The following is a 72089-nucleotide window of genomic DNA, read 5'->3' on the forward strand; positions in this document are numbered from 1 at the left end:
CTCTTTCTTTCCTAAAGGGCACTGTTGTGGCTACTATAGCCCCTCACAAGTGTTATCAACCATACGCTGGAAAGAGATGCCTGCCATCTGCCAATGACTCTAGTCCCCTCCTTAAGAGAGTGGCTAAGAGGAGACTCATCACAGCCTTGCTCATTTTCTGTTTTATAAAATAAAACCGCCTCCCATTTCTTGTTGACTTTTCACATTCTACCTTCTTTCATTTTTCTAAAGGGAGCATGAGACATGATAAGAAAAGGTCATTTACTTTAGTAAACAGGATTCAGCTTGCCTCCTACACAACCTGTCGCCAATTCTCCCACAACCCCACCTCCTTCCTCTTCAGCCAATGCCGGTCAGGCTTCTAGAACAGCTCTGCCAGAATCTGTTTGGTTGTGTGTTTGTGTGTGTGTGTGCCTGGGTTTGGAGGCACAAGGCTGAAACTATAGCCTTTCTGGTTTTGTACAAGGTGATGCTTTCATTAATCACTTGTCTGTTCCCTAGTCCCCAGAGAGAGCCCCTCAAAAATTCCTATTCTATACCTTCTCTCTGTTCGTCAGATCCTCAGTCCCATCTCTGCTCCCCTCATGTTTAATTAAATGCCCTTTCTCCCACTTCTATTGAGAATATGGCAGTTCTAAGACACAGACTATCCTTATCCTTCCTACCCAAATATTCTATACTCTACCTTCCTTTGTCCCCTTCTCCTCCTTCCTTCTTTCTTCTCCAATACACCATCCCTACAATATACCTAATGCTTTTCCTTCTTTCCACATCTACCTCTGTATATCTTCACTCCTCTCTGCCTCTCCAAATGTTATTGAAACATAAAGATTCATCTCAAATCCCACCTCACATATAAAATCTTCCCTCACCTTCCCTGACATCACCCCCTTCTAGATTCCAATGAAAAATATTTTTTATAACAGTGATCTGGCAATTAATTTAACTGCCTTGTGACAACTGCACTATTATCTTGGATTGCTGTTTTATTTTCATATTTTGTTATTTTATTTTCATATTTTGTTATTTTATTTCTGCCATATCTCTCCATATGCTGCAAAAAGAAATACAAACCAAATTCTTAAAAAGTAATTATTTGTGTAAAACTCTTGAAGAAATGTCAAAGGTAGGAACTTACTGTACAAGGAGTCAGTGCCTCAAATATCCTCTTCATCCATCTACAACCCTTGTGAGTGGGACTGGAGATCAGGTGTTATTTTCAGATTTAGGATCAGGGGCCACAGCCAGGACCACTGTTCTCCATCCACCTTCTCTCCCTCCTCACCCACAAAATCTCAGTCAAGACCAAACTGATGATCTATGACCCAGTGCCTAAGGCTGTATGCAGGTTTGTGCCTCTTTAGCCCTGAGAAGATGCACTCCTTACACACACACACACACACACACACACACACACACTCCACGTTGGGCCAATCCATCAGACAAGGCTTTTGTCCAGACACTTTCTCCTTTGATCTGATCATTGACACACTCAGGCTGCAGTGTCCACATTCAATTTGGTTGATGACCAGCCTGGCTCTTGCCAAGTCTCTCTTCCCAGGGAGGATATCCTCCCCCATTATCCACTGCATGCAGATAGGAATCTAAGTACAGACAGATTCCCCCAGAACAATTTATTCAAAGATTCTTTCAGCAACCCTCTATTAAGCATCTGCTCTGTCCTGGACCTCAAACCTTGATGCCTGGGCCATCTTGCTTCCCTACGACCATGGCAGCCTCTCTCCTAAGCCCAGTTTTCCCCAATCCCTGTGCTGCCTTGGTTCATGAGTTTCTGCCTGACCCTGCTTCCTGTCCTTCACCAACTCCATAGATTGAGACCACCACACACATCACAGACCAGTTTACTTGCCACCATTTTTTCCATCTTGCAAATTTCAGCACCCTTAAGAATTTTAAAGCCGTAAAATCTTGAGAGCAGTTTGAAGACTATACACTGTGCTCCAAACAGTGACCTCAAATTGAAGAAAGAATACATAAATGGTTCAAAAAAATGTATATTTGGTATTTGTTTTGTTTTCTGTAATATACATTATCGAAAGTAGAACTTGACAGAATTTTCTCGGCTGTCAAGGTCTCTTGGGTTCCTGGACCCACTTTCCACATGGGGGTGTGGGAGGGGTTCCCACACAATGCCAGGCAGTTTTGGACACCAGCAGGGTATCCCACAATTCAGCTCAATTCTGACACTATCTATCCGGAGATAGCATCAGATTCCACAGGTTAAGACCAGTCCTACAAGACTGCCCCCCACCTTCAGATGCCACTCACAAATCTCTGCTTCTGACAGACCAGCTACAGAATGGAGGTTCCAATGACCCCCTCCTTGGCAACTCAATACAGACTCCAGTTGCAGACTCAGGTGGTTACCTGTACTTCTGACTGACTGGCTATAAATCAGAGGTTCCCAAGACCCCCTCTGTGGGTTCATCAGAGAAACATTTTACCTACTAGATCACTAGTTTATTGGCAAAGGATATAACTCAGGAACAGCCAGATGGAAGAGACACATAGGGCAAGGTATGGGGAAAGGGTGTGGAGCTTCCATACCCTCTCCAGGCTTGCCACTCTCCCCAGTCTCCATGTGTTCACCAATCCAGAATTTCTCCAAAACCCGTTCTTTTGGGGTTTTATGGAGGCTTCATTACATAGGCATGATTGATTAAATCACTGGCCATTGGCAACTGATCCAACCTCTAATCCCCTCTCTTCTCCCTGGAGGTCAGGGGGGTAGGACTGAAATTTCCAACCCTCTAATCACAGAGTTGGCAACCAGTCCCTATCCTTAGGTGCTTTCCAAAAGTCATCTCGTTAACATAATGAGAAAACATAACATAACCCTCAGGAAATTCCAAGGGTTTTAGGAGCTCTGTGCCAGAACATGAGGGAGATCAAATATGTGCTTTATGTTATAAATCACAATATCACACAAGACTAGTCAGAAACAGAATGAAAAGCACTGCAGGAGGAATGGATTTTAAAAGGGCAAGAAGCATTGCTCTCAGGATACCTGCTTTGCCATTTTACTTCTCTGAAGGAGCTCTGCCTTTACTAAGGAGAAGCAATGAGCATGTACTTCTCAGGCAGCAGTTCTGCGTTTTCTCCTCACTTATCCAACTGACCTGTGTCTTAATTTCCCTCACATAAACAAGGAGAATAATAAAAGAGCCCCATCTGTAGCTCACAGAGCAAATAAAAAACTAAGCCAGACTCATCAATTCAGTGTTTCTAATTTTCACAAATTTATTTTCGCACGAGTGAAGCCTGAAAGGGAAGGACGCCCAATGATGTACTAACATTGAACAGTAAAGTGACAGCAACATCCAAAATTTCCCAGACGGACTCGCTAATGTTCAAAGTAAAACAAACCCAACAACACCACCGATCCCTCCCCTTAGGAAGAAACCGTTATATTTACACGATCTGTGAACATTAAACAGACCCGCAGAATAATGCTGAAAGGTAGCATGCTGCTTGCAGTGCAAAGACTCCTTCGGTTTTCCAAATGGGCCTTCCTTAATTGACCTTATCAATTTAGCTTTTCACCCCTGGCATGTATGGTCTCTAATTTACCTTGAATTTATTGGAACCATTTGATTTTTTGACCATTATTTTCCCATTACAGAATGTATCATGTAAATGTATTTTCAGGTTCACTAAGAGTAGAGAAGGCTTGCACTGCTTAATGAAAGTACATTTTACCATGTCCTGCATTTATCCCTGAATGCCCATTTCTTATATCAGTTCATGGAGAAATGGAGAAGACCAGGGCCTCCCTGCTGGGGTGGGATAGAAACAGGGTCTGACCCAGCTGAAGACCCTGAAAGATGGTGCAGTTTATGCAAGGCATGAGATCCAGTATGTAGTGAAAATAATAACTATGGAGAGAGGCAACAAATACAACCAGTGGGATATCCCAAAATGTGAATAGAGCATGAGAATTACAAATCCATGGTTCGCAATGATACCTAGAAGTCCAGGCAGGAAGGCAGGAAGTACAGAAGCATTTGATTTGGTAAAAATGTTGTTTCTCCCCAAATTAATCCAAAAATTCAAAGAAATTCCTATCAAAATCCTAAGATTTTTTTTTAATCCTAAGATTCTTAAAACATAAATTTGGCAAGCTGTTTCTAAAGTTTATCTGGAAAAATAAATACTAAAGAATAGCCAAGAAATTTTTGGTGGGAAAAAAATTGATGTACTAGTTCTTACACATATTAAACTATACTGTAAAGCTAATTATCAAAACTTTATTGATGCCAGAATAAGAAAATTATATAAATGGACCAGACTACAATTCAGAAGCAGATCCATGTATTATATAAAATTTAGTCTCTGATCAATTAGCATTTAACAGAAAAACATCTGTCTGTAACTCAGTCGGTAGGTTATACAATTTATTGTCCAAATCAGGACAGTTTGAGAGTGAAAGGAAGTACCAGTGAGATGCTGGGATGACCACCAAAAATTGGACTGCCCTATGCAAATCCAGACACATGGTTGTGGAGTTAAAGACAGGGTTATCCCTGCATAATTATTAATAGCTCCCTATTCATTCTCAAAAGTGTTCCAATTTGGACAGTCAGTAATAAAAAAAATTTTTTTTAATAAATAATAAATTTTAAAAATCCCATGGCTGCTCTAGTTCTAGGGTCCTGGTCACCAGGCAGGTATTCAAGAACCAAGCTCCAGGTTCTGAGAGAAGCTGTGACAAGAAGAAGGCAGATCCCCAATTCTCATACAGGAACAAAAGGTAATATTTAGATTACATCTATAAGAATTGGGGGATAGCAATCAAGGCAGAATTCTAGTTTTGATGACTCAGAAATACAGGAGACAGAGCACCAAGGATACTTGACATTGAATGTCAAAGTTCTGATCAGGAGAGGATGCCTCACGTCAGGAGAGGCCGGAAGGTAAAGACCAAGGTTGGCGTTGTGCAGGGCCTAGCACAGTTTTTACTTAATTACTTTCATTTACTTTATAAATATCACACATTTTTAGTGAAATTTTTGAGACAGATTGGTCATTATTTTTATCAATTTAAAAAAAAAAAATCTCCATAAAATGGTTCTCAGTTAAAAGCTACAGAGGTTAAAATAAGATAAAATATGTGAAGGGGTTGCAGAGGGCTGACAAGCCTTCCAAGAGTGGCCATACATGTGCTATTATCACTGAAATTTAAAGGCAACATTTATTGCTAGACACTTTACATACATTATGTTATTTAGCCATAACCAGCACTCCAAGTTGATTTTGTTAGCTTCATCTAACAGAGTATGCTAAGGCTTCCCGAAAAGATACCCACCATTGCTAAGTGGCAGAGTCAGAACCCAGTCTGTTTGGTGTTTATTGGTACCAAGGTTACTCTTTGGGTAGATAAACAGAGATGCCTAAAAACACAGGGTAAGTTCAACTGACACTTACTCTTGGAAAAAACAATTACACAAAATCTAGTCAGAGATTTTAAGAGCATAGATAGTCATTAAATTACAATTATCTGTTTGCTTGATAATTTATGTGTTTACCTGTAAGAGCAAAATTGCATATGAATCTTAGAATCATCCTTGCCTCCTCTAGTTTTACACATTCTACAATCCACTCTCAGCAAATTCTGTCAGCTCTACCTTCAAAACATTTACAGCCCCTCCACTGCTACCGTACTGGTCCACGAGTCTATCCTCTCTTGTCTCAACTGTTTCTACAACCTCAAAACAGGACTCCCTGCTTCAGTCCTTGCCCTCTGCAGTCTGTTCTCAACACAGCAGGCAGAGTGGTTCCAGTAAAGTCTACGTTAATCATGTCTCACCAGTGCTCGAAGTCCTGTAATGACTCCCCATTTCACTCGGAGCAAAACCCAAGTTCTGACCACTGCCTACGAGGCCCGTTGTGATCTGCTGCCTCCTAACTTTCTAACTTGCCTCCAACCATATCCCCCTAACTCGCTTTGTCTCCTCTCTGTTCCTCAAAAACAATCGTACACGATCACCTCAGCCTGTTTACACTTGCCATTCTCCTGCCTTGGATGTGAAATCTCTTACCTCTCACCACTGGCTAAATCCTTTACCACCTCAAGTTTTCACCAACATGTCAGTTTATCAGTGAGGTTTCCCTGGCTGCTGTAAATAAGTTATCAACCTCCTCATCCCACAGCATCACCCGCCTTACCCTGCAGAACATTCTCCCAGGCTCTTATCACTGACATTATATAGTTATAGTCTTATTTATCTTACCTCTTTATCCCCACTTGAATGTATTAGGTTGAGTAATATGAAATTACCATTTGCATAGGTCAAAAATGATCAACTATCTACAATTTCATCTGGTTTAATTTAGTATCTTTATGAGGATCTGTTTTATCTCTTCTAAATTTCCTTATGCAGATAATAATGCCTTGCATATAAATAACAAGTGTTTCGATTCATTGTTTAAATCAAGTGTTTTGATTTATTGTTTAACAACAATAAATACTTGTCAAAAAATGATTTATTTGAGGCAAAATTTAAAGAACTAGAGCACACAGGAGTACTCAAGTGTCTTATCTAACTGGTAGTAATCACTTTCCATCTCAGCTCAGTTTGGTCCTCGGATGCCATCTCACGTGCCCACCCAATCAGGGAGCTGGTCTGCCCTGAACTCCCCTCGTGGTTTCTTTGGAGCTCAGAGCCAGAGGCAGCCATACCACTTGCCTCTATCACTTCAAAGACTTCAAAGCTCTGAGCTCTTTTGACAGTTTCAGAAAGAGAAGGTATCTATTACTTTTTGCTGCTGATTCCCCTTGGGTATTCTGTACTTGCAAATGGGAAACCTGGCATAGGCAGGGCATCTTCAGGCTCCAGGCAGGCTTCCAGATCAACCAGTCATGCCTGCTCTTCTGATTTAGGAATAGGAACAAGATAAAAGACCTAGAGTCTTCCATTTCTGCTCCCTTTGCTCAAGGCTTAGAGATTCCTGATTTCCAGTCTTAATACTTATGAAACACATTTGACTTCCTCTCTTATTTCCTTTTATTTATTCTCAGCAATTTACTCCTCTCTTTGCTTTCCTACTAATCAACATGACCTTTACATATTTGCATAGGTGATTACTTCTTTATAGTAATAAAAGCTCAATAATCTCAGGCCACTTTTCCCCCGTTTTTGAATTTGAGTTCAGAATAATTAAATAGGCTTCACCCCTTTGTTCAGGCAAATGTTTTTGTTTTTGTTTTTGTTTTTTTTGCGGTACGCGGGCCTCTTCCGTTGTGGAGCACAGGCTCCGGACGCGCAGGCTCAGCGGCCATGGCTCACGAGCCCAGCCGCTCCGCGGCATGTGGTTTCATCCCGGACCGGGGCACAAACCCGCGTCCCTTGCATCGGCAGGCGGAGTCCCAACCACTGCGCCACCAGAGAAGCCCGAGGCAAATGTATTTTTAACAGAACTGAACACTCTTACATTCAGAACGTGATCATAACTGGATGCAGTGAGGAGAATGTGCATGTCTTGGAAATGACTACAATGCATGTTCACTGCCTTTTCCTCCTCACCCTTCTCACTAATCCATTCTCCAGACCAATTTCCCCTTTTGGGACTCTAGAAATTCACTGGGCACATTCGTCTGAAAGGTTTTGATACCTCATTTTCTTTTACTGAAATAATTGCTGAGCTGCATGAGGTGAGGAGTTCCTCATTCGCCGGTTCTCGTTTACAGAGAGAAAGCCATCTTCATTTCAGCTACAGAGCAAATGTTCAGTGTGCCCCTATTCAAAAATATTAACTCAACTTTTTTAGGATAGGATTCTCTGCTTCAGTTATAGTCCTAGCCTTCACTGCTACACCTTTCCTCCAGACTGAGCCTTGGAAGATAGAGTGCAAAAGACGTAAGGATGAGCAGGATAAGAAACAGATCTCCAGAGCACTTACTATGTCTGTCTTAGTCCATTCAGGCTGCTATAACAGAATACCACAAACTGAGTGGCTCATAAAGAGCAGAAATTTATTTCTTATGTTCTGGAGGCTGGGAAGTCCAAGATCAAGGCGCCACCATATTTGGTGTCTAGTGAGGATCCGCTTCCTGATAAAAGATGGTCCATCTATTCATTGTCTCCCCACATGGCAGAAGAGTTGAGGGCGTTCTCTAAGGTCTCTTTTGCAAGGACACTAATCCCATTCATGAGGCCTCCACCCTATGACTTAACCACCTCTCAAAGGTCCCATCTCCTAATATCATCACCTTTAGAGTTAGGATTTCAAGTTATGAATGATAGGGGGACACAAACAGTCAAACCACAACAATGTCTCAGGTCCCTGTTCCATAGATCCCCTTGTTTCCATCTCACACTCTTGAGAAATTGGTTATATATGGACAGTCTGAGGAAGAAAAGACCTGGGAAATAAGATGGTTCAAGACAGTGGCTTTGTGAGAAGCTATACAGAGAGGAACTCTAATCCACTGTAGAACTGTAAGTCTTCTGCTCTCATTTATATTCCAGGAGTAGTGTGGGCAAGAATTACTTCTAGAAGTGCTAGAGCTTCCTTTTTCTCCACTCAAACTTGGAACAACTTTACCATCCTTCTCTCTCCCACTGTCATTAAGGGCATATCCAAAATCAGCAGACAGCAGGGATAATAGCTCAAAACTATACCAACAGTTTATTCGTCATTTTAAAACTTAGGGCAGTTTTAAAGGTCAAATGTGTGTTCTTTCTAACTACCATCTCAGTATTTTCCTTGTCTCTTTGACCTTAATTTTAACTAGAAGCTCTTCTCTAAGGTAACAAGATTTCAACTTCCAGAGGCTAACAGGTCTTTCAGAACCATCCTCACACAAATGCAGGTAATAGCACTGCTTTCTGAACCAGGCTTACTTTTCTCTCTGCCATGTAATATTTGCAGCCTGATTCCAGAAATGTATCCAAAGTTCAGAGACACATCGTAGCATATTTGACTTTCTGGAGCAAGAGCTAATATGCAATTCACACAAGAACAATCAGGCTATTAAAGATGGTCAGAAGTTCACCAATTAATATTTGTTGCCAATTTACCAAGTTCATTGTTATGCTTAAGCACTTGATTTTTTTTTAAGACTTCCCATACTCCTATACTGGTCAGAAACAGGGAATTAAGCTCTCACATTTAGTGTGGTATCTGATACCTAGTACATTCCTAACAAATATTTATAAATGAAGGTATCAATAAATGAAAAACTGTTTAAAAGATAAAGAAAAGGAGAATACCTTTTTAGAGAGGATGTTGAGGAGGAATGACCCAAGACTTATATACTAGATAAAATAGAACTTTAACTCCTACTTTACTGAAACCTAAATTTCCTGTATTTCATACTAAAATATTAGATTCTTAAAATAGAAATTCTTTTTCTTGAGAGATAATCACTTACCATCATCAGACATATCATTTACACCAAATGGTCACCCTGCTAGAGTATTTGGGGAACATTTCGAAATGATGAATAAGGCTCTTGTCAAACATGTTATTCCTTAAGTAAATACAAATTCATTTATAACTGACAAGGTGATAAAGAAAATTAGAATCATTTTGCTAGAGTTTTGACACAGGCAGACATCAAGGGCAGCTCAGGGACTTTATCCTCTAGGGCTCCCAAGAACAAAAGCCAAACCTCAGCGTGTTGTCTACACCTGCCCTTCTTTCTGAGTCCTTGCACACATCCACTGCCTGCAGCCCTTTCCCCTGGGTGTTTTGCTTAGAATTTTCTTTATCCTTCTCAATCCTTCTTCCCTTTCCCCCTAAATCCATTCCATTCCATCCAAAGAGCACCACTCCTTTCACTGTATTCCCCACTGCAGTTAATGATGCCACCATCCACACAGTCCCCAGTGAGAAACCTGGACACTGTTTTCAAATCCTCTTACCATCGCCTTTTCCCCCTTTAATCCAATCAGCGTCAAATCCTGACCTCACATCTTCCAAATACTGCCTGGATCTCTTAATTCTCTGTTGTCCCCACTTCCTTCAGCTCTGGCTTGCATTATTGCCATCACCATCTAATTTCCTGCTTATTGTTTTGTCCAGCTTAATTTAATCTCAACACTACCTTCAGAATAATATTTCAGATATATAAATATGATCATGTTGCTTGCTCTCTTGCTAAAAAAATGTACAATGAATTACAAAGTTAAAAGATTTTTTAAATGCATAATAGGACTCCATCATCTTCAAGATAAAGCCCAGGACCTCTTCACAGCCTTTGCAAAAGCAGGTGTGGAATTCCAGGATCTGACTTTACTTTCAATTTCCTATATGTACCACATTCAACCAAACCAGCCAGGAATGTTAATGTGATCTCAGGATCCATAAATGGAAGGAAGTTATAGTTTTGCCATCCTCAGCACTAATCAGATGACACTAGAAGTACTATATTCAGAAAAACAGAATTTTACATTGTTTAAGAGTGCAGCCTCTGAATGTAGGCTGCCAGAAGTCACATCCTGTCTCCTCTACTTTCCAGCTCTGTGACTTTGGGCAAATTATTTAATGTCCTTATGCTTTAGTTTCCTCATCAGTAAGATAGGAATGATAAGAGTACCTGTCTTATAGAGATTTTGTGGCAACTAAATTAATTAAAACATATAGAGCACTATTAAATAATAAATTTTACTAGTATTATGTCCATGGTACTTTAGGAGAGACATTAACCAACGGAGCATGGCCTGAGGAAATGACTAGAATAAGAAAAGAAATTGAGATCATGTTATGTGAAGAACAGTTGGATAACATGTAGTTCATAGTGAAGAAGTGTTGGCAGAATAATACAGCTGTGCTAAAACATCTGGAAAACAATCCAGAATGTAGAATCAGGAGCAATAGTGAAACTCTATGAAGATAGATTCCAGTTCAAATTATAGAAACACTTTCCATTAGATAGAAACGTCCAAAAGGAGGAGGAGGGGTGTTATAATTTAATCATTAGTTTTCAGCCAGCGTGACAAGACACACTACGCTGTGATTGATTATGAATGGCACATGTTAAAGTTGGTGCATAACTGGGAGTCTATGCTGCAGCCTGATCTTCAGAACTTAGTAATGCCCATGGAGTGGCGTGCAAGAAAATGTATGTCACGAAGCGGAAAGGACCAAGAATCACTGCTTTGAAAGAGAGGCTCATCTTATGTTGATACTTGAGAAGCAAAAGAAAAGTGCAGTGATGAATCCCACTGCACCAATTATCAACTCCTCCCAGATTTGGTTTTCACAGCTCTTCACACTACAGCTATATAACATGAACCCTCTACTTGAAGAACTTCCAATCTCTCACGCAACCACCACATACTAGGCTCACATCAGTGAGCCTATTCAATTGCCCTTTTCAGAAAGTCTTCCTAACATTCTTCCTCTTCTTTGGTTGTCAATTTCCCCTCCTCCAATTGTTGGAGGTAGATATTACAACCTTCATTTTTACAGATAAGGAAGTTGAGATTCAGAAGGGTTAATTAACTCATTCCATGTCACAGAGCAAGGACGGAATGAAAGTGAGAGTAAAAGCTATTCTATCTGCCTCCTTGATCCATGCTGCCTCTTTCCAATTTAGGGATAGACAGGAGGGTTGAAGAATAAACAGGATTCCAAATTCTGTCAGTCACTCATCTTCTTAGGTGGTTTATCTTAGTCCCGTGCATTCTTAGTACCTAATGTAGAACCCAAGATCTTATATGCTACAAAATGTAAGAGACATGAGCTCTTTAATCAAACTTTTCCAAGGTATTTTTATATTTATGGGGTTTTCTCAGTAACTAAATCATCATCACATCAGGCATTTTCCAGACAATTGTGAAAACTTAGGTTTAAAAGAGGACTAAATATCTAGTTTAATATTTCTAAGAGTCTTTCACCATAGAATCTAAGCAGTTTGAATAGGTTTTTCTTCAACCTGTATCCATCAAAAAAGAATCACTATTCCTATTGCTGAAGTTTTTCTTTTTTTCTTTTATCTTTAAGTACAGGCCCTTCCACTAGGCCAAAGCAGGATTTAGAATTTAAAATATCTTTTCCTTTGCTTGCTTTGTGCCTTTTGCATTGTAAAAACTTACTTTTACAATTAGAGTCATTTGCCTTTTACCTGCAAATCAAAACTACAATGAGATATCATCTCACACCAGTCAGAATGGCCATCATCAAAAAATCTAGAAACAATAAATGCTGGAGAGGGTGCGGAGAAAAGGGAACACTCTTGCACTGCTGGTGGGAATGTGAATTGGTACAGCCACTATGGAGAACAGTATGGAGGTTCCTTAAAAAACTACAAATAGAACTACCATATGACCCAGCAATCCCACTACTAGGCATATACCCTGAGAAAACCATAATTCAAAAAGAGTCATGTACCAAAATGTTCATTGCAGCTCTATTTACAATAGCCCGGAGATGGAAATAACCTAAGTGTCCATCGACAGATGAATGGATAAAGAAGATGTGGCACATATATACAATGGAATATTACTCAGCCATAAAAAGAAACAAAATTGAGCTATTTTTGTAATGAGGTGGATGGAACTAGAGTCTGTCACACAGAGTGAAGTAAGTCAGAAAGAGAAAGACAAATACCATATGCTAACACATATATATGGAATTTAAGAAAAAAAAATGTCATGAAGAACCTAGGGGTAAAACAGAAATAAAGACACAGACCTACTGGAGAACGGACTTGAGGATATGGGGAGGGGGAAGGGTAAGCTGAGACAAAGTGAGAGAGTGGCATGGACATATATACACTACCAAATGTAAAATAGATAGCTAGTGGGAAGAAGCCGCATAGCACAGGGAGATCAGCTCGGTGCTTTGTGACCACCTAGGGAGTGGGATAGGGAGGGTGGGAGGGAGGGAGATGCAAGAGGGAAGAGATGGGAACATATGTATATGTATAACTGATTCACTTTGTTATAAAGCAGAAACTAACACACCATTGTAAAGCAATTATACTCCAATAAAGATGTAAAAAGAAAAAACCTACCCAAGAAAACCAAAATACACCGTCTCAATATCGGTGTATGGCCTAGAATATCTCTGATAGCTCTTCCAGCTTTAAAATGCCAGTATTCAATGACTTCTCTGAATTCTGTCTCAAATCCCTTCAGTGAAAATAATGGTCTTAATTTGGCATATTAGATATTTTAGAATACATAGGTAAATAAATATTTATTTATAAATGTATAAATAAATAGCTGCCAGTAATGTCAAATTCATTATTTTAATTAACCCTCACAAAAACTTTTGAAGGTTGCGTTAATATTCCCACTTTATAGATAAGGAGATTGAGACTCAGAGAAGTTAATTAGCTTGCGTCCAATGTAATACTGATAGAAAAAGAGCAGAAATGGAGCTTGAACTCAGTTTCTTCTGCTTCCAGAGTTCACGATTTCTTTTTTTTTTAAAGTTTGCTTTATATTCTTTTATTTTTTTAATTTTTACTGGAGTATAATTGATTTACAATCTTGTGTTAGTTTTGGGCAAACAGCAAAGTGAATCAGTTATACATATACATATATCCACTCTTTTTTTTCCTTCTGAATTTTTAATTTATTTTTAATGGATAAAACAGGACTTCCTGGACTTCCCTGGCGGTCCAGTGGTTAAGACTTTGCCTTCCAATGCAGTGGGTGCAGGTTCGATCCCTGGTTGGGGAGCTAGGATCCCACATGTCTCGTGACCAAAAAATCAAAACATAAAACAGAAGCAATATTGTAACAAGTTCAATAAAGACTTTAAAAATGGTCCACATCAAAAAAAAACTTCAAAAATAAAAGAAAAATTTTAAAACAGTTATGATCCAAAATTTTTTAAAGTACAAAGCAGTACGCAGTGAAAAGTCCCCCACCGCAACACCCATCCCAGCCGCTCAATTCTCCTTCTCAGAATCAATGATCAATTACTAGTATATTCTTCCACACATATTTTTATGCAACTACAAAGAAATGTTTTACATTTTCCTTCTTTTAATTCAAATACTATCGTATTGTTCAAACTCTTATGCACCTAAAATAAAACTTGGAAGCAAATCTTAAAATTAAACACACATAAAAAAACAATAAAATAACTCTATCTCAGATTGCTATAATATCAGTACAGAGACAGAAGGAATTTCACTAACTTATGAACCCAGTGTATTCTGACCCTATACCCTTAGGGAGATATGTTTTAAGGATAAAAAGAACTGTAAAGAAATCTGAATTTTACTTATTTACTTGTTGTTTGATAGTGGTACAGTGTAGTTATTCAGAAACTATTTTGAGTATATTGTGGAATAGAGAAAAACAGACAAATTGATGTCATTGGGAATCATGGGTTCTCATGTGAGGGAGGGAGATACAGATATGAGAAAAGTGAGAAAGAAAACACTGTGCTGCTGGATTAAAATGATATTATGGACTGAACGTTTGTGTCTCACCCCCATTTATATGTTAAACCTCTAACATTCAATGTGATGGTATTTGAAGGTATCCACTCTTTTTTTTTAGATTCTTTTCCCATATAGGCCATTCTAGAGGACTGAGTCGAGTTCCCTGTGCTATACAGTAGGTCTTTATTAATTATCTGTTTTACATATGTGTAATGTTTTACACATGTGTACATGTCAATCCCAATATCCCAGTTTATCCCTCCCCCCTTACCCCCTGGTAACCATAAGTTTGTTTTCTACATCTGTGACTCTACTTCTGTTTTGTAAATAAGTTCATTTGTACCCTTTGTTTAGATTCCACATATAAGCGATATCATATGATATTTGTCTTTCAGAGTTCATGACTTCTTACCACTATTCCACTTGGCAATAAAAGATATAAATATATCAAAGGAATCTTTGTCCCCCTGGCAAAAACAAAGGGCTGGGCTACTCAATTTGAGGCTGAGAACACTGAGTTCAAGATGCTGGTTTCCTCCAGGAGTAGAATCTTACACATGTCATCAGTAGCCAGTTCAGAGCACCTACTGGGAAAGACAGTGGACAAATTTGATTATAGTTCACCCAATGACCTTCACAGTTAGACGGAGGAGGACCTATGAACCATATTTTCTTGCCCCTCAAATATCTCCCTCACCAATCTGCCATAGCACCTAAACTTTCCACTATCACAGCTCCCCTCTGAGATAGAGTGGTGGATTTAACAACCAGGTTAGAGAAGGAGGGGTTGGGGGGAGGGGGGCGAGCGCAGCACAGAGAGTGGGAGAAATCATGTAGAAGAGCCTGTTGGAATCCTGACACCAAAACAAGCTTTCTGCCCAAGACACCTGGCTCTATAGCGGTGCCTAGATCTACAGAAATCCTTTTCAAGGATCGTTAGGAGGCTCTCATTTTGCCTTTCCACTGGGTGCTTACTCTCTCTCTACTTTACTAGATTTCCCATGAGCGTTACGGAATACTGCATTTAAGAAATGAGCAGAGGGCTTCCCTGGTGGCGCAGTGGTTGGGAGTCCGCCTGCCGATGCAGGGGACACGGGTTCGTGCCTCGGTCTAGGAAAATCCCACATCGGCTGGGCCCGTGAGCCATGGCCGCGGAGCCTGCGCGTCTGGAGCCTGTGCTCCGCAGCGTGAGAGGCCGCAACAGTGAGAGGCCCGCGTTACCGCAAAAAAAAAAGAAAAAAAGAAATGAGCAGAATGTGAAATAGAAAAAAATTACATCTAATCAGATACAAATTATAAGTCAAGTAAGTCATGGGAACAGACTTTGATTACAATTTTCCAAAGCAGAAATAAAATGTTTCAGATGAAAAGAATCTGAGAGCCATCTCTGTCAATTCCCTCATGTTACATATGAGGAACTGGAGGCCAGGAGGCAAAGGGTCCCAGTTACAGACGAGTCAGTGATTCCATGGCTTACTCTTTTCTCCACTCTTCTCGCCACAGAAAATTAAAGATCACATTTATGAGTGTCTATTGAATATATTTAACTGTGTGGACTTTTATACAGATTCTATTATTTTCTATATTTAATATATATTTAACTTATTCCCAAGAGGTAATAATAATAGCATATGCTTAATTCCTCCCATATTGTACTTTTCATATATTAACTCACATATATTAATGTCATATATATTCATATACTAACAGATACATATATTAACTTGCATATGTTCATGTTATATATACAGTGTACTGATATAATATATATGACATTATTACATTATAGTATCACAAAGCATATATCACCGCATATATTAACTCAATCTTCACAAAGACTCTATGAAAAATATACTATAATTACAATTCTCACTTTACAGAATAGAAAACAGAGGTGAAACAGTATTAGAAATTTGCCCAAGGCCACATAAATAATAAGGAGCAAAACCTGAGTTGGGGCCCACCTGTCCATGTTCTTACTATTATGTTTTGCTTTCTTGCCCTTTTCTCGCACCTGACATATTTTTCTACAAACTCTCATTTTCCCTCGCTAACTTTGATGTGGGGAAGAATGCGGCACTCAAAGAAGAAATAAGTGAATGTTGCCACCATCATTTAGCACTCATTATGTATTTGATATGGATTTTTGCACTTGGTTTGCCTAGCAAAAAATATACAGGTTGAGACAGCATGGGAGGCTTTTTCTTTGTGTGTTTTTAAAATTTTTTTATTTTTTAAATTAATTTTTATTGGAGTATAGTTGATTTTCAGTGTTTCTGCTGTACAGCAAAGTGAATCAATTATACATATACCTATATCCACTCTTTTTTAGATTCTATTCCCATATAGGCCATTACAGAGTATTGAGTAGAGTTACCTGTGCTATACAGTAGGTTCCTATTAGTTATCTATTTTATATATAGGAGTGTGTATATGTTAATCCCAATCTCCCAATTTATCCCTCTCCCCCACTTTCCCCTTTGCTAACCATAAGTTTGCTTTCTACTTCTGTGACTCTATTTCTGTTTTGTAAATAGGTTCATTTGTATCATTTTTTTTTTTTTAGATGAGAGCATGGGTTTTGGAGTTGCACAGGCTTGGGTTGAAATTCTGACTTCACCATTTAAGAGCTATGTGACCTCAGACAATTTATTTCCTTTTCTGAATATCAGTTTCCTCTCCTGGTAAATAGAGCTCTCATAAGGGTTACTGTCAGAATTAAATAAAGCAATGCATATAAATGCATTATTTATATAGGTCTAAAGAAATACTTCATACCTTTATGTTTATTATTAGCATTTCTAGTTCTTCTCTAGTAAAAGCTCTTATTACAGTTTATCTCCCTTGATTTTCGACTGAAATGGAAGCAAGAATTGAACCACATTTACCAAGAAGAGATAGATGGTTTCATCATAAATCTGTCATTTGTACCTATCTAGAAGGCACATGTGAGTTATGAGGTTTTCTCACACCAGCTGCGTATGTGTGATGCCCAATAGAGTGAATGTTTAACAATTAAACTGGTTTTAAATACGTAGCATGAAGGGAATCCAACTGAACACCAGATGTGATTATCCACTTGAAAAGCTCATTAAGAAGCGAATTATGGAATAGTGGACTAATTAAGACCACGTAGAAATGTGTTTTCCATTTCTGCATAGAACTTTTAAAACAATGAATCAAACAGAAGGGCCATTGGTATGGCCAATTTGGAAAAAAAAAACTTTTTTCTCCTACTTCCTCCAAATGGAAAACACTAACATTTGCTGAGTGTCTACTCAACATCATACATTATTTTAAATCATCAGTATAGCAGTTCTTTATGATATCTGTTACAACTTCGATTTTCTTTTTTTTTTTAATAAATTTATTTATTTATTTTTGGCTGCGTTGGGTCTTCGTTGCTGCGCGCAGGCTTTTTCTAGTTGCTACGAGCGGGGGCTACTCTTCGTTGCGGTGCATGGACTTCTAATGGCAGTGGCTTCTCTTGTTGCAGAGCACGGGCTCTAGGTGCACGGCCTTCAGTAGTTGTGGCATACGGGCTCAGTAGTTGTGGCTCACGGGCTCTAGAGCGCAGGCTCAGTAGTTGTGGCACATGGGCTTGGTTGCTCCGCGGCATGTGGGATCTTCCTGGACCAGAGCTCGAGCCCATGTCCCCTACATTGGCAGGTGGATTCTCAACCACTGTGCCACCAGGGAAATCCCACTACTTAGATTTTCTTGATGAGAAACATGAGGCTCAGGGAAGTTTAACAGTGTATTTTGGTTATGTAATTAGTATATTGTGGAGCTGGAGTAATTATGAAGGGATTTCAACCTCAAACTAATTTGAATTTCTTTCAGTTAAGCCCTGAGATCATCATTTCTGATAGCTGTTATGACTGTAGCTGTGATGCAAAACTTACTTCATCTCATTCACATGCATAACAACCTTATATTAAAGCCCCCCATCCACACTTATCTGACCAGTCTGTCTCCTGGTCCAGATAGATCATAAGCTCCGTAAGAGAAGAGTCATGCGGTTGTCTTCATCAGTATAACCCCAACACCCAGGCTCAGTGCCTGCCACATAGTTACATCTTCGATAAGTACTTGTTGAATGAAGAAATGAATGCTGTGCTGATTTAACTAAAAGAATAGAGTTCAGCTCCACAGTCATCCTTTCACAGGTGGCAACACTGCAGGAGGTGGGTGTGTGTGTGGGGAAGGAGTGTTTTGTCTGCAGTTATGCAATTACTCAATGACAGAATGGAATATCAGAAGCCCAGAGCCTCCAAACAGCTGAGTTCAATGAGCCAAGTTACTAGCAGGCTAAAGGACAGGTACATTACTTAACTTGAGTTGTGTCCTCCTGAAGCAGAAATCAAGCACATAACAATTACATGAACAACAGTTGGCCCACACGTGTCACAGAAGTCATAAGTGCCTCCCACACCCGTCACCAGCCACAGGAGTCCATACGTGGTCAACCCAGCTATTAAAAAGCAGTCTGAGGACAGGAATAAAGACACAAACGTAGAAAATGGACTTGAGGACACAGGGAGGGGGAAGGGTAAGCTGGGACGAAGTGAGAGAGTGGCATGGACATATATACACTACCAAATGTAAAATAGATAGCTAGTGGGCAGCAGCTGCATAGCATAGCACAGGGAGATCAGCTCGGTGCTTTGTGACCACCTAGAGGGGTGGGATAGGGAGGGTGGGAGGGAGACGCAAGAGGGAGGGGATATGGGAATATATGTATACATATAGCTGATTCACTTTGTTATACAGCAGAAACTAACACACCATTGTAAAGCAATTATATTCCAATAATGATGTAAAAAAAAAAGTAAAATTAAAAAAAATAGAAAGCATCCTGCACTAAAAATTCAGAGAATCGTTCTTATTTGATTCTTCTCAAAGAGGCTATAGTGCTCAGGGATACACTTCTTTACCTCTAAATGTGAAGAGCAAAGAGAACTATTCATTCTGTCTTCCAGGCATCAAATGGGGGAGAAAGGTATTATATTCCTGTTACGGCATTGTCAAGAGACTATTCAGTAGCACGTGCTATTCCTCCAAACGATATCATTTAAGCGGTGGACAGAGAAACAGGAACCCAGCAAAGAAATGGAATGAACAGCTCAGGAGTGAGAAAGAGAACCAAGAGAGCATTGTTCTGTAAGTCAAGGTGGTAAAGCATTTTTAGCAGAAGGAAACAACCAAAAATATCAAATTCTGCAAGCTGAGAGGCTAAATAAGGTGTGGAAAGACAAGAAGCTATTGGACATACCCACTGGGAAGTTGTAGCACCCTGAGAAAGAGCAGTTCTGGTATAGTGCAAATGTCGTTTGTTATTCTGACTCATCCATGAACTATCTTAGAAGCAGAAATGGGTGGCTTGGTGCCTGCACATAGAACACACTTATAAATGCTGTCAAACGGACACCCAAATGACATAATTAAAGCAAAGTATAGTGGTTCATTGAGGAAGAAAACATCCCAAAGATATTTAAAACTGCTCTTAAGAAGTACCAATGTTTTCTAAATTAAATCCCTAGGTCTAAAATTATCACCTTACATTTGGCTTCTCCCTCCAAAGGCCCTGGAGCCGAAACAACTCAATTCCTAGGGAGAACATATAATTTGCCGTCTGCAAATGATAAAATCTCACGCATTAGAAGCATTCCTAAATTTCTGTGCTTTGAGTGGCCTTTTAAGTTGCTGCTGTGATGTCATTAGTGTTACAATTTTACACAAGATTAGACATGTAATTAGGTGTTAAATAGTTCCACCAGCTCCTGCTTGCTGTTTAATAAAGCAGAGTGCGTTAAGAGTATCCCATATGCGCAGCTCAAGGCCACTGACACTAGAAAACCGCGTCTACTTTGCTCTTTCCCTGCCTCGTATGCCACTTGTCCTTGCAGCTGTCACCTCGAGGCCTCAGCACTGATGGGAAATGAGAAGCCACTGCACAGAGTAGCACTCATAGAACTGTTACTCTCCAGCTGAAGCTTCTGGAAGCAGGGGGAGTCTCCATAAAGAACTCAAATGAAACCGGAACCTGAGAGTTTGTAGCAGTGTTTCCCACTTTGGCTGCATATCAGAGTCACCTGGGAAGCTTTTTTTTAAATTGCAATGCCAGGGACCCACCCCCAGAGATTCTCATGGGTCTGGCTTGAGATCTAGGCCCCAGGATTTTTTTTAATTCCGCCTGATGATTATACTGTTCAGCCAGTGTTCAGAGCCACCACGTTTATGGTCCTCTTGCTGGGATGGGTATCAAGGTGAATCAGGAAGTATTTCAGATGTCATTATCTCAATATCTCAGAAAACTGTTTTCCCTCTGCCACTGACCCATAAGCAAAAAAATCAATAGTCTCAATGTACAAGTACAAAGCACCTTAACTGGATTTTTTTTTTTTTACAAAAATATAAAATCCAATTCATTTGCTCTTAAAATTATTAACAAGGGGAAAAGAAGTAAACTAATGTTTAGCATGTGCCTTGATTTACCTTAGGTACTTTTGCAACTATTAACCCATTAATCTTCCAAGCAACCCAGAAAGGCAAGTATTATTATTCCCATTTTCACAGCTGAGGAAACTAAGACACAAAGATGTTAAACTGACTTGTCCAAAGTCACACAGTTGGTAGGTGGTGATGCCAGGAGGCAAACAAAGAGTCCCTGTCTGACTCTCCTGCTCATATTCTCATTAGATCATGCTGCCCTTTCTAAAGAAAACCTTACTGAGTGATAATTCAGCAAGCAACAGAAACTTTCTGTCCAAGTCAATAAAAGGGACAGAGGGAGCAGGACAATCAGGAGAAGGAAAGAGAGGAGGTGGGGAGTGGGAAGAAGGAACGGCATCCCGAACTAAGGAAAGGATCTGGAAGGAGAGGGCGGCTGCAGCCAGCAATAGTGAGCCACAACACAGGAGGCCGATGTCAGTACCCATGGTCTTGTTACCAAGCAAGGGCTCGCTGCCCAAAGCCCATAAAAGCCAATACAATGGCAGCAGCTTTTGAGAAAAGAAAGAGCTTCACTGTGAGGTTGACCAGCAAGAAGACAGGAAGCAAGGCTCTCAAATCTGTCTCCCAGATCCAGGGATCAAGGTGAAATTTAAAGGGTTAGAGGAATTTCAAACTTGGAAACTGACTGACGAGTCTCGAATCAGTCCATGTAAACTACTGGTGCTGCTGGAAGGCAGATTTTTCTTATTGAAGGACTTCTCGCTTCATAAAGGTCTCTGGTGGCAAATGTCTATTCTTTGAGTTCCACAGACTGAAGATTCTTGGTCCAGGGTCATCCTGGAGACATGAGTTCCTGTCTTGCACACGCAGTGCTGTCTCTGTAAAATAACTCCAGGTCTGATTAACCAACAACATGTTTTAGGGAAACAAAACCAGTTTAAGCTGGTCAATGTTTTATGTATGTACTGTTTCAGTCATGCTTTCCAATAATAGACACTTATATGGTCAAGGCAGGCAGCAAACACAACCAGTGTGTCACTGTGTATCCTGCATTGTGCTAAAAGATGCATAAGACACAGCCCTGCCCTGGAATGCATTGCTCTAACAGAGGTAAGTACCAAGAATTGGAAGCAGAGCTGAGGAAGCTGTTTGTGCGGGTCAGAAAAGACTTCACAGAAGAGATGACATCTGAGATGGCCTTGGAAACAGAGGTACGCACTCACCTGGCAGGAAAGGCAGGCAGAGAGAAAGTGTGAACTGAGTCAGGGAGGTAGAAGCCCAGCGAGGTGTGTGCCTGAGAAATGGAAAGGGGCCCTTTATAAACTCCTGAGGCAAAGAAATTGTTACATTCTCCCTGACTCCTGCTTTCACTCAAGGCCAAGATTATGTCTTCTAGGACATCTAGTTTTCAAACTATACTCATCTGCAATCATATAGTCATGGCTCAGCCAGGTTCACCCCAGTTCCTAGGTCATTTAATGATGGAATTAGGTCCAGGTCTCCTCCCCTTGCCCTCAGGCCTGTGCATCCACTAACACGGATCTCTTTTTCATGCTAAGATTCCAAATTACAAAATTTTATAAAGTGCTTTCTTTGTCTCTATATCACTTATCTAACCACAATTCAAATGAGATGCTCCTTGTCTTATAAAGTGAGCAGAGTTGAGGTGATTACTTGAGGAGCTCAGGAGGGCTGCATTTGAGCTGAGGGAACCACCAAACCAGCTCCCGTTAACATATTCTCAGTGTTTCTCTGAAGCCTGGAACTTTTTTCAACCTCTACAGAACCTTTATTGTGTTATCCTTAAAGCAGCTACTCCCTTAAATTTTAATTAACAACAAGCTTAGCAGGTTTTAAATAATGGTTTGTCTTTGTGAAAGAAAACTGGGGTGGAAAAACGCCAAATCCATTTCTTAGGATAAGCTGAGGAGTCATTAAATCCTTTCCAACAAATTTTAGACAGTTAATCAGAATAAGTATACCCTTCATATCTTCCTTTCTGTATCATCTTCAAACAACAGAGCAAGGGTGCAAAGCTGAAATAATGACACACAGTCTGAAGAGTATCCTAAGTATATTAAAATCACTGCAACCCCTTTCACTTTGAATGATTTCAAAGCATTTATAATATGGACTGTGTGTCTATTAAATTCTGGCTAATAACCAGGAACAGGATGGGAGCTCAGTAATTTATTGCTTTCCCTGAACTGAACGTGTGACACTTTTCTTTGTCTGCTCCAACCCAATCCTTGAGGAGTGATCAGAAGATGCCACCAGAGTCAATGTTGAAATAGCTTCCTGAAAGTTTAAGCCAATCCTCATTCTTATGAAGTAGTTCGTTCAGCTTACATTAAAATCATTCTTATTTCCTGAAAACTGACTAGTTTTAGTAACAAATTTAATTCCTATTCTATGTGTTTTAAAGATATTCAAAAGGAAACCTAAATAATTTTAAATATCCCACATCCAAGTCATTTAAAGAGCTAGCAGATTCAACTTCTAAATCTTTCTGAAAATGTCTAGGGCATCCATTCAGGTATATCTTTTCATTCTGGTCATCCATCCTGGGAGACCAAGGTGGAAATATGACTTCTTACATCTACACTCGTTGTCAAACCCCAGCCATCTCCCATGGTCTCTGTTCCTTCTATCTCTGATGCTGATCCAAGGGTTACAGAAGGAGATCTATTTCCAGAAAGTCAGTAGACAATGATTTAAAATACGCTTCCATTGATTTTTCAATTTACTGAGTCACAACATTTTGGAGCTGAGAGGGATTTCAGATGTTATCAATTTCAAACTTTCCATGTTACAGATTAAAAACAACTAAGTCCTAGAAAAGATAAGTGACTTTCTCAAGACCACACAGCTAGTTAGTTTAAAAAACAAAAAATGGGGCCAATAACCAATTACTGACTCTGAGTACATGCTCTGAACCTTAGCTGCTTAGTGTTTCCTGCAGACCAGCAACATCAGCATCACTGAGAGCTTGTTAGAAATAAAGAATCTTGGGTCCCCTTCCCGGACTCACTGAATCAGAATCTGCATGGTCACAACATCCCCAGGTAATTCATATGCACATTGAGAATCACTGGGCTAGACAGTAATGTGTCTTTCCCCAGAAAGCGTGAGTATTGGAGACAAGTAGACATGGGTCCACCTTTTCTAAATCTCCTAGAAGCATCACTTTTAATCTAAAAATAATAGCATAATCTACCTTGCAGGGTTTTCATGATATGAGCATAACATAGATATAGGCATATACATTTCATGATATATACATAGACAATATATGCAAACTGTCTGGCATGTAGTATCTAATACAGTATATAGTAGTTAATATTATTTCCAATCTCATGCTTACCATTAATACTGTGCTCAACCAAAAGGAAAGCCACGAGTGACTATGCATCCATGAAGGAATCACCTTTCTTTCTTCCTTTGTTCTATTTGTTAAATATCATTTTAACTTTTATATGTGATTAAGATTTCTATGATATTTCATATTTATAACTTCAAGATGACAGAACTAATCCCCAAGCCAAGTCAGGACCGAAAGAATACAACGGTCCTCTAGTATCTTGACTCTGGATCCTATAATCCTGGCCGTTAGGAGCCAGAGAATATCTGCTGCCTCTGCTGCCATGATTTTCTCCGAGACTCAACTGCCAAGAGATGAACCCACAGATTTAGCAACAGTTGAACACATTTAAAAGATGATCTCTCGTCAGTAAGATGTCACATCTGTCAGCATCAGGGAAAACAGTTTGAAGAGAAACAGAGAAATAGAAAAAAAATAGAACCAAACCTGAACAAAAATTTTGGAAAAATATAGAATAATAAACTGTACCAAATTATATTTTTGGAGGAGACATCTTAGAGGGAATATGGTAATAACATCAATTAGAAAACTGTGTTTCCCTAACGCAGTGGCTCTTAATCCTAGCAGTGCATTAGAAACAACTAGGAGGCTTTAAAAAAAATTGAATGCACATTTCTGAGGGAGGCACCCAGGCTTCAGTGCTTTTTAAAAGATTCCCAGTTGATTTTAATGTGCAGCCAGGGTTGAGAACAACTGCCCTACAGCAACAGAAACCTGGTCTTATTTAACATGGTCAATCCACTGAGAGTTACCGGTTGCTATTTGATACACAGTTCCCCAAACTTTAAGTACTGGATTTAACTTCAGTGTGTACCTCTTCTAGGTCTTTTCACCATTCTTCCAGGACTTCCACCATAAGGAAAGGAGCCCCTGGACCAACATCCTCTAAGATGTTTATATGGACCAGTGGCCGAACCTCTTCAACTTACAGACATGATGAGAAAAGGTAAATCACTGGGACTCTGGAGGCTTTTCAGAATCATTTAACCTGAATACCCAGAGAGTATGCCAAAGAGAAAGCGTTAGGCAACTGAGCTTTATATTTTGCAAGTGTTAATGTGGGATGGGCTCTACATTGAGGGAATGGGGTTTTAGACACTTTGGCCGTCCTCCTCCTTGCATTCTCCATGCTCACTCCTACCACGTAGCTTTACAAAGGCTGTTCCCTGTCAGAAATGCCCTTTACACATGCACATATACACACACTGGTCACTTAGCTAACTCTACCTCTGTCTTCAGATATCCATCCAATCAGAACCTCCCACTATCCTCTTGATCAGCACAGAATTTGTGTTTTACTGTCCCCTGAATTTTCACCTCCTACCACCATACCTGGCACATAGTAAGTGCTGAATAAATACTGAACTGAAATAATGAAAATTGCATTTCAAGGCAGTGGACATATGGCAGGGAAGGAAAGCAAAAACTAAGAGAGAATGAAAAAAGGATAGACAAGTCCATGGAGCTCTCAAACTCCTTGGAAGAATAGTCTGGGGTCGGGGAAGAATGGGGGAATAAGAAAAAAAATTAAAGGGCAAAAGCAGTGATAATGAAAGACAAAATGACAATTATACAGCTCAACCCAGCCCTCCAACTTGGGAGTAAATACATTCATAAAATTCTCTGGCCATTTTTAATATTTGGTTTCTCTTTCTTTTTTTCTTCTGCATCTCTCTCTTTCTTATTGACCTGGTACTATTATTTGGGTTTGATGAAGCTAAATTTTAAACACAACTGCCTATACCAACATATTGCAGCTTAGGCAAGGCTCACCTGCCTGCAGAATCTGACAGAAATCAGGATTGATAAATGCGGGCACAAGAAGAAGGACCTGAGGGAGGTTTACCTGAGTGTAAATTTTATAGCTGGTACTTCTATTTTTCCTTTTAAAAATCTGTATTTCCCTACAGATAAAATCCTTTAAAAATTCTGAAGGCAAAATTGTTCTTCACAATAATTTGGAAGCAACTTATTCACAATAGAAAATCTGTTAAATAAATCATGGAATGTAATGTACCACTTAGCAGTTAAAAATGTTTTGGCATAATATTAACAGACAAATCAAGTTGGAAAAGTGCATACATACTATAATTGCAGCCACAAAAATATACACATAGGAAAAGGCGTGAAAGGAAAAGTATGCTTCTTACTCCTCCATTTTCCAAATGCTTTGTAATATGTTATACTATCTTAACTATGGAAAAAATAGTGATATGATATTTAAGTAAAATAGGTTTTCACATGCTTTTTCTCAATGCTTAATCAAGTTATTTTTCATTTGCTTTCAAGCAACTAAGTTGAACCATCTTTCAGCAAGAGCTTTACTATAAGACTGAAATTTTGTGTCATTTTTAAATTCCATACTTTGTATGAAATTTCCTCATTTCTTTAAAAAAAAAAAAAGGTCACTACCATTGATGGTGCAGAAAGGCAGAGATTTTGTTGCCCTACAGGAAGAGTGTGACTATCAATGGCCAGTCCTCCTTAGATTTTGAAGGTTTCATCAGAGCAGGTGAAGCATGATGTATTTGTTTCAACTTCTATTTATTCTCAATGAGTAATTTAATTAAATACATTTTTCTATATATATAAATTTTTTTACAAACAAAAGGATTAACATTTAAGAAGCAATTACTCTGCACTGCATGTTTTCATAAACCGTTCTCTTCTAATTTGTAAGATAAGGATTATTATGCCCATTTTACAGTTGGGAAAGCTGAGGCTTAGAGAGTTTAAGTAACTTCCAAGCGTGCAACAACTAGCCAGTGATTGAATCAAGATTTAAACCCAAGGTTGTACTCTCTCCCCCGCACCCCATGGCTTACATAGGCTCTTGTCAAACATGAGATATTAGGAGCAGCAGTGAACAACCAAGCCCACAGGGGAAAACTATGATAAAACAGAGTTGAAAACTGTATATCACAGGAGATAATAAATATGTGAATACGATATATTGGCAATATTTGTGGCACTAAAAGGAGCAAATAATTAGCTTCATATCCTATACCAGTAAGATTCTATAAAACTCTTAATTACTACTTTCATGTTTTCAGTAACTATGATTTCAGTAACTGTGGGGTTTAAAATAATTAAAATATTGACTCTAAGTAAATCATTTTCAGCAAGTTTTATTTATGGGATGGGGATGCCAAGGCTTATGAAATCAATCTGCATGACTTTGGCCTACAAAGTCAAAGACAAATGGAAAAACAGGCAAAGAATACACCAATAGAATCTGACACTAAGCCAGTATCCTTAGTTTGATGTTGGTTCATTTGCCTGTACCTCTTTCTTAACCACACCTCTGTCTTCACTGCCTAATTCACAGACTCTTGTGGAACAAGACTCTGATTTTAAAACTGACTTTAAACAGCAGCTATTGCTCTGCTTAATACTCTTGGTGGCAATAATCATGGTGATAAGGAAAGTAATGACGGTTGATAATAAATCTAGATAATTAAGGTCCTCAAATTAATTATTTGCAAATAAATTAACTAGGTTGTCTGGAGGCACTGCCCAGAACTGCTGGTAACTGTTCCACCCTCAGTTTCTTATTCTGCAAACCTGGCCTCTGTGTGTTCAGCTTCTCCAACTGTGTTCCCCCGGCAATCCCAGAGGCCAGGCAGCCAAAAACCCTTGGCTCCACTCCACACTGCCTTATTCTGAGACCAGAGACAAACTTGTCAGGATATCGGCTTCCCTAGGATTCCTCAAGAGATGCAACATCAAGAAATAAGCTTACAGACAGGCAGAGCGACCAAGTGGAAGTAAAAGTCCACTGAAAATTCTGAAACCTAATTTTTATGGTTCGAGGGAAGTTGAAGTCAACTTTACATTTTTTTCATTATTTTAATTCAAAGCCAGTCCTTTTTCTGATCATCTGCTATATGCAAAACACTGGTTTCTATCCTTATCCTCCATTCCACATGCCCAGCAATGTGAAGGAATATTTTTTCTTCCCTGAACAAATTTCTTTGTTAGGTGAGCCGACGTTAATCTCTAAATCGCAGGAGGCAAAATAAAACAAGAGCAGCAATAACTAATTTAAAAATTAAAGAAGAGAGAGGTTATTAGCCAAGGACATTACCACTGAGTGTTTATCAAATATTCTTTGGATTGTTTATACTAAATATTGAATTGGTATAAAGGAACATTTATCACATGTTACCATACAGAGAATGATGATATAATAAACATCTGAGTACCCTTCATTAAGCTTAAAAACTAAAACAATCAGAATTTTTGAAGCCCTTGAGGGTGCTTCCCTAAGAGCATCCCCCTCCTTATCCCTGCCCCCACCCAAAGACACCACCCTCCTGTTTATCATTCCCTTGCTTTTCTTCATGAGTTTGTCACATCTGAATGCTTAAACAATACATTGTTTACTTCTAAATGTTTGGAGACTTTAAATAAATGGAATCATACCATATGAATTGTTCTGCAACTCGCTGTTTTCACCAAACATGGTCCCATGATTTATCAGTGCTGATGTGACTAGCTGTAGCTTATTTCGTCTGCTGTGTAGTATGCCATTATATGAATATACCACCATTTATTCATCCAGTCTACTTCTCATAGACATTGGCATTATTTCCAGTTCTTTTTGTACTGACAATGCTGCTATAAAACTTTTTGTTCATGTCTCCTGTATATATGTACAAACATTTCTTAGGTTTTACACCTAACTTGGGAATTGTCGATTCAAAAGTATGCACAGCTCCCACTTCACCAGGCAATGCCATTGCTTTCCAAAGCAGCTATAGATATGATTCCATTGCTCTAGAGTTTTAGGGGTTTTAATTTTCATCAATCCAGAGGGTATTGTGCTTTCAATTCCCATTTTTCAGATTAGTAATAAGATTGAGTCTACGTCCCTAGTCCTTTTCTGTAAAGTGCCTGTTCTAACATGTGGCCCATTTTTAATTGGATTTTTGTCTTTTTCTTATTGACTTGTAGGAATTCTTTATAAAAGTCTGTTTTCTTTCATTTAAAAAATTTAATAGAATATAGAAAGGTAACCATTGAGAATGGTTGAAAACAAAATGAGAGAACTGGAAGATAAAGTGAAAGAAATATCTCAAAATCCAGAGGAAAATTACAAAGAGATGGAAATCTTAAGAGGAAGGATCAGAAAGTTACATGTGAATGATAAGAGTTCCAGGAGCGGGGAAAGAGATGGAGGAGAGAAATAACAATGAGACTTCCTTTTCTGACAGTATAGTAGACCAAATACACCAACCCTCCTGCAGCAACAATTTAAAATGCTATATAAACTATTAAAAACTTTTATAAAAGTTTCTATTAACCCTTTGTCTATTGTGTGCAAACAGCTTCTCCCAGTTTACTTGTATTTTCACTTTCTTTATGATGTCTTTTCATAAACATGGTCTTAATTTTAATGTGTTCTCAGCAATTTTTCAACATTTTGAAATCCTTTCCTATCCCAAGTTCAAAAGGGTATGCTCTGATACAGTTAATATTTTGTAGGTTTGCCTTTCACAATTAAGTCCTTAATCACCTGAAGTTTACTTTTGTGTGTGGTGTGAACTAGGCATCTATTTTTTTCTGTACAGATAACCAATTGTCCAGCACCTTTCGTTGGATAGTTTGTCCTTTCCTCAATGATCTAAAAGTACACATGTATCATATATTAGGTTTCCACATATGCATGGATATGTTTCTGGATCTCTACTTTGTCCCACTGGTGGATTTTGTCTACCTCAGACAAACACCACCCCTGAGCTTACAAACATTAGCATTATAATGCATCGTGATATCTGGTATAAAAGTTGCCCACCTTGTTCTTTTGTAATCAGGATTGTATTTGCTATCCTTAGATGTTTGCACTCCCATACCTATTTTAGAATCAGCTTGTCCAGTCATGCCTACCCCACTTCCCAAAAAAGCTCTTGTGATTTTTATTGGAATTTTATGAAAGCTATTAATTAATTTGTGGTAAATTTGCATCTTTATGTCACCAAGTCTTTTTCTGAATATGATCCTCTGAATGATTTGTATAATCTAGGTAGAACTTACCTATAAATAATCAGAGCCTGGTATTTCCATTATGAGGATATTTTAAATTGATGATTCAATTTTTAATGATTTAGAACTATTTAGATTTTCTAGCTATTTCAAAGCAGTTTCAATAAGCCATACATTTGTAAGAATTTGCTATATATTTAAGTAAATCATATATCAAAGTTTTTAAATGTCTTGCTATAAAGTTGTTTCTAATATCCTCTATTATCTTTCTAATCTAACTGTATCTGTACTTACAGTTTTTAAATTCCTGATATTTATTTGAGTCTTCTCTAGTTTTTCTTATCAGTCTCATCAGAGGTTTGTCTATTTCATTAGTCTTTTCAAAAAACTAATCTTTGATTTCATTGATTCTTTAATACAGTGCATCTTTTATTCCATTTATTTCTACTCATGGATATTATTTCTTTCCTTACACTCTCTTTTAATATATTCTATTAATCTTTTCATAACTCCTTATGTTGGATGCCTAGCACATTAATTTTCAGGCTTTCTTCTTAACTAATATAAACATTTAAGATTATTTAGTTCTATCTAATAGAACTAATAGAAGGTGAGGATGTACATACATCTCAAAAACATAGAAGACTTTGGTGGGTGGAAGGCAGAACAGTGGCTGTTTTAATCCATGCCACTCTCAGCTCTGCCATATGAGATAATGAGTTGAGTGCTCCTGGGGCAAAGATACATAGCAACTCTGCCTGTTTCAACTCAGCTGGCATTCAGCAATCTATTGCCCCACAGATTCACTTTGTAGGATCTAAGAGAAGGCACTTTTCCTTGAAGTCTGGAAACTAGAGCTCTCAGTGCCAGAAAAGCTTGAAATTTTCCTAGAAGGAATACTAAATGTATTAGTGGTACAGTACAATGGGCGCTGATAGGAAGAGAGAAGCCAGGAGTCTGTTCTAGCCATGGTTCTCTGGTCTACTTGGTTTCACTTGGCCATTAAGCCCCCCTACACTGGCTGCCTCAGTGTAGGGAGGCTCAATATTGAAGCTTTTTCTAGCCCACATAAAGGAACATACTTTGTGAGCCTAATAAATGCAAGAGACTGAACATACAAAGGTGAATGCGGTCTGGCTCTAACTTGAACCACTCAATATTCACTGGGCCAGAAAGGCATAAATATAAATATTTAGTATGTTAAGTATTATGGTTACTATGGTTAGGTTTCTGAAGGGCCTCCCCAAGTTATGACAGATATACATAATTCTTTATTCACACCTTCCCTCCTCTTTCCTGCACCTGCCAGTGCCCCTCACCTCTCTGACTGCTTTGGGACCCTTTGTAGATCTGTCTTCTTGCCCTTTCCAAGTTCTAGTACTCAGCGAGCTGAGTTTTGTTTCTCTGACTACCTAGGGAGTCTCATTAAAACCCACAGTGTTCATAGTTACTTCTGGACACAAATGATGCCCATATCTAAATTTTCATCTCCTCTACCACTGCTTTTTTTTCAACCCCTATTTAACACCTGAAATGCTGACAGAGTTTCAGAATCAGTCTCTTAGCCTCCAGGAATAAACCATTCCAAACAGCCACACACTAACGTGAGTGATCTTTCTAAAGTACAAAGTAATTATATCACTTTCTTGCTTAAATTCTTCTAGTGGCTCCTCTAACTTCAGAAGACATACAACACCCTTTATCTCTGACCCCTGGCTATCTAACCAGCTCATTACCTGCCACCCCCACTCACTGCATCCTGGAATCCAACCACTCTCAGCTACCCTATTCCCCTTATCAACTGTTTGCTCATTGGAGATTTAATTCAGTCTATTACTGAATCCTTTAACCATCACCACTTAAACTGTTATGGCCACCTTGGTTTAATTAAACATGAATTAAAACATTCATGTTCATAAATCAAGTCCTGAGCCAAGTTATCCATCACCAATCTACTGAATGCCCAGTTCAAGGAATGTCCAATACAGTGATAGCCAATTTGCCTGAAGCCAAATTGCCAAATACTAATGCATTTGCCAGTTGATCTTTTTGGTGAATTTATCAAATTTAGTTACTTACCAAAAACTTTGTATAATCATTGTAACCCTCATAGTTCTATGGGTTAGTAGGAACCAAAAAGACTGCAGGGGACCCAGATTTGGGGCTTTGAGACTCTCCTCCTCTGTCTCTCAGTCTCTGCAGCCATTGTCCCTCTATCTCTCTGCCCCTCTGTCTTTTCCTCCCTGTGCTCCAGACACCCTCTGTCTTCAGGGTCCCCTGTTCTCAGGTCTTCCTCCCCTCCCCCCGACCCAGCCATGCCCTACTGCTCTCTCTATTCTTTGTTTCCTCTCCTCTCTGCCCCTGGGTTTCCCCCTCTCTAGGATCAGCAGGCCAGGCTACATTATGCTGATTCTGCTCTTCAACTTTCCCCCAGCAGAGGGTCCCACCAATCTTGTCCAGATCCCTCCTGTTCCAATAACAGGACAAGAGCAAAGACAAATTAAACATTTTGTTATAAGGACAAAATAAAACTGTTCAAATAAAACTTAGCAGAAACTTCAAAAAGCTGTTAAAAATTCCCACCCAAAATCAATTACCGTAATCTTATGAATAGTTAAAAGAAACAAATTTTGGTTAATTGATAAAGTTGCCAAATCTATCAAAGTCATGAAATTTGCACAAGAATCTCAGTGATGCTAAAATGTTAGCAAAACAGCAAATAACTCTAAAAAGGACTTGAGTAAAATCATTATAAACAGAAAGGCTCCCATACGAAATGCTAAATTTTTGCTATATCTATTAGAAGAATATATTCATACACATATTCAAAACATATATATCTATGAATATAAGAATTATTTATAGAGAGACTAAACCTCCCTCAGAAACTTACTTAGCTTTAAAAAAAAACCAACAGACCTTAAAATACTGCTAAAAAGAACATATTCATAAGAATATAATTCAATGTATTTTTAAAATATCATCTTAAAATATTCTTAAGAAAATACATTCATATTAATTTACTATACTTAAAACAATGCTCCTTAAAATAAGTTTTTGTTAAATCTGTGATTAAGTGGGCAAATTATTCATTTGGCAAAGTGATCCTTCAATAAATTGGCAAATTGGCTAATCATGGTGCATTAGCCATTCACTAACTGAACCTTTGGCAAATCAGCGCCCAGCATATTGACTTGCTTCCTTTCTGTACTCATTACAGTAAGTCTCCTTAAGATGCATTGTAATGATTGGTATCTCACCCAGCTCCCTCAGGACATGTCTTATTCACTTTGTATTCCCCAGAACTTGGCACAGTACGTTTCATCTTATGAAGACTTTAAAATGTTGACAAATGAATAAACAAATGAATTAATAAATGACATTTACCCTGCCTTAACATGAATAGTTTTCTTCCTGCAGGCTAAATACCAAGGGAATCTGAATTTAAATGAGTGAAGCCCAAGGAAAACTTTTTTTCTTGCACATTTTACTCTTTATATCCATGTTTGTATACGTACAGCCTCATAAATACTTTGCTTATGAACCATAGGACTACTATCAAACTTTAAGACACTATCCAAATATGGAGTTTGAAATAAAATTGTACTGTGTTGACTATGGCTTGAGGTAAATATAAAGCTTTATTGGACAATTAAAATTTTTTATACAAAATATTTTGTTATACTTGAATTTGCCTTGTAGTTTTATTAATAACTCACATTCTCCAAAAGGATTTGGGCAGAATGCTCCCTGTATATGTAGAAAAGACTGCACATATGTACTACTTGTTATTGCCAACATGTATAAATGCTGATTTGTAACCACCATACTGATTCACGGTTCACCATGAACCATGAAGCCACAGCTGCTCCAACAGAGCTTAAACATACTGCTTCGCCAGTATACACCAAGGCTAGATCTGCTTCAGACTTAGAAATCCACATTCCTGCTCTATACCTATGGCTGAATATCCCCCATATTCGAAACTTATTTTGTAGTCATGCCTGAGTCATTATTCCTCCTGAGAGCTCTACTTCAATGAACTATTCTAGCCTTCATTCCCTTATTTCTCCCTCTACCCCTTTTAAGAAGAGTCCACAGAGAATAGACACAAAGAGCCAAAGAGAGATGAACTGTCCACTCTGTTAGTAGTGGCAGAGTAACCCCCAAAGTACAAGGCTTCCTAGTATGAAGGATGATGTTTAGGCCTGAGGCCCAAAATATAGCATCATGCTCATTCCCCACCCCCCACCCCCAGTTTTGAAGACAACTTGGCATAGGAGGGGCACCTCACTAATCCACTTAGTCTCAGGCTATGGACACTCCCTTCCCCACCTGGGGCTTACTACCTAGAGATAGCGAGGCCAAGGCACACCAGGCCTGAACAAAGGCAAGTCCAAAAGGATGAGAAAAAAATTGTGCCACTCATAAACAGTGATCTTCAGTCTCACCCAAAATGTAGACAGGGTCTCTGACTGTCAGGCTCTGGCCTATCTCACCAATCAGATTAGTCAATCCTCACCTGAGCTCATGACACTATGTTTGTGGGGGAGAGAATCTATAAATGAACAATCAGCCTCTCCCTTCTTAGCCAGGGCAGCAAAAACACCCCCTTTGGAACCAGGAAGAATAGCAAAATAAGGACCCCTGCTTTAACACCCTCTACTATTCCCCCAGTCGTCCAAGTTAAGTTTCTGGGCATAAATCTAAACTATATCCTTTTTCTCACTTCCTCATCATCCCCTATATTCTATGAGTCACCAAATCCTGAAGTTTTATCTCCTAGATATTTCTCCATACATCCTTTTCTCTCCATCTATCCTACCTCGATCCTAGATCCAGCCCTGATCATCCTTTGCCAACACTATAGTAGCTATCCCCTAATTCTTCTTTCCGATTTAAGTCTGCCTCCATCGTTAATCTAATCTCCACCCTGAAGCCAGAGTGATCATTCTGAAACTCAGTTCTGATCATGTCACCCTCTGCCATCTTCCCATTAACTACAGGATAAAGGTCAAGTTCCTTAAATGACTTACAAAAACTCTTCATAACCTACTACCTCTCCAAACTCATCTGCCCCATTTCCCCTGTCCCACACTCATCCGAGTAATAATAAAATTTGTGTAGTTTCTGACAGTCAGCATGTAGTTGCAAATCTCCATCCTTTGTTCATGTGATTCCTTCTGTCTGAAATGCCCTTGATTCCCTGTGTCATGTGGTTAACTTGGATTCAATCTTGAAGATTCTGTTTAAGGCATTTCTCCTCCAGGATGCCTTCCCTAACCTTAATCCTTGCTCCCTGCCCTGCTCCCTCAGGCTGGGAAAATTACTCCTCTTCTATACTCATGCTGTGAATGGCTCCATCATTGAATTTACTACCCTACATTGATATTTTTTTTTCATGTTGGTCTTCCTGTTGGGTAGGGGCCACATACAATAACTAGAGGTTACCAGCATTCAAAATAGGTTCGTAGACTTTAACTGAATCTTTAGTCCTCCAAATTATTCATTCATTCCTTAACTTATCCATTAATTCAATTAGCAATAAATTCATTATTGATGAATTTCATGAGTATGTCCCACCTCACTCATCCACTTTCATTTTGCTGAGTAATATCCTGATTTCCCAGATGTGTTTAGCCTGCGTGGAAACCAATCATTTTCCCTCTTCTCTACACATCCCAGAGCACGTGAAGAACATTTGTTAACCATTTCCAAATTGTGATTTGTTTCTAAATTACCCATTTGAATCATTTTTGTATTCTTCTTGTTCTAGTAACATAACTGACTGATTACACTGCATCTCTTTTATGGGTATAGACTGATGTAAGTGATGCAGTGTGACAGCCTACTACTCTGGAGCTGAGACTATTGCTCCCTCCTTGCTGGCCTCCACCTGCAGGAAATCCAAATCTCAAATGCAGCCATTAGAATTAAATACATTTTGATAAATAACAACAGGAAAGTAACAGAAGATTATTATTTTACAGCAGGCCTTTGAAGCCACTCAGACTCAGCCTGTCTCTTCTTGCTTCCGAAGTCTGGCTTTAACTGAATGGGCATTGATTTTTTTTTTTTTTCATTCAGGTTCATAGAGAATCAAGTTTAAGAGCTTTGATATAAATCCTACATTTTCCAAAGAAAACCTCACGAAAGCATGGGGAAACTTAGAGGATGGGTGGTGGCTAGCCTGAGGAAGCCAAAAGCCTGCAAGCTGGCCAGCCAGCTAGCTAGTCCAGAGGCACTGGGCTTGGGAGCTGGAGAGTAATAAAAAAGATGGGCTCTCAGAGCTTCTGGCCATGAGGAGAATGAGTGGCCATGAGTGAGTGCTGGTGGGAAAGAGGCAGGAAGGACACGGTCATGAAAAGATGAGGAACAAAGTCCTCTATTTAGCTATGATTCTCCTACTATAAAGGGCCCACTCCTCAAGGAAAGAGTAAGATTTATATAAACTACCTCATGAAGAGAACTTTTAAATAATAGTAATAATGATAATAAACTAATCCATTAATTTTATACTCTAATAACCAGATTAACATATAGTCTTCCTTAAAACCTTTTGGAAATATACTAAGTACATACATGTTCTCACACTTCTATAGGGAATCAAAATAACTAACAACCAGTCCAGAATGAACCAGCGCCCCAGAATGTATGCCAGCCATAAACACCAGTAAGGCCATCCTGGAGCATGAAGCTGAATAGAATCCCTGAATATACACACAATTATACAAATAACAGGCATCTCTTTCCTCCTCTGCAAAGTTCCACACTGGATTCTAGTACTTTTTCAAGCAACGAGAGTGGCTAGTGATGAAAATTTAAAAGGAAAATCTGAAGTCTGTCTCATGTATGTTGGCTTTTTGTCTGAAGCTTAAAATAAAAATGGCATAAGAGCTTCTTTCTCCATTTTCAGCACTCTATGTGTCCTCCTCTCTGTCCCCAAGCCCTAAAAGCCAGCAACTCCCCCACTCCCACACCCGCGCAATCCAAAGCTCCCTTCTCCGTGGCTACTTGGTTGCCTGTGTTTCCAGAATCCTTGAGCATTGCCTCCTTCCCATATTTCTCACATATCTCTCCAACCAGCCAGCACCCCCAGCAATTTCTCACTTCTTTTCTGCCTTCTCTGCCAGACATTATTTCAAATCCAACCCTCCACTCATAAGCTGTCTACACTATTCACTGCCTTGACATTCTGTCCTTTAGAAATTCTTTGGAGAAGCACAGCCATTTTGGGATGTTCTGATGTCCATGTCATAAAGGTGTAGCTCCCCACACCATTTCTTTTTTTATTTTTTTGAATTTTATTTATTTTTTTATATAACAGGTTCTTATTAGTCATCAGTTTTATACACATCATTGTGTACATGTCAATCCCAATCGCCCAATTCATCCCACCCCCACCCCCACCCTGCCGCTTTCCCCACTTGGTGTCCATACGTTTGTTCTCTACAGCTGTGTCTCTATTTCTGTCCTGCAAACCAGTTCATCTGTACCATTTTTCAAGGTTCCACATATATGCGTTAATATACGATATTTGTTTTTCTCTTTCTGACTTACTTCACTCTGTATGACAGACTCTAGATCCATCCACATCTCAACAAATGACCCAATTTTGTTCCTTTTTACGACTCAGTAGTATTCCATTGTATACATGCACCACATCTTCTTTATCCATTCGTCTGTCGATGGGCATTTAGGTTGCTTCCATGACCTGGCTATTGTAAGCAGCGCTGCAATGAACATTGAGGTGCATGTGTCTTTTTGAATTATGGTTTTCTCTGGGTATATACCCAGTAGTGGGATTGCTGGATCATATGGTAATTCTATTTTTAGTTTTTTAAGGAACCTCCATACTGTTCTCCATAGTGGCTGTATCAATTTACATTCCCACCAACAGTGCAAGAGGGTTCCCTTTTCTCCACACCCTCAGCATTTGTTGTTTGTAGATTTTCTGATGATGCCCATTCTAACTGGTGTGAGGTGATACCTCATTGTAGTTTTGTGGGATTTTTTGCGGTACGCGGGCCTCTCACTGTTGTGGCCTCTCCCGTTGCGGAGCACAGTCTCCGGACGCGCAGGCTCAGCGGCCATGGCTCACAGGCCCAGCCGCTCCGCGGCATCTGGGATCCTCCCGGACCGGGGCACGAACCCGTGTCCCCTGCATCGGCAGGCGGACTCTCAACCACTGCGCCACCAGGGAAGCCCCTCATTGTAGTTTTGATTTGCATTTCTCTAATAATTAGTGATGATGAGCAGCTTTTCATGTGCTTCTCAGCCATCTGTATGTCTTCTTTGGAGAAATGTCTGTTTAGGTCTTCTGCCCATTTTTGGATTGGGTTTTTTTTTTTTTTTTAATATTGAGCTGCATGAGCTGTTTATATATTTTGGAGATTAATCCTTTGTCCATTGATTCATTTGCAAATATTTTCTCCCATTCTGAGGGTTGTCTTTTCGTCTTGTTTATGGTTTCCTTTGCTGTGCCAAAGCTTTGAAGTTTCACTAGGTCCCATTTGTTTATTTTTGTTTTTATTTCCATTACTCTAGGAGATGGATCAAAAAATATCTTGCTGTGATTTATGTCAAAGAGTATTCTTCCTATGTTTTCCTCTAAGAGCTTTATAGTGTCCGGTCTTACATTTAGGTCTCTAATCCATTTTGAGTTTATTTTTGTGTATGGTGTTAGGGAGTGATCTAATTTCACTCTTTTACATGTAGCTGTCCAGTTTTCCCAGCACCACTTATTGAAGAGACTGTCTTTTCTCCATTGTATATCATTGCTTCCTTTGTCATAGATTAGCTGACCATAGGTGCGTTCCCCACACCATTTTTAAATGGGAACATTTATTAAATACTTCATGTCAGTCATTCTCCTGGATAATCTACTTATGTCATCTCATTTAACCGTAACAATGTAGTTACACATTATTTCCACTTTGCAAGGAACTGAGAATTAGAAAGGCTGAGGAAGTTGTAGAGATCACACAGCTAGTAAGCCATGAAATCAGGTTTTGAACTAGGAGACAGTTTGACTCCAATCTGTTTTTTTCTTTCCGTAGGTTACTGCTCGAAAATTTTAAAAAATACTAATAAAACTATCCAAACTTATGGAGTCTGGCCTTGATTTGACTGACATTTTTGTAAACTCACTCGAATGTTTACAGTACAGGAAAAGAAGTCTGGGTCACCACTGGACATCTCCACATTTCTTATAAATCTCAAGTCAACAGAGCCCTAAGCAACCCTAAGCCTGAGAAAAATGTTAACCAGGATAAACTCTGTCTATTATTACCGAAGGGAAATAAGATATTAAGTTGATAGATTCCTCATATATGTTGCCATTTATTTGAATTAATGCTCCATTAGGTATTCAGAGAGTACAGAAAGATCAATGATGATCAGCTGGGGGTTGGCAAAGGAAACAAACCCAAAGCATTATTTTAAGGGCTGAAGGGATTGCTTTCTTTCTTCAGACTTAAAGAAAAAGCAAAAGTATTGACAGCTAGATATGGGTCCCAAAGAAAGAAGGGAGACTCATTTCTGCTCAGGATTGGGGTGTGTGTGTGTATGTGTGTGTGTGTGTGTGTGTGTGTGTGTGCACGTGTGTGTTGGAAGGCAATAGTCACATGCTGGGATCCAATTGCACTCAGGCAGGTTTGGAGGACCCCTCTCGGCCTCTCTGCCTTAGGAAGGCCTGAGCAGCGACTTACTCTTTAGGGGTGTGTTGATTAACTGTGGACTTCAAGTAAAACTGTATTATGTTCAACCTCAGAAACATTTACCAAAAAATCAGGGACCATGACCTCCTGGACAAAAGGAAAACTGTCACAGCACTGAAAGCAGGAGAGGACCGGGCCATTCTCCTGGGACTGGCCATGATGGTGTGCTCCATCATGATGTACTTTCTGCTGGGAATCACACTCCTGCGCTCATACATGCAGAGGTAAAGCCATTGGGTGCTTGGGACTGTCTTTTGTCTCCCTTCTCCCTCCTCCCACACAGCTTATCAATCTTGAGGTCCTCTTCCTCACCTGCTTTCCTAAAAAGAACTTTGAGCAGCGCCTGGCACATACTATTTGTCAATAATGTTATCTAACAATAATGATAAAAATAGTTATATGTATAAACTGCTTACTATGTGCCAGGGACTTGCCATACATTACTTTTTTAATTCCCATAACTATTCTACAAGTATGAATATACTCATAAAAATGGCAAAACTGAGGCTCAAGATAGATACAATTTGCCCAGTGTCATATAGCTTTAGTGTTCGGCAGAGCCAAGATTCAAAACCACATCCTGTTAATTCCAGAATCCCTATTCTTGCCTCTTCACACCTCTGTCCATTCTCCACCTGCATTCCTTTCCACCACACCCCACTCTTCCATCACCCCAAATATTAGTGGTTCTCAACTGCACATTTCAACTTCCTAAGAAACTTTTAAGAATACTGACATCCAGGCCCCACCACAATCATTCCACAGGGTCAGATTTAGTAGGTCTGGAGTGGGACCCATTCACCAGTATCTTTTAAATTTCCCCAGGTGATTCTAATAGGTTGAAAAACACTACTATGCACTAACTTTTTAAATTAAAGATTTTGAACCCTTCTTATGTAAATACTTGCCCTAGGTTTACTGAATAGAGAGGCAATTGAATACTGAGTTGTCAAGTGTTCCTCCTGAGTAAGCCACATGATAAACCTCCACAGCATCTCTAGCTAACTGTTGTCCATAAATTGGACACTTTGAGCACAGGGAAGCCCAGCATTGCTATAACTAATGGGGAAGGTCTCAGAGTGCTTCAGCTTAAAGAAACGAGGCCCTTTCAAATGAAAACTTGAGGTTTCAATCCAAAAGAGAATCAAACCATTTTGTGGCATTCATTTCCCCACCTAAATTAATACTTTCATTTTAGAAGGAAACTCTAGTTGAAACACAGTAATCTGCTAAAATTAAGGCATCATCTTTCCCATTTGTGGCTGCTCTGCTCTGTTTCTCTGATGCCTTCAGCTGTGCTGCTTCTCAGTGAAAGCTCTGATGCCTCAGGCCCCAAGAGTTCACTGACTCCAAAACCGCTTTCAGATCCTCACATCTGCTTAGAACCATCTAAGACTTTTTTCGTCCTTGTATAAGCAAAATCTGACCACTCATGTCCCAGGAAAATACAAATTGCCACACCAGAGGGGGTCAGTGCTAGTATCCTGGCTCTGGTATGAAACTGGACATGGAAAGGGTGCCCTGTCAACACATGTCCAGCAAAAAGAAGGGCTGTTAATCTGCAAAGAATGTTTTCTGATCACTCTGGTAATCAGCTTATATCCAGAAGCAAAACATTGATTCTGGGTGTGTTACTTCCTAATCACAAATATTACCCTTGATCATAAAATTATAAATGTTTTAGAATGAAAAGCTGACCAATGGGCAGCTGGAGGGTTGGTTTGTTTGTTTAATCTTTCTAATTGAGAGGTCCCAGGGCACTGATAAGAACCCATTAATCTGCATATAACAAGAGTCTCTTTTCCACTGTTTGTGGGAAGGAAGGGCAGCACCATGGAATGAGCCCGGGCAGTAGAGAAATAGAGGATTGGATGGAATCACAATTTCCATCACTTATTAGCTGTGTGTCCTTGCATGTATTTGATTTCTCTGACTGTCAATTCACTCAGCTTTAAAAGGAATTAATACCTAACCTATAGGGTTATTGGGAGAACAAAGAAGACAATGTATGTAAAGCACCAGTTAGGGTGAAGGGGGATGCAATAAGTGATTGCTCTTGGTATAATCAAAAGGTGGAGTTATCTTTTCTCCCTTATTAGAAAGACCTTAAAGAAATATATCACTGTCCTTTCATCTGTCACATTGGACCTCAAGCCCCTCCACCCTTTCACCATCTCTCCTCCCCTTCTCCCTTACCCCTTCGCTGCCTACAAACTGGGCAGACATTGCGAGGTGAGGACCAAGGCATGGCAGGAAGCAGCTTAAAATGCAGAAACGCAGGGTGAGTACAGGTTGTGATGTAAAAAGATGCTGCCTTATGCTTACCAATGAATTTGATAAGGAAAAATATCTAACTTAAATCAAGCACTGGAAAAGATGATACTATATCTGATGGAAATCATTGGCAAAGTTCTCAGATGCCAGGCAAAGTTTGTCTGTGTTTATATTATAGTTAGCCTAAAGCTGCTCTATTTAAAAACATACACATTAACAAATAGGTTGTATTATAGATCTTGAAGATTTTTCAGGTCAAGGAGCTGACAAATGTTCCCCTCTGATTACACCTTCTTTGCCCTTGGCATTTGGGCCTGTGCTTATTCTCCTCCTCTCTGTGTAGTGTGTGGACCGAGGAGGCTCAGTGCACCTTGCTGAATGCATCCATCACGGAAACATTTAACTGCTCCTTCAGCTGTGGTCCGGACTGCTGGAAACTCTCTCAGTACCCCTGTCTCCAGGTGTACGTTAACCTGACTTCTTCTGGAGAGAAGCTCCTTCTCTACCACACGGAAGAGACAATGAAAATCAATCATGAGGTAGGAGCTGGGCGCACACTGCATCTCGTTCACCCCCACACAGCTCCGCACCGTTCCATCTCTCTATCAAGTTCCCCTGTGCCAGCACTTCAAAGGAAAATGCCACTAGGAAGCAGGCCCTTCCTCATCCAGTCACAGAACTCACTACACTACTTGACTCTCTTACTTGGGAAACATTTATTTTCTGTGCAAGTGGTGGTCAAATCACTCCCCATTTTGGAACAGTGAAGATTTAGCCTTTACTTTCATTTAGAAGGGTAAACATTATGTCCTTATTGATACACAAATAGACTTAGTCTTTCAAAGCAAATGTGCAGTTTAGTCACAGCTGTACAAGCCAAAAAGCAAGATATTTGTCATATACCTGGGAACCACGGGGTAAAACTATATTTTGCTTTTCCACGGTCATTGTCACTTCATTCTGTGGTCTTGGAGATGTAACTTAAGCTCTCTGAGCCTCAGTATCCTTTTCTCTAAAAATGTAATAACAATGACCATCTTGCAAGGTCATTCACTGTGAGGATTAGAACAGAGTATGGAGAGTGCTGAGCAGAGCACAGGTGAGACCTTCAACCCATGGTCACACTATGTGGGCCTGTGCGTATTTCTTCACATGTGTTATGTTCATAGAGGCTGAATTTTGCAGCACTAGCACATTCAAGTCCACGTGCTGGATGCTCAATATGTATTGTATTAAAGCTGCACATAAAATATGCATTTAAAAGGTCTGCGATGACGAGTAACGTGTCAGCAGAACCAACCTGCCATTATCAATTTTAAGTTAAATACATTGTGTTTTGGATTTATGGTAGCAATTTAGATGGCCAGAGTACTTTCATATGCCAAGACAACCTGATACCATTCTCCAACAGGACAATTGGCTCTCGTCACCAGGATACAATTCTCACAACTCTAGCCTTTCTTGTAAAAACTTTTCATTACAATTATCAGCACTTAAATGATACAGATTATATGTATTGAAAAAAATTCAGTAGCTGCAAAGCTTGATACTAGAACATAGGATTTGTTTTGTGATATATTAACAAAAAGTAAGTAAACCCACCTTGCATTTTGGTTACAGTAACTTAAAAGAATTCTTGCAAATATCTCTGAGGACACAATGTCTGCTCTGATTTCCTTTTGTTTGTGGTACCCACAAACAATACCAGTCCTAATCCTATTCTACAAATATACATAGCTTAGTTCTCCCACAAAGTATACGTTTTTCAAGATCCCTCAAGCCAAGTTTTTAAATCAAAACTGACCTGTAATGATGAATGTCTGTAAAACTCTCAAATCTCCAAGGAATTGGAAATTGGCCAAAATTGAATAGGCATCAAAAAGTGGGACATATTTCCATTTTCTCGTTTTGACACTTTATCACTACAGTATGAATGCAGTATGAATGAATGCAGTATGTAAGCTATAAACCCTATGAAGGCAGTATGTAAGCTATAAATCGGGAGTGAACCTACCATGGAAAATCTCAGTTAAAATTTTAGGACCAGTATTCTGTCTGCTGTCTGCTGTCTGCTGTCTGCTGTCTGCTGATACTAGGTCATTGTTTGGTTTATTTACCTTGTTTTTAACTGTAAAACATGCAAGAAATGAAAAAGTACAGCTCAAGCACTTGTTATAGAGATTCCCCCACATAACCACCATGAAAGCAAAGAAATAAAACATATCCTGCACTTGCAGGAAATCAGAATCTTGCAGTTCTGGTGACTAATGTTATTAAGTACATTTTCATTTATTTATTGGCATTTTGAATATCCTTTTTTTTAATAATGTCTGTTCAAGTCCCTTGTTTTCTCTTGAATTGATTCTATTAGATGGTTTCTTCTTAGTATTCATTGTAGGAATTCTTTAAATCTAGATATGAACCTTCCTGGATTGTTGCGTTGCAAATACCTTCTCCTGAAATGAAAGGTGGCCTTTTCACTCTCTTAATGATGTATTTGAATGAAAGAAGTCTCTAATTCCAGTGCAACCAAACCTTGTCAATATTTTTCTCTTTTCTCTTTTTTCTTTTTCCTTTCTTCCTCTTCTTCTTCCTTTCTTTCGTTTTCTTTTCTTTCTTTTTTTCAAACGTTTGGTTGTCCTGCTGTCTGTTTAAAAAGTCTTCACCTACCCTGAGATCATGAAGTCATTCTCCCAAACTATCTTCTAGAAATGTTATTGTTTCTCCTTTCACATTTAGAGTACAATCTGCCTGGAATTGATTTTTATGCAAGAGTCAAGTTTCTGGGTTTCTTTTTTATTCATATGGACAATCATTTGTCCAAGTCCATTTATGAAAAGAGCACCCTTTCTTCACTGGATTATTTTTATGATCCCATTTTCCCCTCTATTTTCTTGGAAGTTATGTGTTCTCTCACTATTCTTTTAGTGTTTAACTAGTGATTACAACTTGCAATCTTGACTAATCAAGGATATTAAAACATTTTAACTCCATTTATTCTCTTCTCAAGTTATATATTATCATCATTTTTATTCGATATATACTTTAAGCCCATGAAGATATTATTATTGTTTTTGTATATAGTAGCTATCTATTTAGATGTGTCCACATCATTTTCCATTTTCTTATTCTTCATTCCTTCCTTTATCCTTGGTCTGGGATCATTTTTTCCTACTTCCTGAAGAACACTCTTTAATTATTTAGTGCAATATCTGCTCTAAAGAAATCTCTAAGCATTCATTTATCTGAAAATATTTTCTTTTCATTTTCATTCTCAAAGTATATATTCAGTGAGTATATAATTCTAAGTTGGCTGTTATTTTATTTCTGTACATTGAAAGCATTCCATTGTCTTCTGGTGAGCATTACTACTATTTGGAAATCAGCTCTCAGTCTAATTGCTACTTCTTTGAAGGTAATTTTGGTCTACTTTAAAGATTATTTTCTTTGGTTTTCTACAGTTGAACTACTATGTGCCAAAGTAAACATTTATTTCTATTTAGCCTGCTTAGTGTTCCCAGGGCCTCTCTCCCTCTTCCTTGATGTTCTTTGTCAATTTTAGAAGGTTCTCAGTCATTATCTCATCAAATATTATCTCTGCTCTCATTCTTTCCCTCTTCTCCTTTTTGAATTCCTACGGACTGTATGTTAGGTATTCTCATTGTATCCCCTGTGTGTCTTCCTGTCTCTTTTGTATTTAATATTCTCCCTCCTTTTGTCTCTCTGTGCTTCATTATAGATATTGACCTACCTTCTGATTCACAGTTCTTTCCTCAGCTCTGACTAATCTCTTAAACCCATCCATTGAGCTCTTAATTTCTCTTATTGTATTTTTCATTTCTAGAATATCCATTTGGATCTTATTTATAATTTCTAGTTTTCTGCAGTATTCTAATTATTCTCTTTTAAATTCTTCAACATAAAAGTAAAATTGTAGTTACTAAAGTTTATTTTGATGACTACAATATCTGAAGCCCCTATGTGCCTGTTCTATTTTTTTTTAATTGTTTTCATGTTGCATTGTAATGTCTGGTTATTTTTTATTAGTTGTCAAACACCATATCTGCAAAATTATTTATAAAAACAATTTTAAGCCTAGGTTGATATTATGATGTCATCTTTTCCAAAAATTATTTCCATTTGCTTCTGCAAGGCCCCTAGGTGCCATTCGTGATCACCTTATTCTGACTACATAAATTGAGATATTCAAGTTTGAACTTAAGTCCCTTTGAGGACCTATCTTCTTCAGGTTGACCATTACTCCTAGGATGCAGCCCTTAACAGTCCCAGCCCAAAGTGAATAGGGTGTCATCAGAGCCCCCACTTGATAGGTTGTTAATGATAATTCCTGCCCTTAGCTCTTCAAGGCTGTCAAAAATTCCATCCAACCTTCTAGGATCTCAGCCCCCTTCTAGAATCAACAGACACTTCCAGGGGAAAGAAAACACCAAACAGCTGGATCACCTTCCTGGCCCAGTAGTTCTTCACTCGCTGGTTAGCTGTCCTCTGCCTTTAATCAGAAGTAGATACGTGGAAAATACAGTTATCGCCATGTCAAAAGGTCACTAAATCATGATCTTAATGTAGCATGAGAAATATACAGGATATTCCTGGGGAGAAAAATTAAAATATTCTCTATCTTGACCTCTCCTTCTTATTACTATTCCCCAAGCTCACCAAAAATAGTAGTCTTCCCCATAGTTACCAACGAATGGGCACGGTTTTACTGAGATACATAAGGCACTACTGACAATGTTTGATTTGGGACAACAGGAGGCAAAGGTATATCAGTCAAGCCGTCTGCTTCTTTGTAGAAAGATATCCAAAAGGATTTTATTTTTAAATTTTCACACTCTCTCATATAGTCTTTTTCTTTGGCTTTTAAATTCAGTGACCAACCTCTTGTCCATATTACAACTGAAGCTGCTTAAGCCGATAAGCTGGCATGCTCTTGTGGAGCAACTGGCTGACTAACGGTCTCTAGGAGCTGCAAGCAGGCTCAAGAACCCCTGCCTCTTCTGGCTACAAGGCTGTCACAGGAATCATAAACTGTGGCTGCGTATTAATTCACTATGGTTGTTAAATTTCTCAATGCTGATCTCCTTTGAGAGTTTAAAACCTTGTTTACCCACCAGGGATCCCCAAAACATGCCCATCTGATTTAAAAGAGTATTAAAAATGAATCTTTGTGCAAAACCAGAAAGTATATCCATTTTTGGTATGTAGTGTATTACCATATATGTAGTATGTTATATATCGCTGTCATGAGGAAGATAGCTATTTTGGATGGAGAGTAAATTATATAAATTAACCAATTATTTATAACTCCAGACTCAGCATCACCCCTCATTTTGTCACCTTTCTGAAGCCTTCTGAGTTCTGCACATCCAGAGAATATACATATCTGGACTAGAATTTCTCAGCCTCAAGGCTATTAACATTTGGGGTGGAATATTCCTTTGTCGTCTGTGAGGGTGGGGTGGAGACTTGTTCTGTACATTGTAGGATCTTTAGCAGCATCCCTGGCCTTTACCCACTAGATGACTAGCATCATCCTCCCTCCAAGTGTGACAACTAAAAATGTCTCCAGGGCTTCCCTGGTGGCGCGGTGGTTGTGAGTCCGCCTGCCGATGCAGGGGACGCGGGTTCGTGCCCCGGTCTGGGAGGATCCAGCATGCCGCAGAGTGGCTGGGCCCGTGAGCCGTGGCCACTGAGCCTGCGCGTCCGGAGCCTGTGCTCTGCAGCGGGAGGGGCCGCAGCGGTGAGAGGCCCGCGTACCGCGAAAAAAAAAGTCTCCAGACAGTGGCAAAACCACTGCTCCAGATTTTATTTATCTTTTAGCTTGAATGCTGGGAGATTCTACAATTTTAATCAAAGCTTGTAAACACTGAGTTCCTCTGTACAGCATTTGGTAGGGTAAGGAAAAAAGGGAAGAAAATAAAGTGAAGTTGAGAATCTAAACGGGAAAAAAAGAGGGGCCCACATTTATTAAGTATCTACTATATACTATGTGCCCAGCACTATGCCAAGAACTTTATAAAAATCATCTCATTTAATCCTGACTAAAACCCTACTCCTAAAGTGGTAATAGCCAAATTTTATCAAGAGCTTAAAATGTGCCAGGCACTGTATAATACTAAATATTTTACATGAACTCATTTGTTTAATTACAGCATCAATCTCACATATTAGGTACCACTGTTATCTCCACTTCACAATAATGAAGCTGAGGTCAGAAAATGAAATAATTTTCCCAAACTCACACATTCTCTAATTAGGTCTGAATTAAAATCTAAGTCTCTTTACCTAAACATGCTCTCTCTTCAAAAGCAAAACATTAGCTCATCCTCTTGAGAGGGTAAAGATAAGAGCTTTAAAAAACTCTAAATTCTAAGAAATATTTATCCTTCTGATGGTATATTTTAGTGAATAGGTGAGAATCCATGCCATTTCATCATACTCCAAGAGGTGATTAGGATCAAGTAAAAGGCCATGAACAAGGACTAGAACTATCCGTGACCCACAGGAACAGTCAAGGTTGTATATTCAACACCAGTTTACACAGAATGCATATTAGATAGAAGTGCACCCTGAAAAGATGGGAAAAAACATGCCCAGAAATTAGACATATGACATCCCCATAATCAGCACCTTAAATTTAGGGATATTTAAATTAGAAATTTCCTGAAACTGCCTACGGACCATAGATTCAGAAATGCTTCTGTGATTGACAAAGTTTAGTCACTACTCACCAAAACTGAATTATGGCACAGTTAAGGGCATCTTTGTGCAGAAATGAAGGGAAGAATGTGTCCCAAAACAGCTTGCACTGAGCATCAAGAAGAAAAGCATGGAAAATGAACCTACTCCTTTCCATTGCTGAGAAAGAGGATCATGGTGAAGGGCAAGGTCAAATTAGATATCTGACTTACTCAAGGGCTAACTGGATACATCATGGACCTGAGGGCTCCATGGCTTAAGCTATTGTGGGTATTAACTAATCCTGCAGCTCCACATGGCTTCTATTTCATTAGTGGATTTCATAGGTCTTTTAAGCTTCTCCTCTACTCTACATCAAGCAGTAATGCCACAACAAATGTGAAAGCTCTGGAAAACACAGAAAAGGAAAACCTCTCTGGAGGAATCTTTGTCCCGATACTGCAGGAAACTATGGTACATAGCAGAGTGTGAATACTGTTTTCCTCTCCTCTACCAAACATTTCAAACAGTCCCACTTGCCAAAATCAAGCAGATACTAGGAGTGCAAACTAAAATTGTCTAAATGTTGTGGGATTCGCCTTTTTAAAAGTGATGGTAAGAAGCAGGAAGTCTCAAACAAGAATGAAAATAACATCCCAGTTTACTCTCTCACCTCCTCTGTCCATCACTAATGTTCAAAGAACTCAAAAGTTTAGAGTACTCCAAGACTGCCAGCTGGGGATCTCTACATCCTTTGAATATAGGGATTATGTCTCCTTCTCCAGCACAGAACACAAAGCCTGGCACGTCATACATGCTTAATAAACATGTACACAATACTCATTGTTTGTGGACACTGAAGAAGTCCCATCTGACTTTAGAACCAAGATATTTATGCTTCAATGAGCAGTGTTTTTGTTTTTATCTTGTAGGCATTGTGGACTAGGATGCCCTGGATACCACAGAGTTCTCACAAATTTGTGGCCCACCTCTGTGAAGTGTAGAGCCTTTACTAAGAGCCTTTTCAGCCTCATTGCTGGTCCCACTTCATCATTCCCACCACCCTTGTCCTGTTTCTCTCTAATGATCTGTTTTAAATTGTTTATGTTTTTCATGCCTATACCCAGCATGCTAATGGTACTTTAGAGACACTCAAAACATATTGATTAGATTTCATCAAACTTAACCCCTCTCTGAAATAAGACACTACCCTTTTAATAAAAGAACAAATGAAGAACAAACCCTTCCCCTGAGGTGATCCTGAGAATTAATAGTTCCCTTCCTACCATCATAAAGAAAAGGAGGCTGACCAGTGAGGTTATCCAGCCAAATATACCCTTCCTACTGCCTCCACTCCTTCCCACAGCTTTTATTTTTAGGGTGAAGGCCTGTCACTTTTTGCTTCACACATGCCTAGTGAAGCATGGCTTAGCAAAAGCCCAACAGGTACTTTCTCAAAACTTTCACTTCTCTATTGATGTGAAAGATTCTGGAAGGGAGGCTAAGAAAACTTTCAGTTGCTTTCCAAAGAACTGGAGAGAAGATGCAATTGCTAAATCCTTGTGGTAAGGGAAAAGACAGTCAGGAGAAGGTGACAGGATCCAGGTTTCCTCAGCTGGGGAGATGAAGGGTCACATTGTGGGGCCATCTCTGTATTTTCAATACTAAAGAGAATTTAAGGGAGTTGGAAAAGCACAAAGGTTTATTAACAAAATTCAGGATTAAGAAGAGAGATGTGAGGGCTTCCCTGGTGGCACAGTGGTTGGGAGTCCGCCTGCCAATGCAGGGGACACGGGTTTGAGCCCTGGTGTGGGAAGATCCCACATGCCGCGGAGCAACTAAGCCCACGCGCCACAACTGCTGAGCCTGCGCTCTGGAGCCCACGAGCCACAGCCCCTGAAGCGCATGCCTGCAGCCTGTGCTCTGCAGCAAGAGAAGCCACCACAGTGAGAAGCCTGCACACCACAATGAAGAGTAGCCCCCGCTCTTTGCAACTAGAGAAAGCCCACTTGCAGCAATGAAGACCCAGCACAGCCAAAAATTAATTAATTAAAAATAAAAATTAAAAAAAAGAGAGAAGAGAGATAAGGGTCTAAATCTTCCCCTGAATGGCTGCCTCAGAGTTTTGCTAGGTTTCTATATCCATATGTTAGGCACAAAAGAAAGAAGGACCTATAGCCATGGTAATATAAATATATATAAACAAATTTTGAGTGGCATTTAAGTGTGTTGTATATATAAAATTATTATTCATATGTTCCTTTGTGTTATATATCATGCAGTCTAAAAGTTAAATCTTTCCTAGCCCATACCTCCCACCAAGAAAAGAATGATCTAAAAACACAAGGATTTTTACCTTTTCAATCTACATTTTTCCAACTAAGTGTTGATCACTTACTAAAGTTTTCATTTGTTGAAATGCACTCTCCAAACATGTGATAAAATCATAAGATCACTAAATCTTTACCCCAAATTCATACCAGTCTCAGAAACATACACATGGCTATAGTTTGAAACAAAAACTTAGAATCCTAATGTAGGATTCAGCATAATGTCAAATCTCTTTGGACACAAAAACAAGGAACACGTGACAAGAGCCATCAAACAGGACTGTTCCTGTGAAAACCACATAACTAGTAATTTTACCCTCCTTAACGTTTTCTTACTTTAGTATGTGGCACTTGTTTAAAGACTTTAGATCGTAAGGACAAATGTGATATTCCAATAAAAAATATGTTAAAGAAAATTTATTGATGCTTTATGCATATTCATAATTTAATCCTCACACACCTTGCCAGGAAGGCTCTATTAACCCTACTATATACAAAAGTTGATTCTGAGGAGCCAAGTAACTTGCTATAGAAACACAGTAACACAGTAACCAGACCTCTTGAAGACACGTCAGGGGCTTGTGATACTACCTTATATATTCATTAGCACAAAAGAAGGACCCATCAATAATAGAAGTAAATGAATGATTGACATATTATGATAGAATTTTCAAGGATAATAATAATCTAGTGGGAGCCAGTTTATGTGTGTTGAAAGGTGGTGGGTGGCAAGGTTAGAAAAAGCTAAAAACACAAGGGCAGAGAAATCTTTTCTCTACCAGTAACGTGGAGTTGCATTTCTAAGTGCCTGGCCCTGAGGACCCACACCCGATCATGTATGGGACACACCTCATCTGGCCAGTCCAAACGTGCATTTGAGACCCTGATGACTAGAAGCTCTAATAAAGCAGCTCCTGTATTACAACCTTGCTAGATGGTCTCAAAAGTAATGTATATCGCATTGTATTTGGAAGAATCTTATATAGTGACAAAATTATTGTCACTGGCTGATAAATGTTTCTCCAAAAAAAATTTAAAAGCCAAATCAAGTCACAACAGCATAAGAAAAGGAAAAACTCCATTTTTAATGGAATTCCATTTTTATTGAGACCATTTCAATAACTTAGTACTGTTAGCCACTAAAACTACCACTATAAACTCTCTTGGCACCAAAATATAAAGAAACCTGATGCATTCATACGCTAAATTGGCTCTTTTTTAATTCAACCACAAATGACTTCTTTAAATTTTTTTACTGTTTTTTGAATCAAAGCATTAAAAAAATTGTAGACATGATCTAACAGTGCTGAAGAAGGAAAAATATAAAGGTATCCCCTTACTTCTTTAAACTCTTTCAATCCAGCATCCAACCAGTAGAAAATGTATCATGGCAGTCATAGACCAATTTTCATACTAAGTTATAACTCACTGAGAAATTCTGCTTTCTTGGAGATACTTTCAGACCCTTAATGTTGTGCTAGTACCAGCTCTCTGTACTAACCACATTCATGAGTGTACTCACATTTATTCTTAGCTGATTAAATATGAGGTTGTCAACCAGCCCTCGTATGAGAATATTAAGCCTTGTTTATGATAAATATCAGCATGCTCATCCTCCATTCTTAACTAATTGAAGAATCTTCCTGCTGTTTATAAACAAATAATCCGGTGATTACAGCACAGTGAAAAAAAGCAAGTGCCAGTATACCCACTAAAAAGTCAGGGGAAAGAGTCATTCAAACATACTCCATTAGCAAAACTCATTCCATTTCTTTTATATTTTCTTCCTGTGAAATATACAAATCTAAATTGGTTCTGGAATCCAAGGTCCTACCCACAAGCTCCCATCAGTATAGCTCAAAGTTCACCAACAGCCCACCTCATCCGTATCTCTACATACAGTTGCGTGAGTTGTGTACTGTACAATCCTAGGGGTACCAGTGACATTGTAAAACTCATAGATGTCAATATTTAAATCACAACTTATAAACTGGTAGTAGCAGTAAAATATGTGGGTTTTTTTTCATAAAATCAGTGTACTATCACAATTTTTCAACAGAGAATAACAGTGTTTTGATGAGGGGGCATAGTTTTCTAATTCACATTAAAACATGAGATTAGCAGTGATCTTGTCACAAACCATTTTAATTCAGGTAAATCAATTAATCATTTGATAATGTATATAACAAAGGATAGGAATTTTTTTCCTATTGGGAGGCACCTTACCATAAAGAGGGCAAAGACTTAATCAAGGGCCCACACATCTCCCAAAGAAGTTACTTAAATCACTTTTTTCCTCACTTTTTAAAAAGTTAAATGCATTGTTATATCAGTTTTGTCACTGTTCACATACAGACCAAGGAAGAGGTTCACAGAGATTTCATCTCCTCAAAGACTGATCTATAAATTAGGAAAATATACGCAAAAACATATCCAATAAGTAATAAAAAGAAAAACTACAAAGTTCTTTAATTCCATCTGTAACCAGAGAAGAGGGAGGGAGAAGAGAAGGAGAAAGGAGAACAGGAAGAGGGAATAGAGGGGAAAGTAACATAGAGAGGTGAGGGCTGGCAGGCAGGGCAGGGCAGGGAAGGAAAAGAGAGATACAAAGAAAGAAATCAGAGGATGTAAGTGTGTAGGAAAAAAAAGGAGAGGCATATACAAGAGATATAGCAAGAAAGATAGCAGGTGAAAAAATCAAAGAAAAGTTATTGTAAATTCTCAGATGAGTGCTGGTTTAAGAGTAAACTGAATTGATTCTGCTTTATGTTTCCTTGCTTTATGGAAAAAGTTACCTTGTCAACATTAACTGGGCATGAACCATTTATCACAGCTCTTTATTCAATATCTCTACACTTTCTGAGATTCTTTTTTAGCAGCTCACCAGGGGTACAGCTGTCTTCTTGACTAGCAGCAAGGTGACCAAGGTGATTTGGCTGAAAAAAATGAAGCCAAGCTGAAAAGATAAGAGTTCCCTGAGATAACTGACAGCTGTGGACAGATACAAGACAGAAAGGTCGACACTCTGGTTCCATGGAAAAGTATGTTCAGTGGAGAATAACGAACACTCACCATGCTTAGCTGTGGCAAAAGGAATCCACTGGAGTTATCCAATTGTTTTTTGGAGTCACCCAATTTTAATCAATATTTAAGCTATATGAGTGAGCTATCAAAGTACATCTTGGCCGGATACCTAAAAACATTGTTTTAATCAGTGTGTGAGTTCTTAGGGTTTCTAGAGGCACTAGTTTGAATATGAAAAGAAAAACCATCATGGTTATTTCACAGATCATTAAGTTGGCCTCAGTACTCCTCCTAGTACCACACACGCACACATACACACACACACAGAGTATCTTCTGGTGACGGTTTATCTCATTTTCCACAGTGCTCCTATATACCTAAGTGTGGAAAAAATTTTGAAGAATCCATGTCCCTGGTGAATGTTGTCATGGAAAACTTCAGGAAGTACCAACACTTCTCCTGTTATTCTGACCCGGAAGGAAACCAGAAGAGTGTCATCCTAACCAAACTCTACAGTTCCAACGTGCTGTTCCATTCACTCTTTTGGCCAACGTGTATGATGGCTGGGGGCGTGGCTATCGTTGCCATGGTGAAACTCACACAGTACCTCTCCCTGCTCTGTGAGAGGATTCAACAGATCAATAGATAAAAGCAAAGTGGATGAGATCATTTTCTTTAAAGCTCAAATACTGTTTTCTTTCATTCTTCACCAAAGAACCTTAAGTTTGTAATGTGCAGTCTATTATGAGTTCCTTAATATATTCTTATACGTAGAGCAATAATGCAAAAGCTGTTCTATATGCAAACATGATGTCTTTATTATTCAGGAGAAGAAATAACTGTTTTCTGTTGGTTGGGTTTTTTTCATAATCTTGGTTCAAAGCTGGAACTAGTACTTCCTTCTCTCCTTCCACCAAAATCAGGCTCAGTTATTCATTTGCCAAGCTTCGTGGAGGTATATAGACAATATCAGTGTGATAGGTCTGTGCTCAGAGTGGTCAGATTTCTTGAAGATATTTCTGCAATATTTTTCATCATTCATTGTTTACTAAAGCTGCAGCCAAAAATATTTTTTTTCCTTACTCTATACTGAGCCCTGTAGCAAGTGAAGGTACCAGATTTCCTTTAGGACTTTAGGCATTTTCCTTGTATTTCTACCATATCACTGTAAAGAAGGGGGGAAACCCAGCCAGCTATTTTTCTTTTATTACTTTATACTCATAACTTTAGATTTTTTAACTGATTTCCAAAAAATAAGCTGTTTTCCTTAACCAATTCTATAATCTCTTCCTGTGCTTTAAATAGAAAGTGAACAGAGCCCTTTTCCATGTAAGACCCTGCTACTGTGTGAGGAAATAACATTTACAAGGAGTTTCATTACCTGTGAACTGACAATGTTGAATAGATGCTCCATTACAATCTGGGAAAGTCTATGTTACTAAGATATTTGTGTTAAAATCTTTATTCCATTTCAATTGAACTGTTAGATGGTAAAATTAAGATCCTACTTGCTGGTCAAGACTGGTGGACTGATTTCAATGGGTAAATCTATTGTGGCAAATTAACATATTGGAATATTGCTTTTGGGAATTTATGTTTAAATTAATGAGTATGTAGTTTCTCTTTCTGACAAGTACTCCCTGATGGGATTTTAAAGCTATATGCACAGAATATTTGTCTCCTCTACATGTTTTACTTTTCTATTTACAGTTCCCTTTTTTGTTGTTAGATTTTATACACACTTTTTTTTCCTGACACACACTTGAACTGAATAACAGATTTAAAGGAAGCCTTTGTTCACACTGACATTAACTTCTTGTGTTTGGAGGTGGGGGTGGGGGTGGGGGAATGAGGAATTGGTTTTAAACAAAAACATTCCGTCTTTTATTTAACATCAATATCAGAAGAAGACAAACATCTATCTTTCTCATCTATTTAAGTAACTTTTTCTAATGTAGTATCAAGGTATTGCAGAATTTTACAAATCATATTTGTGGAACAAATGGTGACATTAATCTGATGAAGTAGAAAGTATTCTGCAATATTGTAATACACAGTTTGACTTTTCATAAATAAATCCATAGGGTATAATCAGGACTTCAAATGTGTAATTAAAACTTAAAAGAAAATCCATTATATCAGCAAGATTTGAATACCTCTTACACTCTAAGCTGGCAAGCCCATGGCAGGCCAAAAACCTATGATTCACTATTTTTAAGCTTATTTAAAGAGATTATAAAGAAAGTTCCCTTTTTAACACCCAAACACATACACACAATATTATGAATACTTGGAAAATATGATGGAAAGCTCAATTCTTACTCCACCTTAAAAACATAATTCTGAAGATGATAGAGAAATCTTTGTGACTACAGAGCTAAAAATTTACAACCTTTAATGTTCCTTGGGCTTCCTTCAAGTGATCCAAGGGTGAAACATATGCAAGTATTATTATATGAGTTACTTTTTATTTTCTTCTGGATTTTTAATTAAAGATTCCCAACTGATGTATCAGATAAGATTGTAGAAATCTCAAAATAATGACACCAAAAAGAAGTTAACTAGTGCCTTCTTGAATTCCAATAAAGCAACAGCCCCTTAAAGTAAGTTAAATGTATATGCAATTAAATACTCATTATTAAAGGAGAAAGAACTGGGGCTAGTAATAATGTTTTAAATGCTTTGCATGTGTTAACTAACAATGTTTATAACAACCCTATTAGAGGGAGCACTATTATTATCCTATCCTACAGATGAGAATGTTGAAGCTCAGAGATGTTAAGTAGCTTCCCCAAGGTTACACAAACACTAAGATGACACAGAGCTGAGAAAGTACCCAGCTTGCAGCTTTCCCATTGTGGTAACCATTTACACGGCTTTGGGGTCTTTCAGATAACACTAATGAGGTCTGGAAGGGAAGCAGGACTGAACAGACAATTTTTAAGCTGAATCTGTTCCACCCTTTCACATTTGCAGGAACTATAAGGAATAATACAAAGTATACCACTGACTTCTCTCTTAAGAATGAATTTGTAATCTACTGGAAGGGTTGAGATAATACATACGAAAAAATAGAGAACAGCTAGGTCTTTAATCCACATCAATGCGGATAATATCTAAAGAGGGTTGGTATGAGGCTTAACTGGGAGGTATTAAGTAAAATGCCTAGCACTGTATATAGCATATAATAGATGCCTACCAAGTGGTAATTATTACTATTAATAGCAAAATGTATAAGTCATATTAATAGTATTAGTATAACCACTAGTAGTATATGGTCTCTTGGAGCTAGAATAGCTTAAAACATCGTTTTGCCCAAAACTCACACCAATGCATAAATCCCTTCTAATCCTTAGCAGGGATCATCTAGCCATAGGGACAGTTACTACTTGAATCCTACCAGAAGTGAGACAGGTTACCAGTTAATAAAACAATGCTAAAAATTTTCCTGATAACTATTTGAAATCTGCCTCCCTATATCTACTCACTAAATCCACACAAAACCAGATCAATACTCTTGTCACTAACTTATTCTATTAGTGTTATTTTATTTAAAAATGGAGGGAGGGTAGGGAAAGAGCAACTTCCATTTGTTTAGAGTAAAAGACCATAGAAAATAACTCATTCATCCAGAATTATGACATAAATGAAAATTTATAAAGGTAGCATAAATGACATCAACTTTAAAAGGTTAATAATATAATTGTTAGAACCTAAACATTCATGAATTAATTAAATTGATAAGTTAGCTAAACCCTTTAATGCCCATGTGAATTTTATACCTCTCAAGTATGATTTGGCTTTCTGGAAAGTAACACTATCTGAAATTTTACATTATGTCCTTATTCAACTTTATGACAACAAACTAAGTTGTCTAAGTAACCAGATTACTTAGGAGCATAGATGTTTTCCTAACAAAATGTTGCTACAATTGTGCCATGGGTTCATCTTGGCTAAGGTACCATTCTCCAGTGCAATGCCAAGGAATTGGAAGGAAATGTCATTCTGTGCATTCTTGTAGTGACTTTATGAGCAAATGTTTCATTTAGGTAGGAAGAGAAGTTGTTCTCTCAAACAATATAATCACTTAATTAGGGCTTCCAGATCTGTTCTTCAGCCAAGTTCTTCTAAAACAAATTTAATCCCCAAGCCCTTGCAAACTGTAATATGACTTGTTATCAACATAGTATGAGATCAGGCTATGGAGAAAGCTTCAAGGTTCTCTCCCCAATCCCACTACCTATTAGCACAATTAGCAGTACCATAAGTTTTCGTAGGTAGAAGTCACAACATCTCTTTATAAAAATCTCTCCTCCCCCTCCTTGGTGTCTCTCTCTCTCTCTCTCCACCCCCCTTTCTCTTAGCTCTATTTCTTCTCTTGTTTAAACTCCATACACCAGCAAAGATGATCCCCAGCCATTACATGTTCACGAAATCCCTTGTGTCTATAATCAAAACAGGAGAAAAACCCAGCATTCATATCAGTCCTCAAAAATGCCAGTTCTCTTTGTATCACTTGTATACTACTGGGCCCATCCCCGTAATGACTGACAGCAGGGCACATTATCTGCAGGCCCACCAGGTGGCAGTCAAATAATTCCCCAGATGTAAACACATGTGTGTGAAATAAGAGAGGAAGGGGTGCTTGGCAAGCAAAAACAACAGATGCCCACTACAGGCAACTTGGACAAACTCATACCAGATTCTTCTGCCAACACAGCTTTTGGTTGGAGAAAAAGTGCCACACATATGGGAAGGAAAAACTAGTGTTACTGAGAGAGTAAAGGAGTAAAAAGAGCTGGCGCTCAAATTTTACCTTGCAATTTTTCTATGAATCCTCTAATTATCTCATAAAATTTTTTTAATTCTGGTTTTCACTCAATGAGAGATACAGGAATATTTTGATTTCAGTCAGAGAGGTTCCCTTAGGGTCAACTGACACCATGCTAAGAGGAAAGAATTGATAGGAAACAGAAACAAGTTTAAAAGAAGGGAGGGTAGTGATAATATATGGAGAAAGGAGATTTGGAATTAGAAAATCTAATTTAAGCAACTATTGCTATTCATCAGTTACTAGAGAATTTCTCTGTGTTTTTCTTAAGGGCCTTCTCCTTCGAGGTTAATAAATACCTATTTAGACTAGCACAGATTCTGTTGTCCCATTTATTGCTTGTTTTGGAGTAAATTCATTTAAGGAGCATGTGAAGAGATGAATGGGTAGTTCTCCCTACCCTTTAGGTTTTTCACACATCATAACATTTAAGAAAACGGTTCCTTCTTAGACCATGCAGTGAGAGAGCTGGTCACAGAGACAGCAACAGGAAGCATCACTCACCATCTGAAATACTATGGTGACTTCAACATCTAGACATCCATATAATACCCTCAACTTAGGTCTGTCCAAACTCATCAGCCTCCTCCAGTTAGAGAATCATCAAAGCTCTGCTCTTTTATTTGCTGCACTAAAATCCAGCAGCAGTTTGTAAGGCAGCTGCAAAGCCTGACACTTAGCTCCTTCCCATGGTGAGCAAACAGACTGTCCTGGTGCCATCCTTGAGCATGAAAGAAGTATCATTTCAGAAAAATTAACAGTATCCGTCTCTAACCAAAAGCATTCAGCTGCTGTAGCTGACATGTAGCAATGCTGAGAAGAAAGCAGTGATTGGGGACTCATGCTACATGTAAAATATATTCCTTCCTTTCCAACAGTTCTGACACATACAGAATTTAGTGCAAATACTACACTTAGGTCCATCTCTAGAAAGTCATAATCAGCTGGGAAATTTCAGCTTTTCTAGGAACAGAGAGTGCCCTAAATATAGCTTGGGCAACTGTTAATGGAAATCCCAGGAGCCAGGTCCAGCTCAGCCAGTCGAGGCCACGCAAAACAAACTGGTTTGTTGCTAACACCAACAAAGAGGCCTTCCAACTCTCAATTTCTTTGAAAATGTCACACTATCTGGCTGAATAAATAACCCTTGAATACTAACAACACTCAAGTTATCCTGGCAAACACCCAAGACTATTTAGAAGATTCTACCTGGTGTCTGTGAGAAGTCACATGTCCAAATCATCCAACAGTGGAAATCACTCCACTTCTAAGAATGAAGTCTTTTAATAGCTGAGTAGCCTCAGAAACTCCCAGCATTTACCACTAAATTCAAAAAACCCACTGAGACTGGAACAAAGGGGCCCTTTGGAAGACCAGGTAAAGCCAGCAGTTTACTTTACCTCTGATATCAGTGTAGTTTGTGGTCCCTGAACAGCAGCCACTGGGCAAACTACAAGCTACCTTCACATAGTCATTCCCCCCATTTCCACTTCTATTTTGTGTAAAGTAGGAAATCAAACCCAACACAACCCTGACATTGGTAGGCATCAAGGCCTGCTAAAAGGAAGAGGCTTTCATTCAGCAATAGACATAGACCAGCCTGATGTTCTGCCTTTATTTAGGAAAATTTACATCCCAAGACCTAGTAACAGTTTGCTGCTGCAAATGACTTGGATCATGGAGTGAAATGGCCCTTCAAGTCTCTTTCCCACTGTCATCCCCACACCTCTTATGCTTCAGCCATCTAATTAATCCGCGGTCACCCCTAATGTTCTAAATTATTTCACACTTCTGGGCTTTTGCATTTACTGTCTCCTCTGCCTGAGACTCCTTTCTCTGATCTCTCTTCTATTCATCCAGCTAACTAATACTCATTCTTCAAGATTAGCTCAAACTTCGTCTGCACCAGATGATTCAGGTCCAGAGTAGATGCCTATCTTCTGTGCTTCAATAACATCCCATTGCACCCTTCTATAAAAACACTTATCACACCACATGATAGTCGTGGTTTATTTCTCTAGTAGTCCTACAAGTTTCTTGAAGACATGGATTTATTTTATTCATCTTCATTTTATTATGCGTGTATATTCTCAGCCCCTAGTACAATTCCTGGCATATAGGAGGGCTCAATAAATGATACTTAAATGAATAAACAAATAATTGAATTACTAATAAAAAGTAGGCAAATTAAGCAGATTTCTCTGTATTGTGACTTGAATATCTTCCCAAAGAACAAAAATACCTGAAAAGCCACCAGGAGAGATCAGTACCTTTTAGTGTAGATTTTTGTGACCTGACAGTAAAAGTGCAGATGGCCCTGAGCAATGCTGGCTTTCTCAGCCAATAATTCCTCATCACACTAAAGTACCCTATAACCATCTATCACCCCAGAAACGTAAGAGCGGAGCTATAGAAGAACATAAAAGGTAAATTCTGGTAAGAGACAATTGGAGTCTTAAATTTACAGAATGGAATAATGCCCAAGAGGGGGAAGGTCTAAATAAATGATTAGCACACAGGCTTTGGGAACATTCAGACCTGAGTTTGAATCCTGATTCCACTACTCACTAGCTGTGAGATTCAGGAAAATGTATTTAACTTACCTTGCATCAGTTTCTTCATCTGGAACACAGGAATAGTAACACCCAAATCATAAGATTAAATGAGATAATATATAAAATGCTTATCAAAATGTCTAGCACATAATAAACACTCATGAAATGACAGCAATTGTTTTATGATGATTAATAATAAAAGGCAGGGGACTTCCCTGGTGGAGCAGTGGTTAAGAATCCGCCTGCCAATTCAGGAGACACAGGTTCGAGCCCTGGTTCTGGGAAGAGCCCACATGCCATGGAGCAACTAAGCCTGTGCACCACAACTACTGAGCCTGGCTCTAGAGCCCGCGAGGCACAACTACTGAAGCCCACGCGCCTAGAGCCCGTGCTCCGCAACAAGAGAAGCCACTGCAATGAGAAGCCCATGTACCACAGTGAAGAGTAGCCCCCGCTCTCTGCAACTTAGAGAAGGCCCGCGCACAGCAAGGAAGACCCAATGCAGCCAAAACTAAATACATAAATAAATAAACTTTTCTAAAAATAATAATAATAGTAAAAGGCAGAGACTATTATCATTTTTACGACCGGGAACTGGAAGTTTTGAGGCAAAGGAATGCAAGTTGGGTAATAAAGATTAAGACAAGCTTCATCCCTCCTACAATTTTTCTGAGGACTGGCCCCAGCCTCAGCACTTCCAAATGAAACCTCATAACTAAGGTCAGTTCCTGGGACATTTGAAAGCATTCCTGTCAACAGAGGAATGCAGATGGGGAGTCAAGAGATTGATTTGAGATATTATATCACATGCTCCCTAGTTTCTTTGGAGGAGAAACCTCTGAAGAAGATTCTGTTCACTCCCCACAAGTGGTAAGAAAAGGGATTCAGTCCTCATATAGAACCTCATCTAGGCAGTGTGTGAAATTCCAGAAAACTTCTTTAAAATGGAGGCATAAGAGGCTGAGTGAGCAAGCATCTGAGTTTAAGGGCTCCAGAGAGCCACCCATAAAGGAAACAAGGGGTGCAGGGAGAGACTCAGAGGAGGAGGAAAAAGTGAATGTATACACTTAAACCAGAGGCACTAAGACCAAGGCTACATTCAAGGAGTGCCAGACACTCAATCCAACTCCTGTTTCTTGCTAGAAAAGAATGGAGGAACTGACTCTGATTAACCACACACCTTATCCAAATATATTGACATTTTTACACAAAGGATTACCAGGCACTTACTTTAACTTGAGACTAAGGACATAAACACGAACTATCAACTCAGAAAACGAAAATGTTTATCCCTTACTTTCTATCTCCAATTTCCAGCAAACTGGAACGAGTAAGAAGAAAATGACCTAATATGTGGCTAAATAGCATCACACTGGAAACATTTTTATTCTCCACCCCACCCCCAAAAAAAGGATGGCTATAAGTGGAACACTTCAGACCCGCAAAAAACATAATGTGTATACTCTGGAGCTCTGGTGTGTCAGGAAAGGACCACAGTGCTTAAGATGTCTACACATAAACATACACACTCGCCCTTCTGGAAGAAATAGCTTATTCAAGTATTTTACCAGGCAGGGCTCATCCGCTTCCTAACTGAGTCATTATCATGTAGTGGCTCTGTTCTAGAAATTTTAAAGGGAAGAAAGTGGGGAGAAGGTAGAGGACAGAAGTTCCAGAAACTCTTTCTTCTCACAAATAAGGTATGACCTGATTTCTATTGCAATTGAGCCAGAATAGCAAACTGGTGTTCAGAGAAAAGGTGATGTTTTTCTGCCTAAAATAAAACCACTAATATACCCAGACATCAGCATAATTGACCGGAAATTAGTTAAAACAGCAGAGAGCTGGAAAAAACACAACACAGAGGGTGTCCTGCCATCATCTTGGATCATTTTTCCCCCATCGCTTACCACATGCTTAAAAGAGGTGGGAAAGCAAATTGCCAACCACAGCAGAACATGACAAGCCCCCTGCTGCTCTCTGTGTCCTCGAGCTGCTCCTTCAGTCTGTTCAACCAAGTTCTGGCTGCGGCTGCCCCAGGGATATTACAAGGGCTTGACTCATTTATACGTATGTCACGTTGTCAGGGTTTTCTCCCAAACAGGTAAAATATGCCACAAATCGTGTAATAAAATATGGCACAATTTGTCACATTTGCAACATTTCCAAATGTCAGTGTCATCTCCCTGGCAAACAAGAGAGGGAAGTGGGTTTTAAAAAATCTGGCCAAAAATGGTTCTGCTCTCTGTATTAAGAGGTTGTTCTGTGGCAGGGTCCTTTCCTGGTATGACTTACAGTACTGTTTTGGGAGTGCTCTCACCAGAGCATAAAAGGAGGAAGAGAAAAACCTCAGGAAGATTCGCTGTAGGCACTGAAGATGTCCAGTGAATAAATGTGAATTATTACTACCTAAAACTTAATTTTACAGAGTTAGGTTAGATGCTTAGCACATGGTCAAAAATAATGTAAAGGGAGATGACCATAGTGACAGGTGATGCAAAAATGAAAGGATCGAGAAAAACGACCAGGCGGTAGCAGAGCCTCTGAGAATTCACCTGCAAAGCAAGCACTGCCTTGACAAATGGGATTTGGTGTCATCTATGCCTGTGTCCCATTGCTATGTTAAACATCTGTCCAAGTATCAGTAACCAGTAAAAAATACAGAAAAGAACATTATACATCATGATTTGAGATATGTCAGATTTCTATAACAGAGACATATAACATGAAGAAGATATTATACCTTCTTTTAAAAAGAACACTTGTGGAGAGGCCCTATATCACTTGGTATAGGCATTCAAATGTATTTTGGGGGGGACAGTGTGGTGTGATGAGAGAAGCACTGGACATGGAGCCAGTGGACCTACTCCTTGCCTCAGCTCTTCCTCTTTCCAGCTAAAAGACAAGCCCCCTAACCTCTCTCCATGTCTCGATTTTCTCCCTTACAAGGTGATGGTGAAAATAATACCTTTCCTCCTCACCTCAGATGGTTATTATGAAGATCAAATGAGATTATGTGCTTGAAAACATTTCATATACTTTGCACAGCTTTTTTTCCCTTTTCCCAAGGAATTCCATCCATGCCAATGGCTTTAAGACCTTCAAATATCAACTGATATTCCAAAATTTGCATATTTAGCTGTGGGCTCTTTCCTAGGTCTCAAAGCTCTATCTTTATTTGCCTCTGGATATCTCCACCTGGGGAGTCTTCAGGCATTTACAACTCAATATGTCCAGTGGAAATGGCCCTCTTTCTAAACCCACACAAACACTTTTGCTCACACGTACCTCCACCCTCCCTGCCATTCACGCTGAACCTCTTGCTTTCCTTGGTACATGATCCAACCACACTGTCACCATGTTGCACTGACCCTATGCCCTAAGCATCTGTGAGGTCAGCCCCTTCTTTTCTATCCACACTGTCACTCTCCTAGTAGCTATAGCCTCAGAATCAGTCTTCCTACCACCAATCTCTCCACTGCCCCCACCTTCTCTACACCAGAAGGAACTTTTACAATAGATATCTGATCATATCCCACCCTGAGGAGAACTGTGAAATGACTTCCCGTTGCCTTTGTGATGAAGCTCAGATACCGTGACTTGACCTTCAAGTGCTTCATGAATTCATCCCACGTTCCATTTCCAGCCTCATCTTCTCCTACCCACATCCCACTCCCCAAGCCGTCCTGTTCTAGCCATATTGAGCTATTTCTTCAAACACACCAAACTTTCTCAAGCCTCTGTGCCTTTGCCCCTGCTCTCTGCCTAGCCTTCCTCCTAGTGTCAGCAGAGGGATTGGTAAAAGCATGTACTCTGGAAACCAAATGCCTGGGTTCATACCCTGTCTCTGCCCTGGGCATGATACTTGTCTCATTTGGGGTTCACCCAAAAGCAGACTCTGAGACAAAGAGCCAGCAGTTTACTTGGAGGTTCAGAAAATACCAGTAGGGGAGTGGGGAAGTATACAACATGATGATTTGATGCATATATATACTGCAAAATCATTACCAACAACAGGGTTAGTTAACACCTTCGTCACCTCACATAATTACCATTTTGTGTCTGTGTATGGTGAGAATATCTACAGTCTACCTTATTAGCAACTGTCAAGTATATAATACAGTATTGTTAACTATAGTCAACATGTTGGACATTAGATTCCCAGAACTTATTCATCTTATAACTGGAAGTCTGTACCCTTTGACCAACATTTCCCCATTTCCCCCACATCCCAGTCCCTGGAAATTACCATTCTACTCTCTGTTTCTGTGAGTTCAGATATTCTAGATTTCACATATAAGTGATGTCATACAATATTTGTCTTTCTCCGACTTATAACACTGAGCATGATGCCCTCAGGGTCCATCCATGTTGTCAAAATGGCAGGATTTCCTTCTTTCTCATGGCTGAATGATATTCCATTATATATATATATATATATTTTAATATATGTATATAAAATATATGTATTATATATATAATATATATATATATGAAATGGATCTAGAGTCAGGATTTATGGGCCTAGGAATTGAGGAATAGAAATGGGAGTAGCACCATTCACTATTAGCCCTAATTATCCACAAGCAAATTTTTGCTTCTCATCCCCATGACCTCCCATCCCCAGCAGACTTCTGCTCTGCTAGTCTAAAGGACTACGTTTTAAAAGGAGGAATGCTTGAAGTATCTGAAATACAACAATGATTAAGACATAATATCATATGTCACATCTATACATATATCTCACATCTTCTTTATCCATTCAACTGTAGCCAGACACTTAGGCTGTTTCCATATCTTGGCTATTGTGAATAATGCTGCAGTGAACATAGGAATGGAGATATCTCTTGGAGATCCTGATTTCATTTGCTTTGGATATATACCCAGAAGTGGGATTGCTGGGTTATATGGTAGTTCTATTTTTAATTTTTTGAGGAAACTCCATAATGTTTTCCATAGTGGCTATAAGATACTCTCCTAGCTCCAAAGCATATTCCTATCATGGCATTTGCCATATTCCTTTTGACTATTTTTTATTACATTTTTATGGGTCTTTCTTTTCTATCAAGCAGTGTCTTGAAGGGAATTCTTGTCAAATTCTATGCCTAGGACTTCTCTCCACCTGTCAATGCAGGGGACACGGGTTCAAACCCTGGTCCAGGAAGATCCCAAATGCCACAGAGCAACTAAGCCCATGCACCAAAACTACTGAGCCTGTGCTCTAGAGCCCGTGAGCCACAACTACTGAAGCCTGCACGCCTAGAGCCCATGCTCCACAACAAGAGAAGCCACTGCAATGAGAAGCCCGCGCACTGCAACAAAGAGTAGCCCCCACCCACTGCAACTAGAGAAAGCTCACGTGCAGCAACGAAGACCCAATGCAGCCATAAATAAATAAATAAATTTATTATTAAAAAAAAATTCTATGCCTAGCACAAAGTGAGCACTCAGTGTTTGTAAAATTGAGTTGAACTAAGTTGTCTTTCATAAAACTTGCTTTCTTTTTATGCCAAAAAAGGAAAGAAAATGGGAGTTAGAGCTAGAAAAAGAAATAAAAAAAGAAGAGAAAGGAGGTGTGTATTCAAAATGCATTAATAGTAGGGGCTCAGTTAGTATTTTCCGAATAAAATAATAAGAGACTATGAAATGAGCACTAGTACGTATCAGGCATTATGTGAAGCACTTAAAATACAACAATGATTAAGACAAAGTCCCTGCCCCAAAAAAGATTACAGAGGGAACACACAGATTAATGAATAAAAGGAATAGATATCACTGAGTTAATAGCGGTAGGGAAGAGACAAGGACACCCAAGGATAGTCACCAGTTCAGGTCAATGCTCTTTAACCAATTTACAAGTGCTAAACAATCACAACCAAAACTGACCTATACTCTGAAGTTTGGGGAACTTCCCTGGTGCCTTGATAGCACATGTTTCCTACTTGGATACTAAATATTTCCAGTTCTATGAGGTCAACTCGACACATTAGAAAATACTACACGGAAACAACCGCCACTAGGGGCGTCGCGCCGAGGCCGTCCCGCCCCGGTCTCTACGCCCGGCCCGATTGGCCGCACGGCGCTGAGGCCCGCCCCCGCTTCCGCGGCCAGCCCCGGAGGGGCGGGAGGGTCCGGGCGGTGGAGTCGCTGTGTCCCGGCGGCGTGGCGTGGAGCACCCGCCGGGGCCGCGGGAACAAGCGCCCCGCGGAACTGCTACTCCCAGAGCAGCCCGGGCCCCCCATCTCCGCCCCGCCGCGCTCTCAGGCGCCGAGCACTACAACTCCCGGCATGCCGTGAACTTGACGGCCGCGCCTCCAGGGTGGAGTCCGGCCCTCCCGGCCGCCCCGCTCTCCCGCCCCGTCCCCGCCACTCTCCCGGCCGCGCGCGGAACGGGGACGTGAGCCATGGAGGAGACACCGACCCCGCTACTGGGCAGCCGCAAGCCGCACCTGGAGAAGCTGACCTTGGGTGTCACCCACATCCTAGCATCATCCCAAGGTGTGACAGAGGTGACCATCATAGAAAAGGCGCCTGCTGAATGTCACATGATTTCTTCATGGGAACAAAAAAATAACTGTGCTGCCTGAGGATCTGAAGAACTTTTACCTGATGACCAACGGCTTCCACATGACATGGAATGTGAAGCTGGATGAACACACCGTTCCACTGGGCAGCATGGCAATTAACAGCATCTCAAAACTGACTCAACTCAACCAGTCTTCCATGTGCTCTCTTCCTAACGCACCAACTCTTGCAGACCTGGAGGATGATACACAAGAAGCTAGTGAGAACCAGCCAGAGAAGCCTCACTTTGATTCTCGCAGTGCGATATTTGAGCTGATCCTTGCAACCTGAATGGGAAGGTTTGCCTTGCCTACAAAAGAGGTAAACCAGCATTAGCACAAGACACTGAGATCTGGTTCCTGGACAGAGCGTTATACTGGCATTTTCTCACAGATAACTTTACTGCCTATTATCTCCTGCTTATCACCCACCTGGGCCTGCTCCAGTGGGAGTACGCCTTCACAGCTATGGCATTAGCCCACAGGCCAAGCAATGGTTCAACATGTGTAAACCCATCACCTACAACACAAACCTACTCACGGAAGAGACCGACTCCTTTGTGAACAAGCTAGATCCCAGCAAAGTGTTCAAGAGCAAGAACAAGACATTAATCCCCAAATAGAAAGGGCCTGTTCAGCCTGCAGGTGGCCAGAAAGGGCCCACGGGTCCTCCTTCCACCTCTAAATCCTCCTCTGGCTCTGGAAACCATGTCCAAAAATGAGCGCCCAGCTCCCCGCCAGCCCCACAGCGATGATTTCCAAGCACAGATGCCCCAGGCGTGGCCCAAGCCTCAGATTCTGTGTATGGAACCATAGTCCTCTCTCCATCCGAGTGACAAAATCCTAGGCCTTTTACTTCCATTGGCTTGAGCCAGGAGTTGGAAGGGCATACTCAGCTCTCCCTAAGAATCCTTCTCTCATACCCCTTACAGCAGGTTGTGCCACCTACTAATTCTGGAAGCTGTGGAGAATGTAAGGTGTTGTGTAAGTGACTAAGTAGATCTATTAAGAGCTTTCTTTTCTTTCTACTCCAACCCCCTACCCCTCAGCAGTAATTAGAGAAGTCCCCCATAGAAACCACTGGTTTTGACCTATGAGGCATTAGAACTATGCTGCTCAACTGGTAGCACTTTTTTTTTACATCTTTATTAGAGTATAATTGCTTTACAATGGTGTGTTAGTTTCTGCAGGTAGCCACTTTTTAAAGAGCTAAATTTAAGCCATATTAAAAATGGGAGTATTCATGTGGCTAGTGGAGTCTGTATTAGCACAGAGATGATGAAACATTTCTATCATCACAGAAAGTTCTATTGGGCAGCACTGCATTAGAATACTTTTGCATTACCCTTCCTCAGATCAGTTAATTTTTGTTAAAGAATAATGATACCTTAATTTGATGGGTTATAATGTTCCATGAAAAACCTTGAATATCCATTTTTATGTTCTTTATATCCTTCACCACAAACAGATCTTGCTTTGCTCATTTTCAGTTTCCTATAAAGTTTCTCATCTTCATCAGTTTCCTATAAAGTTTCTTGTTTCCAGTTTTGTGATGTGATATTTGTACGTTTGCCAAAATTATCTTTCTCACTTTTTTTTTAAAGAAGAGGTGATTCTGCTGTACCATTAAAACCAAAACAAAACAAAACCTACCAAGCATTGCTTTGCCAGGACTCTTCATGCACAGTTTTGATGAAATCAGTCACTGTTGACAAGAGCTTCCACCTGCTCTGCCTACTCACAACTGCTCAACAATTCACGGGGTAGCAGAAAAGGATAGAGAGGAACCAAGTTGTCAAGGATAATAGCTGAGGTTTAGTCTTCCAGAAGCATTTTTCTGCCAAAAGTCATCAAAGGGAGAAACAGCAGTGTGAGATAAGAGATTCCAGCATTTGGCTCCTTCCCCAAGTCAGGGTTAGAAGGGGATTGAGAAGTTGTGTCATCTTCCACTGTGGTAGATGTCCTTCCTCTAGAGCTCATGGAGCCCCTGAATTATTTCTTAAGTCCTAGTCCAGTTCTCGATTTCACAAATGAAGCAGCAGAGGAGCCACGAAACAATGGTGCACTTCAAATCAGTGACAATCAGCTGGAATCCCCAAAGGGCTGTAGACAGAAGAGGGTTCTAATAAGGAAAGGTTTGAGACCTGCCTCAGGAGGAGCAGAGCATTCAAGAGCAGGAATGGCTACCTAATATGTAGGACCCAGTGCAAAATGACGATGTGGGACCTTTTGTCCAAAAATCAGGTAAACACTACCATTAGAAGTACTAATATGCAGTAGCAATTCTCATATCAGACAAAATAGACTCTAAAATAAAGACTATTATAAGAGACAAAGAAGGACACTACATAATGATCAAGGGATCAATACAAGAAGATATAACAATTGTAAATATTTATGCATCCAGCATAGGAGCACCTCAATACATAAGGCAAATACTAACAGCCATAAAAGGGGAAATCGACAGCAACACAATCATAGTAGGGGACTTTAACACCCCACTTTCACAATGGACAGATCATCCAAATTGAAAATAAATAAGGAAACACAAGCTTTAAATGACACATTAAACAAGACAGAATTAATTGATATTTATAGGACATTCCATCCAAAAACAACAGAATACACTTTCTTCTCAAGTGCTCATAGAGCACTGTCAAGGACAAATCATATCTTGGGTCACAAATCAAGCCTTGGTAAATTTAAGAAAATTGAAATCATATCAAGTATCTTTTCCAAATACAACACTATGAGACTAGATATCAATTACAGGAAAAAATCTGTAAAAAATACAAACACATGGAGGCTAAACAATACACTACTAAATAACCAAGAGATCACTGAAGAAATCAAAGAGGAAATCAAAAAATACCTACAAACAAATGACAAAGAAAACACGATGACCCAAAACTTATGGGATGCAGCAAAGCAGTTCTAAGAGGGATGTTTATAGCAGTACAATCCTACCTCAAGAAACAAGAAAAATCTCAAATAACCTAAGCTTACACCTAAAGCAATTAGAGAAAGAAGAACAAAAACACCCGAAAGTTAGCAGAAGGAAAGAAATCATAAAGATCAGAAATAAATGAAAAACAAATGAAGGAAATGATAGCAAAGATCAATAAACCTAAAAGCTGGCTCTTTCAGAAAAACAAAATTGATAAAGTATTAGCCAGATGCATCAAAAAAAAAAGGGAGGGGCTTCCCTGGTGGCGCAGAGGTTGAAAGTCCACCTGCCGATGCAGGGGACACGGGTTTGTGCCCCTGTCCAGGAAGATCCCACATGCTGCAGAGTGGCTAGGCCCGTGAGCCATGGCTGCTGAGCCTGCACATCTGGAGCCTGTTCTCTGCAACGAGAGAGGCCACAATAGTGAGAGGCCCGTGTGCCACAAAAAAAAAAGAAAAAAAGGGAGAAGACTAAATCAATAGAATTAGAAATCAAAAAGGAGAAGTAATACTGACAATGCAGAAATACAAAGGATCATGAGAGATTACTACAAGCAATTATATGCCAATAAAATGGACAACTTGGAAGAAATGGACAAATTCTTAGAAAAGCACAACATTCTGAGACTGAACCAGGAAGTAATAGAAAATATAAACAGACCAGTCACAAGCACTGAAATTGAAACTGTGATTAAAAATCTTCTAAGAAACAAAAGCCCAGGACCAGATGGCTTCACAGGCGAATTCTATCAAACATTTAGAGAAGAGCTAACACCTATCCTTCTCAAACTCTTCCAAAATGTAGCAGAGGGAGTAACACTCCAAAACTCATTCTACGAGGCCACCATCACCCTGATACCAAAACCAGACAGAGATTCCACAAAGGAAGAAGACTACAGGCCAATATCACTGATGAACATAGATGCAAAAATCCTCAGTAAAACACTAGCAAACAGA

General features: G+C 39.4%; 1 protein-coding gene and 1 pseudogene across 2 annotated transcripts; both read left to right on the top strand.

Moving 5' to 3' along the window:
* Window positions 1-25096: 25096 nt before the first annotated feature.
* KCNMB2 (potassium calcium-activated channel subfamily M regulatory beta subunit 2) lies at window positions 25097-54886 on the top strand (the record flags this gene model as incomplete). Its single annotated transcript, XM_082655543.1, has 4 exons — window positions 25097-25152; window positions 39964-40134; window positions 42528-42723; window positions 54602-54886. 4 exons carry the CDS (start codon window positions 25097-25099, stop codon window positions 54884-54886), a joined length of 708 nt encoding a protein of 235 aa, XP_082511669.1.
* Window positions 54887-67976: 13090 nt separating this feature from the next.
* On the top strand, window positions 67977-68908 carry LOC309823323 (tubulin polyglutamylase complex subunit 2-like; annotated as a pseudogene). The gene has a single exon. The product of its transcript is annotated as a tubulin polyglutamylase complex subunit 2-like (transcript).
* The last annotated feature ends 3181 nt before the right edge of the window (window positions 68909-72089 follow it).

Source organism: Grampus griseus (genome assembly GCF_964374135.1).
Source record: "Grampus griseus genome assembly, chromosome: 5".
NCBI classification, from domain to species: domain Eukaryota; kingdom Metazoa; phylum Chordata; class Mammalia; order Artiodactyla; family Delphinidae; genus Grampus; species Grampus griseus.